Raw genomic sequence first — 72,089 nt, 5'->3', positions numbered from 1 at the left:
CCAGGTTAGTACCAGCCTTCCCTTCTGCCCGCAGAACCACTGGCTTCTTCTGTGGTCATATACTTCATTTGAAAGATTAAACTCTTAACTCAATGCAAAGTGATAATTCAGACAGATGTTGTGAGAGAAGAGAATTCCCAGGAGAGCAAAGAGCTATTTGCTAATGACTTCATTTGGGACAAGGGATTTTGTTTTATTTGATATTACGGATCCTGTATTGAGAAATCAGTGTGTGGATAAGCTTTTGACCTGACTTTTGAACAGAATATCGTTCTTTCCCCCAAACGTTAGCAATCATGAGGTTGAAAGGTGAGTCTTGTCATTGCAACATCACCTATTTTTCTCCTACTGAGAGGGTTCCACTTGATTTAATATTAGGAAAGGTTTCTTTCGCATGAACTGGATTTAGGAAGCCACCGTGACGCTGCTTTCTCCCACTCCTTACCTCAGCTCACAAGTATATCAGCTATAAGAGACATATTGAGATGGTTAGACAGCCTTTTAAAGCTGGATCAGGAAGAATAAGTAAACAAGGGAACTTTCCATCGTATGAAATGTGTACTTTGAGTCCAACAAAGTATACAGAGTAGCAAGTAAGATAAAGATGATTCTAGAACTAACAAAGATGTGATCAACATTCAGTGTTGCTGGGCCTTCTTCCTGCAATTCCAGCCACGTTTTCCTCGCATTCTTTTTTCCCATTCCTACCTTCCCTTTTCTCCTCTCAACTCTTTTCTCCCCCACCCTTTCCTTTCCAGATACCCCCAGGACTGTTATTGTCACATTTCCTGCTCCTAGGACATTGAGGAAATGAGTTTGATATGAGAACATGTAAAAACTCCTGAATATCCACCTATGTATAGCCTATGTTCACACTTTGACTTTTTCATCCATATTCATTCATTCATTCAACAGACGATTATTTAGTGAATGTTCAGTCTTAACAGTTCTTATGCCTCCCCCTACACATATGTATATACCTTAGGACAGATGTTATGTTTGTGTTTCCCTAAGGACCTTGGATTTTAGCTGGAAAGCTCCAAAGTAGCAGAAAATTGGGGCATATTCTTGATAGTTTACCATTTATCATGGGTTCGGGGTCTGGTAGAAGCTAGGCCTACAAATTACAGCCTGAGGAAAACTAGCTGTTTGGGAAAACTAGCAGAAACAAAGACTTTCCTGTCTGGTGCTTTTATTGGCCTTTCTGGAATTTTCTCTTTGAACTCTGGGGAAAGCTCAAGCACAGGTGGGAACCAAACAGTGTCCCTCTCTCATCCCCTCCTACCTGTTCACTGAAAAAGCCCTACAAGCTTGGGAAACTTTTCCAGTGCAACCTATTGACACATAGAGTATCATAGATATGATACTATCCATGAAATATAATCATACCTTTTACAAGGTATGATTATAAAGCATTATAAAAGGTTTTGGCACAAAAATGCCCAGAATAGTGTCAAAACCAGAACATGGCTTTTGACCAACCTGTTTACCATTGAGCACCTCTGGGGCAGCCAGCATGGTGTTAGGTACATTCCTGGTCCTTTGGGCACTTACAACCAAGTTGGGGAAGCTAGACAGGCACAAATCAGATCATGAATACAGCATGATAAAGCGGAAATAGCCCTCGATATGGAATCTTAAGATTGGCTGTGGCTCTAAATTCCACCACTTGTTAGCTGTGAAACACAGTGAAACCTATTTAAGAAATGTTTGTAAATTATGTATGAATAGAAAATATTTTTATAGTTTTTAGTGAAGAGTGCAAAGCAGAGCAGGGTTCTTTGTCAGGTTTAATATAATCCCATGAGGTAAGCCAGTGTTTTGCAAACAACAAGTTGGCACCCATTGGTGGATCATAAAATCTGTTTAATGGGTGGTGACCAGTTTTTTTTCTTTTTTTCTTTATTTTTTTTTAATGAAATAGAACAGAATAGAAAAAATCAGAGTATATCACATGCAGTAAGGGTAAGTTTCAGGTAACTTTCGTCTTGTGTGTGCGTATGCACATACTGTGTTAGAATGGGAAAGTAATTTCTTACTATAGGTCACTTTCAGAAAGTTTGAAAAATGCTGGGGAGACTGCATGCCCTCTCCACTCGAATGTTTATAAAATTATTTGGACTCAGCCTTGTTTCTTCTTTAATAATTCAATAGTTAGATACTTAACTCACTCAAGCCAGTATTTCTTTTTTTTTCCCTAAAGCTTCTCTGTGTTTTATTTTAAATGTTAACATTCCATTGTATTTTATTTTATTTTATTTTTTAACATCTTTATTGGAGTATAATTATACTCCAATAAAGCCAGTATTTCTTGATTTCTACACCTGCTCAGCCCCATGGGGCGGTGCCTACAGACATCTTACTCTCAAGGACCTAATCAGGAAAGGAGAATGACCAAAAGTAACTAGAGAATATTGAGAATATTTAAATGTCACACCAGGTAATAATTACTCTTCAGTAACAGAATGTCACAGGATGGGGGTGGAACTGAGATTTTCAGGAAGATTTCTGGTAAGTCCACTGAGAGTAAACCCTAGAGACAGGGACTTATAGGAGCGGCACCATGCAAATAGGGTCGACATCTTGGCCAGTCTCCTGTGCCCATGAGCTCCTGCCCGCCTGGCTGACGCCAGCTACCAGCTCTCAACAAGCAGAGCCTGGCTTTCTCTCCCCTTGCATCATCTTCCCTCTGCCCTAACCCTGGCCAGTCACTATGCACAGCAACTATAGGTCAGGAAAGCCAAGAGACAGGCAGCAGAACAACCTGTAATCTGAGACTTGCCACATTTGTATTCTTGAGCTGCTGCGCTTGAAATGAACCTTTGCCACCAGGGCGTTCTCATAGAAACTCGATCTTTGCACTGATGAGCTATCAGTGATACATCCTGCCCTGCACGACTTGGTGTGGTTCCACTATTAAGGCACCGTTAAGGCACAACAGGCCTCTGGGACAATGCCAAAGCCTCAGGATCAGGAGTTAAAGTCATGTTGCAGGTCACATGTACTTTAGGAAGGTTAGCCTCGAAACATCCCTGGAAGCACAGATTGAGCCCACGGCTTTGGGACTTCCTTGTCTGTTCTCTCTCTCTCTCTCTCTCTCTCTCTCTCTCTCTCTCTCTCTCTCTCTCTCTCTCTCTCTCTCTCCTCTCTCTCTCTCTCTCTTACACACACACACACACACACACACACACACACACAGCAACACCCTGAGGAAAACCCGATTCTAAGGCTGGAGCATGGACTACATTTGAAGCCATTTGCTGCATTCTTTCCATAGCACACATTTTCCCTGTCAAGACAATTGGTTCTGGACCTGTGACTCAGTGCACTCATTGTGTGGCTCCCTCCAGGATTTCTTGATGACACAGGAGCAGTTAACTGTACTATTTATTGAAGGATAGTGTTATTCTAGCATCTAATATCATGGGCCAAAGAACCAAAAACCCAGGTCATCCTAACAGCAGTGACCACACACTCATGACTTGCCCGGTGTGTTCAGGTTGGGGTTGCTACTGCCGGCATGTGGGTGTCCCCGACACCCAGCACTCACTGTGCTGCCCAGCCTTCTTGAAATCCTCTCTCCTGAATGCCCAGTGGCTGCAATGGGCCGGGGGTGGGGAGGCGGAGTGGGACTAGACCTCTGGAGATGCACTAGCGCACTGAGTTTCTCAGAGGTTTCCTCCTGGTGCCCTGGAGCTCCCTGTGGCTGAGAGCCCCAACTCCAACCCCTGGTAAATTGTTCATTCCCAAAGACTCTGAAATCCTACTCCAGGCTGGTCACTGTGCTGGGAGGTTTAAAGATATAGAGATGGATGAAGTATGAACATGGTTAGTTGTCGCATTAAGCAGCTTAACTAAGGAGTTGTTGGGGGCCCTGGATGGATTCCAGGGGCTTCACAGTGTCTTGAAGTTCTGTGCAAAACTTGCTGGTCATTTGTAGATATTTATATTAAGAGGATGCTAGCTCTCGTCAGATCATCAAAGGGCAGGGTTCTGTGGCCCCCAAATTTTTAAGAAGGATTAGTTTTCTCAAGTATAATTTTTATATCTTCTCATATTAAGAAGAGTAGTTCCATAACCCTGGATGAAAAGGAGAGAAAAGGCCTTTTGAGTAACAGAAGCTGGCTTCTATCTGATTTACTGCCCCAGCATTTACTTAGTAAGTGGCCAGGGTCTTACTGCCTCAGCGGGAATATGGACCCTTAGAAGATCGGTTAGAAGCGCTTTGACCCAATCTAAAGGCTGACCCTCAACTCCTTAAAATGTAGTGTTGTATGTCACTAATCCCTATACCATTTGTGCAAGCATTTATTTCTATCCTACTGTAGCAGCATGTTCAAAAGCAAGTAAATTGAAGAGAGTCGATTTGTTATGCAATACAGCCAATCCCACTGTTTCCGTCATCAGCGTGAAGGGTATAGATTGCCCCATGGTGGATTCTGTCCCTCTGATCGCTGCTGTTGAAAATATGGAGAGAATAGGCTGTGTTGACTCTGCTGTATCCAGCTAGGCCATGAAGTTTCTTACTGAGTAGGCTTATTGCAATTCAGAGTCCCATTTACTAATTGTCATTGACCACATTGTATATATAAAGTCTAATTTTTAAAATTTTGAATGTAAGCAAATCTAAAATTTATTCTTTGAAATTGGGATGTTTCTCTTCTCTTCTCTTGTGGGAGAGGCATTCCTGTCTTTATTGCTGAAGATCTGAGAAAAAAGTTTACCTGATGTCCTCTAAATGACTAAATAACTTTTACACAATTGTGTAATCTAAATCAAGGCGTTTTTATCAGAAGATTAACTGTGGCCTAATTTCACAGCTTGTAGCTTTCCTGAGTTCAAAGAAGGTTAATCCCATACCTAAACTGGAATTGCTTCTTTCTCTTTGTATGAAGATACCTAATTATTTAAGTATTACATTTCTTACAGATAATTAATATCAGCAAAATTAATTCATTCACTTTTAAAAGCAGTGGTCTGAGAACAAGTGAAAAATTCAGGCTGTAGAAAATGTAAGTTATCCTCTATTCATTCTTTCCAATAGTCTGTTGATAAATCAATAACTGTTTCTATCATAACGGAGTCATTACTGATGGAATAATGAAAAGTAGGAAAGTTAGCAGTTAACTATACCGTGTGACTTTAGTTATGTAATGTTGATTTTAGAGAGTTACATAAAATAAGCTCTAGTTGGCTGCTGAAATAATAGAAAATAATATCAAGCAGCTTTATGACCAGTGGAAATCTAACATGACAATTTTAAAATATCCATTTAGTTTATGATGCTGTATTTCAAATATACATTTAAATGGTAATGGGAAAGATGATTAAAGTTGGCCCAGTGACATTTTTCAGATAGCTGAGAAATGAGAAATATATTCTTCCCTTCACAGCTTTATGTTTCATTGGTATGAATTGATAGGTTCTTTTGCTGAAGAAGTGAGCCAGTGGTCCATGTACCAGAGCATTTATATTTTCAATTCTAAACCACTTCATTTTTCTAAACCCCAAAGAATTTTACTAGAGTGGAAGTTATATCTCATTACACACAAATCATACAAAAAGAATTACAAAGTAGGCTCTGTTCTTTTGCTCAGAGTAGAACAGTGTTTTATAAAGTGTAGAGCTAGAAGGAATTTCACATGACACAGAGGAGGAGTATTTTCTCACTCTGACCAAACAGATAGTAGAAATTGCTAAAAAAACATCTCTTGCACTAAGACAATGTGAGTTGAGTTTTTTTCTTCGTTTATTCACTAAGTGTTTTGAGGTTTGTGAACTTTTGCAAATGGTTGTGCGATAGAAATTATCTTTCTTAATCTTTTAAAATGCATGCCAGGTAAAAAGGAAACTTCTTGAAATACCAATGTTCTGTTCAAATCCAACTGTGCATCTAGGAAGCATTCCTATTAACAGTGCACTTTAATTCAAACAATGATCTTTCCATGAACAATGGAAACTTCATTGGAGGTTTAAAAGTCTTATTTGTCACACTGTGTAGGAAACGGAGGCTTGAGAAGGGAACAAGTTGTTAATGATAGATGAGAACTAATAGGTTATGAATCTCCATCAGTCAAGACATATGATTAAATATTTGCCACCAAAGGTGATGAAAATGCCCACACTTAAGATACAGAAGGTGAAAAAGATGTGTTCAACTAATTCATTCATTCAACAAACATGTCGTGTTTGAAATGTTTGTGGGATATCCAAGTGGAGATGTTTTGATGTGCTGGGCATTGAGATGACAAAAATGAAAACACAGGACCTCTGCCCTTAAAATGCTCAGAGTAATGAAGAGATGGGTGGACAAATGTTCAATTACAATACAATCAGATATTACTATAATGGGACTATATACAAAGCACACAGATAGCATTAAGAGCAGCAGCTAAGTTTGTTGGGGACATCAGGGAAGGCTACCGAGAGGACTTTAAGTTTGTTTGTCAAACTAATGGGAGGAGAACATTCCGAGCAGAGGGAATGGCATCTTCAAGGACTCAGAGAAATGAAAGACCTTGAAATATTCAGGGAACTACATGTTGAGTTATGTGGCTGTAACTAGGGTGCAAGGAGGCTATTACAGTAGTACAGGCAAGACATGTCCAGATCAGTGGCAGCAGAGAATGGCAGGAGAAACAAGTGATGGAGATATTTAGAAAGTAGACTTGACTAGGTTTTGTGAAGAGGGAGGAGGCTCTAATGACTCCTAGGGTTCTGGTTTGCACACACGGAGGACACCGTTTACTGAAATAGGGAATGCACGTGGCGAAGAGATTTAGATTCAAGGATGGGTGAGGGAGTGTATTCATTTTTGAATATGTTGTATTTGAGATGCCTGCAGGACATCCAATTGGATGGCAATTATATATGTAGGTGAGGATCCCAAATAAGAAAACTGGGCTGAAAACACAAATGAGAAGCCATCAGCATATAGATAGAGGTTGAAGCCACAGGATAGGTGAGATAGAGAGTAATAAGAACAGAGCCCGAGAGAAGACAGACACTTAAAGAACAGATAAAGCAATAGTTGGGTAAAGTGGGTTGCCAAGATTATATGCAGGATAGGAGGAGAACTAGCAGATTGTAATGACACGAAACTCATCAGGAGAGTAGGACTTCAAGAAAGAGGCATCACATATCAGTATGGAAAGCTGAAGTTAAATCAAGCAGAATAATGATTGAGATGCTGACACCGGATGTGTTAAGTAAGTTTGGGCACCCTTAATAAAGCGGTTTTTATGGGTTTTAGTGGTGGAGAGGGTCTCCAGCAGATTGTGTTGAGCTGAGACGTGAATTGGAAGTGAGAAAATGGAGGCAATGTTTATGTGAACTGCATTTTGGAAAAGCTGTGGGAAAATCAAGGAGGAATAGAGGGTGGTAGTTAGTGATTCAGTATCAAAAACATTTTTTTAAATAGTCAGAATTTGACAAGTTTTATATATGCAAACAACATAGCATGTTTTATATGCAGTTTTAATCATTTTAGATATGCATTCTTGGATAATTCTCAGAATAATGCTGAGCTGATAACAATCATATTTAACATTTATTGAGTGCTTCCTATGTTCCAATGTAGGATGTGGACACTTTACACGTATTACCTCATTTAATCCTCATAATGACTCTTATGAGGTAACTGGTATTATCACCCCCATTTTGCAGATGAGAAAATTGAAGGACAGAGAAGTAATGTATAGCTCCAGGCATACAGTTACAAAACAGCAAAGTCAAAATTCAACCCAAAGTCTGTGAAGTAATAAGATAGTTCTTATCACCCTTTCAAAGATGAGAATACTGAGTCTAAGAGGTTAAACAGTTTCCCTACTGTTAGGTCAATCGATGAGTTTCAAAGCAGGATGGGCACAGGATGCCTGATTCCAAAGCTTGGAACAACCATGTTGCTGATGGAGCAGAGTCTGGAGATAAGAGAGAGAGGGCACAACACGTGGAATAACTCTGACCCAGCACAGCCAAAAAAATAAATAAATATTTTTTAAAAAAAGAAAAAAGAACCTCTAAAAGCGGAAGAGGATAACAACACAGGTGAAGCAATTAGTCTGTTACCTGCAACATGGGAACAAATCCAGGAATGTACAAATCACAGGATTGGAAAGAAACTCTTTGAGGCCAACCCTGCTGCTTTCTTAATACACCACAAGCAGGGCCTCCCTGGTGGCGCAAGTGGTTGAGAGTCCGCCTGCCGATGCAGGGGATACGGGTTCGTGCCCCGGTCTGGGAGGATCCCATGTGCCGCGGAGCGGCTGGGCCCGTCAGCCATGGCCGCTGGGCCTGCGCGTCCGGAGCCTGTGCTCTGCAACGGGAGAGGCCACAACAGTGAGAGGCCCGCATACCGCAAAAAAAAAAACAAAAATAAATAAATAAAAAAAATACACCACAAGCAAAGCCAGACAGGCAAATGTATTGCTTGCCCAGGGAAGAAGGTCAAACACTTCTCTGCAGGCTCTCAAGGCACCAGTATAATATTTACTCCAGCATCCTCTTGGACATTTATCTCAGGGAAATGAAAACTTATGTTCCTGCAAAAGCCCATACACAGTGCTTATAGCAGTTTTTTTCTTAATAACCAAAAACCTGGAAACCATCCAGATGTCCTGTGAAGGGTGAGTGGTTAAACATACTCTGATAAATCTTCACCATGGAATACTACGCAGCCATAAAAAGGAAAAAATTATTGATATTCACAATTTCTATAGATCTGTAGCTAATTATGAGGAATGAAAAAAGAAACCATCTCAAAAGTGTGTATACTGTCTAATTCCATTTATATAACATTCTTGAAATGACAAAATTATAGAAATGGAGAACAGATTAGTGGTTGCCAAGGGTTAAGGAGGGGGGGACCGAGCTGGAAGTAGTTGCAGTGATTAAAGGGTACAAAGGAGTCTGTGAGGGAACAGATTTGTGTCCTCCCTGCGGGGGGTGCTCACACAAATCTACATACATAATAAAATTGCACAGAACTATCTGCACACACACCACACACAAATGTGTGCAAAACTGGTGAAAGCTATACATCAACGGATTGTATCAATGTCATTTTCCTGGTTGTGATGTTGTGCTATAGTTTTTTTTTTTTTTTTTTCGGTATGCGGGCCTCTCACTGTTGTGGCCTCCCCCGTTGCGGAGCACAGGCTCCGGACGCGCAGGCTCAGCGGCCATGGCTCACGGGCCCAGCCGCTCCACGGCATATGGGATCCTCCCAGACCGGGGCACGAACCCATATCCCCTGCATCGGCAGGCGGACTCTCAACCACTTGCGCCACCAGGGAGGCCCTGTGCTATAGTTTTTAAAAATGTTCCTATTGGGGGAATCCAGGTGAAGGGTGTACAAGACCTCTCTGTATTATTTCTTACAACTGCATGTGAATATGCAATTATCTCAAAAATTGTTTAAAGCTACATAAGTAAAAGCCTTAGAGATTGCTATGTAGACTGTCTCTTTTTTTACTTGGATCACTCCAGAATAGGTCCCAGGGAAAAACCGTGTGGTACACTAAAATAGAAATATAAAGTTATTTGGACTTTCTTAAAACTGAGACAAATACATGTTGATCCATGTTTGTTGAATAAATGCAGGATGAATGAATAAGGACAGGACAATTTTCTTTTTTCATTTCCTGCCAACTTTTTAATAATGTTGGTTTCTAAATCAGTGACTCACCCATACTCTAGACTCAAAGTTCTGTAATCGCCTCAGCTCCAATGACCTTCACCTATATTCCAGCAACCCACATCCATGGTCACACTCCAAACCGTCTCTCCCTCCAGAACCCCAGGATGATTCTCCTTCTGAAATCTTTTTTTTTTTTTTTGCTGTACGCAGGCCTCTCACCGCTGTGGCCTCTCCCATTGCGGAGCACAGGCTCCGGACGCGCAGGCCCAGCGGCCATGGTTCACGGGCCCAGCCGCTCCACGGCACGTGGGATCCTCCCGGACCGGGGCACGAACCCATGTCCCTTGCATCGGCAGGCGGACTCTCAACCACCGCGCCACCAGGGAAGCCCCTTCTGAAATCTTAAACTCAGAAAGCCAACATCTGACCCTAACTTCCAGTAAGCTCTCTTTTTACCCTCATCAAGATCTTCAATCCCTTCACCCCTTTCTAATCTGTCCAGGCTTCACTAGCTTTATGCCCTCCCATCTCTAGATTCCAGCTCACAGTGAATCCCACAAAAGACTACCCTACCCCCCTTGGTTACCTGACTTTTTTGTTCTTCTTCACATCCCTCAGTCAATCCCACTTACTCTGCCTGTCCAGTATCTGTGTTTCAAGGCTGTGTATCTCTGCTGGAGAAAATTCCCACTGAGTTCTCAGGGTCATTTCAAACATTATTTCCAACTTCCATTAGACACTCCTCTCTCCTTGAGAGAGTTTATCATCCTATTCTCAGTTTCTTTTCCCTGCTGAGATTCTATTTTCAACCTTTACCACATCCCCTTCCCCCTCCTTTCCCAACTCCTTTGGGAAAATACTCTGTCAGTTATTCTTTTTATACCATCGACTTTCTCCTTCATAACCTCAAAGCGTATCTATGTTTCCATCTTGCCAAAATAAATTCTTCTCTGTGCTCTCCTCTTCAGAGCACCATTTTTTCCCAGAGACCTGGGCAGCCCATCCACTCCCACCCTATTCAGAAGATTCTAAGGCAACTCAACTTTCAGCCTAACCATGGATATTTTAATTGTGTTACAAACTTTATAATGATACTTACGATGATATTTTTACAAATTGTGTGGGAAACGAATTACTTGTTTTTCATAAGTGTTAAAGCTAGATGAAGGAACTGCCTACCCAAAAATAATTTGAGAGTTTCCAGATTTCTGAGAATCTCCACTAAAAGTGTAAAGATACCAAATAAGAAGCTGAAACTCATTTTACAAAATGAGAAGTTAAATGTTACTACTTCAAATGAAAAGATAAATCCCACCTAATAAAGAAAATACCATGGACATATTTAGTAAAACATAAATATCACAAAAAAGTCAGTTGGCCATTCAGCTGGCATCCAAAGGAACTTATTGCAAAATTCCTCAAAGGTTTGGATCTTTCATCATAGCACTTTATCTCCCTTAACCACCTCCTGTGACCCCAGCGGCTGCTGCACCTCTTCTAGGGCAATAATATTTGGTCTCATAGTCTGGCTGTTCTTGTAGGTCTTACTTCCTCTATAAGAGTGTAAACTAGCAGAAAAACTTTTTATTCATCTTGGGAAAATATCTGAAGTAGACGTTATGTGTGCACATCAGTAGATCACAGACATTTGGGAGAAGAAAGGGAACTGAATGTGGAAGGATATATTGACAGACCGATGACATTACTGATATTTATGGACTATTTACCATGCACAAGAACTGTGCCCAGTACCTTATCGGTATTAACTCATTTAATAATTGTAAAACCTTATCAGGTAGGAACAGTCTATTATATATTATGATCCCCTTTTTACAGATAAGGAAACAGAGGCACAAGAGATTAAATAACATGCCCCCAATCACATAACCCATAAGTGACAGAGCTGTAGTGTAAGCCCAGACCTCTGGCTTCAGAATGTGTGCTCTTAACCATTCTGCTAATACACTTCCTAAAAAGAAGAGATACATGAGCAAAGGAAGCATTGGGTCCCCAGCTCTGAAAAAAATGGTAGGTTTCTGGGTCTGCTGGAATCAGCTTGTTCTACAAGAAAAAGTTGCTCAGTAGATCATCCAACCTGGAAGCCCAGCTTCCTTGTTGTTGGTTATCTAGAACAAAGTCTGGCTAACAGGATGAATTAATTGAACACATAAAGGTCTTTATAAAGGGAAGTTACAAATATTTCAGCATGTCATCATGAGCCCATACAAACTGATTTCATATATGATGTAAATACCCAGTTTTCTTAACTAGATCCATATCTTCTTTCTTTCACCACCCAGTATAGGATTGAGAGTGCTGAAAATAATCAATAAATGCTCTTTTGCTGATTAATTGATTTACTGACTGACTGATAGGAGGAAGCCTTATTCTTTTTGTTGTTGAGTCCCAGCTTCATTTATAGTCAGGTGCTTCAACACCCCACTCTCAGCAGCTCATAGAACCAATAAACAAAATCAGCAAGAATATAGAAGAACTCATCAACCAACAGGATCTAATTAACATTTATAGAAAACTACAGCCAACTCAGTAGAATACACATTTTTTCAAATGATCATTGAAACATTCACTGATATAGACCATATTCTGGGACATAAACAAGCCTCAACAAATTTAAAATAATTGAAATCATACAGAGTACATTCTCCGACCATAAGGAAATCAAATTTCCTTTGGGTTCAGTCAAGCTACTCAACTAAATAATGTTATTTTTGCCTTATTTTTGTCATGTTAACCAAATATGCTATTACTGTGCCTTTCTTCACAGGCTGGTTGATGTTAATGGTGTCACTTTGAAAATCTCATAAATATTTCTTCCAGCATTTGTTTGAGAAGCCTGGTATTTCATGTAAATGAGTCTTTTCTAATTTGTAGATTTTTGCACCTATTTTTTCCTTGCAAGAGATGCTTTTATTTCTCTGTTCTCCACCCAAAACATTCACAGTATTAAAGCATTAATCTGCCCTACCTAATCAGACCAAGGTCGCTGGGTGCACTGCTCCTGAGCTAAGGGGCTTGCTGGTCCACAGGTACAAGGGACTCCATAGTTATCTGGGAGTCTGTCTTTAATCCCCTAGAGATGAGTTTACTCTGCTAGGAGAAAAATAGCCCCTAAAGAACGAAAGTCAATAAGCTTTATTACTTTTCTTCTGAGTTCTTTTGCTGCTGTTGATAGGCTGTCTAAATTTCCCAGACCAATTGTTTTCTGTCCTACCCTTGGAATTACCACAGGATTTCCTGGCTGCCCAAAGGTATGTTCTAGAGGCATTATTATCCAGCGATATCCTTCTACTGCAGTGATCACATGGACAAAAGCCATCTCAGGACTCTGAGGAAGCCACTAACTCAGTGAGGCAGTTCTAAGACCACGTGGACCATAGTCCCTAGTCAGCTACTCAGCTAACAGGGTCTTCTTGAAGCTTTCCAGAGTCCTTCTCAGGAATCACAAGGGGAGTCCATATCACTGTCAGTTGTAAGGAAATCACGTACTTCTGATTATAGAACCCATTCAGACTATTATGGACTCAAGTGTATCCCCCCAAAATTCATATGTTGCTGTGAACAAAATTGTGTTCCCCCCAAATTCGTATGTTGAAGCCCTAATCCCCACCCCATTGTGATAGTATTTGCAAATAGGGCTTTTGGAGGTAATTAGGTTTAGACAAGATAATGAAGGTAGGGCCTTCATGATGGGATTAGTTCCCTTATAAGAAGAGACACCAAAGAGCTACCCCCTTCTCTCTTTCACTCTCGCTCTCGTTGTTTTTCTCTTTCTGTCTCCCCCCCCCCCATATCCTACTCCCACTCCCCTGCCATGTGAGGACACAGGGAGTAGGTAGCCATCTGCAATCCAGGAAGAAAGCTCTCACCAGAACCTGACCGTGCGGGCACTCTGATCTCAGACTTCCAGCTTCCAGACTGTGAGAAAATTAATTTCTGTTGTTTAAGCCCCTCAGTCTATGGTATTTTGCTACAGCAATCTGAGCAGACTAAAGCATACTTTGAAGTCCTAACTTCCAGTATCTCAGAACATGACTGTATTTGGAGATAGGGCTCTTCAAGGGGTTATTAAGTAAAATGAGACCATTTAGGGTGAACCCTAATCCACTAGGACTGGTGTCCTTATAAATAAGAAGAGGAAATTAGGACACAGACAGGCACCCAGGGAAAACCATGTGAAGACACAGGGAAGAGGAGGTGGCTGTCCACAAGCCAAGGAGAGGGGCCTCAAAAGAAACCAACCTTGCCAGCACCTTGATCTTGGACTTCTAGCGTCCAGAGTTGTGAGAAAATTAATTTCTGTTGTTTTAAGTCACCCAGTCTGTGGTGCTTTGTTATGGTAGCCCGAGCAAACTAATACACAGGCTATATTGGGAGTCATTACAGCATATTCACTTATATGCCAGCATCTCAGTCCATAAAGTAACTCAAACTATAAATCAATTCAGAGATAATGAGGTACTTAAATGGTGGCGATGATGAAGCACACATGAAAGAGGAGGAAGAATAGGACAGACAATCTTAATAGAGAAAATGGAGACTAGGGCTGAGGTTGGGTGACCAGGGCAGGAGAGAGAGTTCACTGAGGGAGTGACAGCAAGAGTGAGAAGGGGCAAAGTGAGGGGGCGAGTGGGAGGAGCAGGAGGTCCCGTATGGAAGTGCTTCCTCTGCCTCCGAGGGAGGATTGTAGGGAGGGGTGTATCGGGGTGGGGGTGAAAGCAAGGCAGCTGCTGCTCTGCCCTCAAGATGGTGGCGTGCTCATCCACGGGATGGCCTTGGAAGCTGCTCGCGTTCTCTGACTCTTCCACCCCGGTACCTCCCTCCTTTCAGGAAGGTTCTAGCTTCTGTGAGCAGTGAGGGTGCACGTAGCTCCCCTGCCCTCTAACAAGGAGACACAGTTCTGTTATTAATGAAGTGAGAATGAAGTAATTATCTGGATAATTCAGACATCCATCACCGTATTCAACTCAGAAGTCCAGGTAAAAAAGGTGTAAGAGACTAGAGGAATATATTGATTTGAATTAATTGCCTCAATTTACCATTTTATACTGGACTTGTCCAAATTAAGTTACATTGATGGCCTTTAGCTTTGCCTGTGGGTCCGCCAGTGTTCTGCCAGGGACTCCAGTCCCAAGGGCTGGTCCGGAATAAGAAGACAGACGTATCATTTCCTACTGACTCATTCTCAGAGATATTTTCTGGATGTGATAACAGTGTCTCACATTCCGGAGTGTTGATCCATAGGAATAATCGTGCAAGGCCATTATGTGCAAGATAAGTATGGAAAAAGAACAGAGGTGTCTGAGCCAGCTTCTTGTGTACCTACTTAGTAAAAATGCATGAAGGCATTTAGAAGGGGAAAATTGCAATAAAGAGTATTTACATTAACACATCCAAGGAGCAGCGACCACAGGTGTTTCACCACGTCTTTGCTTCTTCCCTAAGTACATTTCATCAGAAATCAGGATGTTATCGAAGGCAGCCCCTCGGAAATGCCGCCAAGCCCCATCTCCTTCTCTGGCAGTGGTTTGCTACGGTATTTCTATGTTGCCTCTCTGAGTGTCCTCTCTGGGAGCCAGCTAAGGCTCAGAACCCCCATGCCTTATCTCTCTACCGAATTCCATAAAAAGTCCTGGGTTCCCTAATCCTCTCATTAAGTTTCAGGATGGTGGAGTATGAACTCCTTGGGATATGAAATCAGAACACCTGATTTTGCGTTCTAGCTCAGCTAGTTACATGCCAGGTGATCCCAGAAAGTCATTTAACTCCAGGGAGCCTCAGGTTCCTCACCTGTGATATCTAATATAAAACTCACAGGGTTATTAGAAAGATGAAAAGAGAAAATGGATAGCAAAGCCTTTAACAAACCTTAAAGCAACATGCAATTGCAGCTCTTGTTAATAAGACACTAGCTTGTTTCCCCAGATAAAGGGCAGCTTAAGTATATGTGCCCGGGGTCACTGAGATGAACCTTAGGTTGCTCATTTGATCCTCTTATACATTCATAGTTGCCTCTTCTAGGGATCACAAGGAAGACATTGCATAACTTATGTAGACTTTAGCCCTTGCTTCCTTATTTGTAGGAACGAGGGTTAAAAATACCTATTTTGCAGGTTTTATCTTTTGAATATTAAATCAGATAATTTATGAAAGTTAACTGTAACAATGATTAGTACATTTTGAGTTCTTGATAAATGTTATTTTTTTTAACATTTATAACGATAGGACTGTTGTTTTGTGACCACTCAGGAGACATGACTATCCCCCCTCCTCAGCACCTGGCACGCTGTTACAGGTCTACAAGCGCCCCTGTCTCAGTCTGTCGTTTTATTTGTTTATTTTCCATCCTAACTCCCCATCCCCACCCTCCAACTCCTGATCTTCTCCCCTTCCTCCCCAAAGCAACCATTCCAATGTGTTTGATGTCACTTTATTTTATTTATTTGTTTGTTTGTTTGTTTGTATCTAGTTCTGTATATTTCCTTGTAAAACATGTGAGCTGTTTTGGGTGCAGAAAAGCCTCATTTCTCTAACCACTGGATACTTTCTGAGGGAAAAAGGAAGCATGGTTATCAGGGGATCGTGGACTTGAAAAGGAGCTTGGGATTTTAGCTTCAGAGACCAAAAATATCATTTTTCCTCCTGAGAAGACAAGGGCTCAGGGCCTGTCCCCTTGGTGACTGTGGCTGTCAGTCACTGGTGACTGGTCATTGCCTGGAAAGCACCAGGGAGGAGCAGCACCCAACAAGGGACTGATCCGCTCATTGAGCAAGAGGACTGATATCATCCTCGTCAGGAACAGGTCACGCCCTATTAGCAGAGAGGTGGGAGAGGTTACTCAGAGTCAGGTACAGGCTCACAGAACCTAGAAATTTCCAAAAGCAAGGCTTAGAAGGTAACTTCTATATACAAAATTTAACTCTAAATAGATCAGAGACATAAATATAGCACCTAATACTATAAACCTCCTTGAAGAAAATATAGAAGTAAATTTTCTTGACCTTGTTTTAGGCAGTGTTTCTTAGATATGACACCAAAAGAACACGTAACAAAAATATAAACAAAGCGGACTTTATCAAAGGAGATGTGGGGATTTATGTATATGTATAGCTGATTCACTTTGTTATACAGCAGAAACTAACACACCATTTTAAAGCAATTATACTCCAATAAAGATGTTAAAAATAAATAAATAATGAGGGAAAAAATTAAAAATGTACTTCAAAGGACATCATCAAAAAAGTGAAAAGACAACCCACAGAATGAGAGAAAATATTTGCAAATCCTATATCTAATAAAAGGCTTGTATCTAGAATATGTAAAGAACTCTTACAACTTAATAATAAAAAGTCAAAATAACTCAATTAAAAAGTTTAAAACCCAAAGGATTTGAATAGACATTTCTCCAAAGGAGATACACAAATTTCCAGTAAGAGCACAAAAATATGCTTGATATCTTAGCCATCATGGAAGTGCCAATCAAAACCACAGTGAGATACTGCTTCACACCCACTAGGATGGCTGTAATCAAAAAAACATACAATAACAAGTGTTGGCCAGGATACAGAGAGATTGCACTACTGATGGGAACATAAAACGGTGCAGGCACTTTGGAAAAGTCTGGCTGTTCCTCAAATGATTAAACACAGAATGACCATATGACCCAGCAATTTCACTCTTAGGGCATATACTTAGGAGAAATGAAAACATATGTCCTCACAAAAACTTGTACACAAATGTTCATAGCAGCATTATTTATAATAGCCACTAAGTGGAAGCAACACAAATGTCCATCAGTTGATGAACAGATAAATAAACTGGTAAATCCAAACAATGGAATATTATTTGGCAATAAAAAAGAATGAAATGCTACAGCCTGGGTGACCCTTGAAAATGTTATGCTAGGTAAAAAAAAAAAAAGCCTGTCACAAAAGACCACACATTGTATGATCCCATTATATGAAATGTCTAGAATAGGCAATTTGTGGCTGCCTAGAAATGAGGGAATAGGGAACTTAGGGGGTGCTGGCTAATTGGCACAGGATTTCTTTTTGAGGTGTTAAAATTTTTCTAAAAATAGGTTGTGGTAATGGTTGTACAATTCTCTGAATACACGAAAAAACATTGAATTATATACTTGAAATGGGTGTATTTTATGGTATGAATTTTATCTCAATAAAGCTGATAAAAAAGAGGTCCTTTTCCAAGGTAGATCTCAAAACAGCTGAAGGTGGCCATTATTTTTTAAAATAACTATTAAAAGGTAGGTGCCACTATTAAAAAGAAGACAGAGATACTAAACAGCACGTTTCTACCCACTTTCTGCTTCGAATACCAAGACACCAAACCAGATTGGGTTCTGGGGATGGCCTGACTCCTCCCCCCATGCTAATAGGAAAGAAAGGATGTACAGATGAAAATAACATCAGCCAGTCTGGCAGTTATTTGCTCTTGACTTCAAAATACAGATAAAGACAGTATCAGAAACTTCCATCCCCAGACTGGCACCTTCCTCAGCTTTCACTGTGATGGATGGTCTGACCTGGACAGAGGACAGAAACAGAATAAACCTGAGATATGACCACAGGGCATTGCTGTCCATACACAGGATCCATCTGGTCCTCTGCAGATAAACAGGCTGGAGGAATGTCCCTTTTAGGGGCTTTTAATTGCTATGCTGACTAGAGCATCATGTAATTTCACAAAATTCCACCATTTAGGCAGCTTGCTAATGGGTGCCCAGCTATTTTCAGTCTGATGAGATCCTCTTATTAGGAGATGAGTTGGATGCAGTGACTTTAATGGCCCTTTGAAACCCTGACTTTAATGGCCCTTTGAAACCCTGAATCTCTGTGATTCTATGTAATCAGTAGCATAACAATGTTTATTCTGAATACAAACCCACAAAAAAAATCAATTAAGTTTTTCACTTTTAATAAGCAATAGATTATAAGGAAATACACTGATATCAAAGATTCATTTTCAGTAAAGCAATCTCCAAGCAATTTTATGTAGTCAACATAGATTTAGTGCAATTGGAGTATAATGAATATTCTAAATTATAAACTAGGGGACCCAAGTTCTTGCCCTACATTTGCCCTTGTTTGGGAAAAACAACAAGAACAAGAAAGAACCTCAGGCTGTTGAGATCTCAGTTTCTCTGTCTATAAAGTAAGAATATTGTCTAGAGTCTGCCTCTAAGACCTTCAGTATGGGACTTCCCTGGTGGTGCAGTGGCTGAGAATCTGCCTGCCTTGCAGGGGATATGGGTTCAATCCCTGGTCCGGGAAGGTCCCACATGCTGCGGAGCAACTAAGCCCGTGCACCACAACTACTGAAGCTGCACTCTAGAGCTTGTGCTCCGCAACAAGAAAAGCTACCGAGAAAGCCCATGTGCAGCAACAAAGACCCAACGCAGCCAATTAATTAATTTTTTTTTTTTTTTTTTGCGGTACGCGGGCCTCTCACTGCTGTGGCCTCTCCCGTTGCAGAGCACAGGCTCCGGACACGCAGGCTCAGCGGCCATGGCTCACAGGCCCAGCTGCTCCGCGGCATATGGGATCTTCCCGGACCGGGGCACGAACCGCTGTCCCCTGCATCGGCAGGCGGACGCTCAACCACTGTGCCACCAGGTAAGCCCTAATTAATTATTTTTTAAAAGACCTTCTGTTTGTCTGACACTCTGGGAATCCCTGTTCCTCCATTTCCCTTCACAGCTCTGGGCAAGGAGAATCCAGCCCAATAATCATAGCCTTCTATACTAGCTAGAGTTTCAGTGCCATATGTTCCATATTTAATGCCAAATGTCTAATGTGCAGTTTACACAGTAACTCACAGTTAAATCAAAGACTGAATTAGCCAGCAAGCTCTCTGTCCGGAGCACAGCAAAGTGTGCTCCCTGCTGATCCCCATCCTGGTTTTCCCCAGCCTTCTCCACGGACTCAGCTGGCTGGCTGGGTTACAGACTGTCAGGCATGTCAAACAGTGGCAGCTCCCTGCCATTGCCCTTTCAGTGGTGCCACCCAGTCCAGTTACCCAAATCCTGCCCATCACCCACCCAAGATCCACTCAAGTCCCACCTCCTCCAGGACCTCTGAGACCTACATCAGACCACTGAAGTCTGGCTGTGCAGACCCCACTCTGGACGCTTTATCTTTTCATTTTTTTATTAGCTGTGATGTGTATTCAGGCCCTTCTCCTCACCTGTAAGCTCTCAGAAGACAAAGTGCTCAGAGGCTCCCTAAATACCTGAAGAGAATCAGCAGTCACGTGGGGATGGCGAGGCTCGTCTAGCTAGCCAGCCATCTGTTTATCATCAGTGCCAGTCAGCCCTTCGAGGCTAGTGCATTCTGAGCCTTAGTCCATGAGAAGACAAAGAAAACTTAGAGAAAAAAAAAAAATCAGCGAAGAGCAGCCGACCAAAACCAGCAAAAAGTCTTTCAAAGGAAAAGCTAAGGTCTACCTAAGGAAGGCAAGGCAAGGACGAAGCCTAAAGTTAGACATGAGGAGGAACTTCCTGAGAGTCCCCAGTGTCCCCTGGAGGGCATGGCTTCTCTTTATTTGGAAATCTGTTTAAAATGGGTGAAGGGTTATATTCCTTGCACAGTATTATGGGTGCAGGTCTTTGAGGTAGGTGGCCTTCTAGAAATCCATCCTGCTCAGTGATTCCAAATCCTTAGCCACAGCTCCTCATCATAGTGAGGTCCGAGCACAGGATAATTGATGTGCTGTTTTCTTTAAGTTCCAAAGTCTTCACAGAATCAAAGTAGTCAGAGCTGCAGTGGGTTTAAAAGGTCACCTAGTCCTGTCCACTCATCACACAGGTGAGGAGCCATACTCAGAGTCCGAGACTGTCCCGTGATCCCGGCTCCGAGATCCTGCCTCTCTCGTGCTGATTCAGATTCACCATGCAGTCTAAATTAAGAAATAAGCATATGCAGCGGCACCTGAGAGTAAAACTGAGTTGCAGGTATGAAAAACACCTGTCTCACAAGGACCGTCTCACATTATAATCACAGCGTTTACTCCTTTGCTACCATCTGCCTTGCCTAGTGCGAGGTGCTGGTGAGGGAGAGGGAAGAGGAATACAAAGGTGAAAACGATGCACAGTTCTCATCCTCCAGGCTTCTCTCTCTGGTTGGCAAGATAACATGTAAACACATGAAAAGTTAGATAATATCACCAGAGACAAATGTAAGTTCAGGGCAACAGCAGGTCTGTATGAAGGCCCTTCAGGATCACTTGCTCTATGAAGAAACTGACTGATAAGAGACCAGGGTCAGAGGCCATGAGGTATTACTGGACTGGAGCCAGAGGAAGGCTCCTCGAAGGAGGTGGGGCTGGAGCAGGCCTTGGCAGGGTGGAGGGGTGAGACCTTCATGGTCAAGGAAGTGATAGCTGCACACACATAGAACCTGACTGCATGCCGAATGGTGCTGACTTCGGACTTTTCTCCCCGGTAAGAACCGCTGCCCGGCATTCTGACCTTATCTCCTGGATAGCAGAATAACCAAGTAGGAAAGTTTCTTTCTGCTTCCTCACTGTAGGTTAATCATCCATCAGTAATGTCTTCATCTGGTTGACACTGGGCCCATCCCACCATCTTCCACTTGTACCACTCACCTCAATGCACTATTTTTTCCTTGACATTTATCATTTGTGTATGTGTTTGTATATATGTGTGTGTGCACTTGTTATTAGCATTCACAGACCACACTGGGCATGGCTCCGTCTACAATTCTTGAAGTTTACTTTCCAGCTTCTGGGCATCATTTGAAATTATAATGCTGTCATAGGCAGAAAAGAGATAGGCTAATTAGTCATTGTCAGTACTGGTCCCTATTTGCCAGATGAGTTATTTGAACAGTATAGCTGGGAATAATTTGCATCAGATTGTATTTCCTTGTTTTATGTCACTGTAAAGATTTATTTAGCATCATGGTCACTGTACATAAATATCCTGGAAGCAGTGGGGTATAACTGAATGGCGTAGATTCGTTTGTATTCGGCAAATACATATTGAACACCTATTTCAGGATATGAACTACACTAACTCAGGATATTGGGCTGCTGAGGGGCTTTTAATAGTCTCCATAGGTCCCTGAACTTGACCAGGACCCTTCTGGTCAGATAAACAGAATGCATAGTTTTCACTTCTAGAGGCTGTTAACTGGAATCCTTGGCATTACCGAATTCCTTGAAATTCCATTAATCAGGTGACTTTCTAATGGGTACGCAGAGCTTTGTGATTACTCAGACTGATGGTTCACCTTATGGGACTTTGCATTCACAGACTGTCAAGTCATAGCCACTAGCTGAGATTAATCTTTGTGCTATCAGAATGTGTCTCTGCTAGAGTCACTAGTCTGCTTGCTGTAGGAAGGCCTCCATTCACCCCCAGAAAGGACAGTGATTTCAAATCCCCAGAAAAGTTAGGAATCATCAGAGACAAATGGATGTTCTATCTCCCCTATGCGCAACCCTCAAGGATGCCCTGTCGTGTTTCTGCTCTCTTTCCCCAATGCGATTTCCTGTTTTTGTTCTGTTAATCTCTGTCCCTATATCCATTGTGCTTAGCTAGCTCAATAGCTACCCTCTAAGTATACTTCCACTCCAACACACACACATAATAAATGATAATTTACCGTTCATTGTCTTTTTTGCCAGGCATCATGCTATCAATGCAATTATTTACATAATTGTTTCACTTAATTCTCACAAAAATTCCTACGAGGAAGTTTGCTATTTTTAATCCGGTTTTAGGGATGGCTAAACAGAGGCTTAGGAAAGTGAAGTCACCCAAGGTTACAAGCCCCACAAGAAACCTAGCTAGGACACAATCCCAGGTCTTCTTGAGCCTAACACTCATACTGCTTTCCTTTACATCAGCTAACCTCCCTCGACCTGGGTTTTCTCTGTTCAATGAATACCTTATACTAGAAGATTTCCTGACTCCTGACACCATTTGATGTCTCTGTGAAGACAGGTCACTGTCCTTTGAAACTTTGAATGTGTTTAGGAGAGGGAACTGAGAAATGTTCTTCTTAAAGGCAAAGAGATGAAGGGTGATATCTGTGTTCACAAATAATGCTGTATTTTAAAATAGCTTTTGACAAAAGATCTAAGTGGATTTAGTCATGTAAGAAAAGTCTACGGGGCCTCCCTGGTGGCGCAGTGGTTGGGAGTCCGCCTGCCGATGCAGGGGATACGGGTTCGTGCCCCGGTCCAGGGGGATCCCATATGCCGCGGAGCGGCTGGGCCCGTGAGCCATGGCCGCTGAGCCTGCGCGTCCGGAGCCTGTGCTCCGCAACGGGAGAGGCCACAGCAGTGAGAGGCCCACATACCGCAAAAAAAAAAAAAGAAAAGTCTACGCACTAATCCTTACAGTATTTCTGTAAGTGTCCCCAAGTCAACTCAGTGATCCAACACTTCCTCTGTGGTGCTTCTGTCCCTGACCTTGTCAGAGGATGAGTACTGCTGGCTGCTACCCAGCACTGGGGTGACCTTTCAGAGGAAATCAGGGGAAGAAAGAGAAGCTGAGCCCGATGCTTCCAAGTCTCCATTAGAGATGGTGACAGTCAGCTCAGGGGCATCTAAGCAACCCACAAGTTTTCCCTGCATCCAAGTTAGCAGATTCATTTTTTGATTCCCAAATCATAAAAATGATGTTCTCTATTTTTTTACATCATAATAATTCAATATTTGTGTACATTGTGAAATGATCACAATGCCAACATCTGACACTATACATACCCCTGCACAATTTTTTCTTTTCTTGTGATAAAGACTTTTAAGATCTACTCTCTTAGCAACTTGCAAATACAAAATGGTGCTATGAACTATGTTCATCATGCTGTACATTACATCCCCGTCTTATTTAATGTTCTCTACTGACACTGACTATAGGACAGTGGCTTCATTTGTCGTCCAACAGAGAAATCCTGGCCTTGTGCTTATAAATTGAAGTTAACCATCTCGTTTCAGTTTCTTTATACCTAAATATTTTTACCCACATGCATGGGAGTATGACCATTTCCTGATATACTAACAGCAGCTCCTCCCGTGGAAAGACAATCCACATAAAATAGTTCAAATAAAGTGTTCAGAGAAATGGGGTTTGGGGGCAGTTACTTTTTCCAGACCTTTCTGAATTCAGTGGTGTAGGTATGAGCAGCCTTGGGTTGAAACCTCTGTAATATCCACTTTTAACAATATTAATATACCTTGGATGCAAAGCAGCTGATCACTGAAGGGAGTTTAGCTGCCCAAAGGGAGTTACTGGCTAAGGAAAATACATGAGTTGAGGAGAAGTGTGGCGACCCAAGTGCCAGGAGCAAGACAAACATCCTCCTGCGAGTCTCGGCTAAGGTGATGGGGGTCCTTATACACTGTTACCATCTCAGAACTGACCCTTCTGACCAGCATTCCTGGCACCAGAAGATTTAAATGACTTCACAAGTAGTTTGTTGCATCTGGATACATCTCATAAATAACAAATTGTAACAACAAATACTGCCTTCTGCCTCCGGGGCTTCATGTCCCCATCAGTCCACAGCCCCTCCTCATTGCTCCAGGGCCCCCGCCTCCCACACCTCCCTTTGCTCTCCTCCAGCAGGTACACCCCACACAGTTTAGCATGGCTTTCAGCCGACCTTCATTGCTCACCAGCAGTTTCCTGTCTACACACTTTGCCTCCCCAACCGGATCGGAGGTGCCTTGTGGACATGGCCAGTCCCAGACATTTGTCCATCCCATCACAGCACCATCCCATCATTCACCCTTAATCGCTTCTGGGTCAGTAAGTCAGTGTTGCCGAAATATCTATACTGTGCCTTGGCAAAAGTTTCCTGTGGGAAACGGACAGTACCTAGAAAAGAAGGGAAGGATTCATGGAGATGTTTCCGGGATGTTTAGGAGGAACGTTATACATCCACCCACTACTCCGCTTCTCCTCGCTGGCCTCCCCCATCCGTGAGGAAACCCAGAAGCAGTTCACGTGGGGAAAAGCCTCCTCTCCTCAATTTCTGAAGAAGAAATTGGGCCGCTGGGGGGAAGATAGGGGAGGCTGGTCTTTTCCAAAGGCCCCACCTTACTGGGGTTTCTAGAAGATTTACGCTGCTGGATTTCTGCTTTGACCGAGACGTGGTCCCTCAGGTCGAGTGGGGTCAGTCCCTCACCAGACCTCCCTCCTTCCCCTTGCTGTCTGCTCCCTCCAGATGGGCTGAATCCAGGGCCGGTGACCCAGAGCCACGGGTACTGACCTGGGTTACAGGCCCCCATGCAAACTCAGAGTCCACTAAAGGGGGAAGGAAGAGGTAGGAAAATGTCTCCCCCGAGACGCTGTGAAGGACTGGCTCCCCAGTGGTTATACAGCTCGGGGAGCAGGGTCGAGATGGGCTCCTGTGCTTGGTCATCTCCCGGAGGCACCCCTAGCTCAGGGCAGGCGCTTCGGGTGCTGAGCCCACTGGCCCGGGGCCCTGAGACCCCGGGGACAGGACAGGCGACAGGCAAGGCCCCAGTGGCCCTGGCTGAGTCCAGGCTGAGCCCCCTCGCCTGCCCCTCCTCGGGGCTCAGCGCTGGGCCTGGGGCGGAAAAGCAAACAGGCCCGGGACGCTGCCCTTTGGACCTTTTGCAATTTGCCCGGCCCTCTTTCACCTGCAGCCCTGCGCGGGCGGCCTCGTATAAATCAGGCCCGGGCGCCGGCCCCGCATTCCCACGGCGGGTGCGAGTGCGGAGCGGGTGCGGGCGCGGAGCTGCTGCCTGTGGGCGCCGGTCCCCAAGGAGCCAGCGAGCAGCGAGGAGGCCAGGCCCAGCCAGCGGGCGGGAGGGAGCCGCCGCTCAGGTCGGCCATGGGCCCCCCGAGGCCTGAGCTGCTGCCGCTGCTGCTGCTGCTGCTGCTCGCCGCCAGCGCCCGGGCCAGTGAGTGAGGCCCCCCCCCGGCCGCTGGGGTGCCAGGCCGGGGGTGGGGGGCGGAAGCCAGGGCACGGGCGGGGGCTGGGGCAGCTTGGGCCTGGGTCAGAGCGAGGACGGCCACAGGGTCGGGGAACAGGGGCACAGGACCAGCTGGGTGGCTCCTCCAGACTCAGGTAGTGGGAGGGGCTGGGGATTGGGTTCTTCAAAACCTGCTTCCCTCCAAGACACTAAAAGTCCTCTGCAGTTGTCGTCCCTGTCAGACGCTAGGACCCTTCGAGAAAACCCACAGTTGTCGTTCTCCATTTCTTACAGGAGACACCGTGCTGGAAAATGTCAGCCCGAGCTGTCCAAGTAAGGCATTTCCCGCTGGGGCAAGGAAGGGCACCCCCCCATGCCCCACCCATCCCCCACCCATCCCCCTGCACCTCAGGCCACTTAAGTGCTGTGATGCTGTGATTGGCCTACCCTGCTCTGAGCCCAAGAAGCCAGTTCCTTGAGCCTCTGACCCCCTCCAAGGGGTCTCCGCTCTCTTCTACCCACCCTTCCCATCTGTCCTAAAAGTTCAGCCTGGGAGTAGGGTGGGGAAGGGACCGTCAACTGTTGGTCCATAGACACTTTAAAGAGACATCTGTCCTGTTTGTCAGGGGCTAATCATTAATTTGAAGCGCAGGAAGGTGAGGAAATGCTGACTTTAACCTTTGTGCAGAAATCCAGATGCCCACCCCTTTGTATTTACCTGACCCCTAGGGGTCAAAGGAGCTGGCCTTGCAATGGTACCCTGTGTTCTCACAAGAGCCGGAGGCTGCCCTCTGATGGAGCAGCACTGCCATCTCGTGGGCGTCTGGCATCACTGCATCTGGGCTCACGACCCAAATGTTCTTTTTCTCCAATTGTTCAGAAAATGCCTCTCACGCTCTGTGGAAACCTCTGGAAATTCCTTCTTGGGGGTTTCTTAAATCAGCCGGATACCCTTAACGCTTAGTGAACTTAGCCTCAGATGTTTGGTAGAATCAAAAAAGAGCCACAGAATTATGGTATTTTCAAGCTGAAAAGGCAATGAGAGATACTTGCTTTTATGCTATCCACTCTTAATTTTCCAGGGAGTCTTTCCTATAGACTTTCTGAGCCTCATTACTTGACACTCCCTGCCTTGTGTCTCAGATTATATATTCAAGGATTACCAGCTAATTTAAATATTAACCTCAGCAAAATCATAATGCAGAAGCTAAATCTATAAAGGAAAATTAAGTATAAGGCAAAATCAATTAAAAATAATTTGAGTTTAATTACCATTTTTTATTATCTTTGCCACTATCCCTCTCTGCCCAGGATTGACTGTCCTCAGGCAAGTTATTTCTGCTATGTAGCTGACTTATTTCTCCTCATTGCAGAAGATGCAACGCGATTCAAGCACCTCAGGAAATATGTATACAACTATGAGGCTGAGAGTTCCAGTGGAGTCCCCGGGACTGCTGATTCAAGAAGTTCCACCAAGATCAGCTGCAAGGTATGAGGGGAGATGGAGGGCCACTGGAGGGCCCTGGAGCCCAGGGCTGAGCAAACCAGCTTGTGCCAGGACTGTTGTAATCTCCAAGTGCTGGACTGGCCCTCAGTTTGAAAGTCAGCCACTTTGCTGAGAAGTTGTCTGCCACAGAAAAAATATTTTACCCACCAGGTTTATTTTCCCATTATCTTCCAAGATGTCATTAGAATATGTGATCTAGACTATCAGGATTGCAGACCAGAAGATTTAATATGTTGAGGGATGTCCAGCAGGTGAGTCAAGGGAGGTGGGCATCCCAGGAAAGCATTCTGGAGTGCGGTTTTTATCATCTAAGTCAGATAGTATCTGCTACTAAAGGCAAAATGGAAAAAAAGAAAAAAGTTGAAGTGCCATTTGTTCTCAAATAAAACTTTACTTATTGTTGAGACTGATTGTACTCCTATCCATGTTCCTGTAGAACAGATCTAAGGGCCACTATTGGGGTGCGTGTGGGAAAGAGAATTCAGGCTGGGCCACCCTCTTCTTTCTAGGGTCCCAGGGTCTGTGCTGTCAGATAAGGTAGCCGTTAGCCACGTGTGGCTATTTAAATTGAATGAAAGTAAAAATTCAGATTCTTAGTCACACTAGCCACATTTCACATGCCCAATAGGTACCCATACCTAGCAGCTCTCATACTGGATAGTGAGAATATAGAACACTTCCAGCACTGCAGAAAGTTCTTTAAACAGTGCTGGATAACAACTAGGGATCTGTTTAAACTACAGCTGCATGCAAAGCTCTGAATAGGCCCTGATAGGTACAGTGGTCTTGGAGTTCTGGTTTTTCTATTTACATTAAGGAAACATTCGCTGTTGAAAGCAATGATAGCCCTCCTCCTGGCTCCTGGTTTTCTTCCAAACCCTCACTCTTAGGCTGCCTTTCTTCTAGCCAGTTGTACGTCTTTAAAGGGAGTACATTTAGAACCAATAAAAAGATATCATCCTTTGCATGCATAGGGGAAAACTTCAGAAGCATGGTACCCTAGGACATGGAAAAGGCCAGAAAGCCCTGGGCTGAGGGGGGGATCTTGTGTTCTTGATGGAGAGTCTTAATGTGCTGTTACCCTCTGTTGTCAGGTTGAGCTGGAGGTCCCCCAACTCTGCAACTTCATCCTGAAGACGAGCCACTGCACCCTGAAAGAGGTGTATGGCTTCAACCCTGAGGGCAGAGCCTTGCTGAAGAAGGCCAAGAACTCTGAGGAGTTTGCTGCCGCCATGTCCAAGTAAGACGTGGGCCTGTGCATTTACGTTTCTGAGCTCTGAGTACCACTGCACGTGTTGTGCATGAGCGTGTGTGTGTGTGTCCACTGAGCCATGAATGTGTGTGTTTATGTTGGGCATGTATGTGAGTATAAGTATTGGTATTCTCTATTCACCATGGATCAGGGAATTGCTGAGTTTTTACAATTCAAAAGAGGGAAGCAGTATTTACCCTCCCCTACTGAAGTTCCCCTAATTATCGTTTAAATGTGGTTCTAAAAGATCTCACGTTTTAAAACTCCTTGAGACGGTAAAGCTGAGATGGTTTGTTTCAACAAGTGAATTCACGTGTAAAGAATGAAACAAGACTACGCCTCGCAGTCTTCAGACAGGGTCCCGGCAGGACTTGCTGTGGCCAAACATGGCAGTGCAGGGCCTGCTCAGCGGAGGACACCAGCTTCAAGGGGTCCAGGGAGAGCTGAGGCCTGAGCTGATCTCCCTCCAGGGCTGGCATTTTGCCAGTGCACACTGACCAGGCCATTCCTGTTGTTTATGACTGGCATCACTTCTGACTGATCAGTGTTCACGTTGTACTGGTTGTTATTATTATTTTTTTTTTTTTGCGGTACGCGGGCCTCTCACTGTTGTGGCCTCTCCCGTTGCGGAGCACAGGCTCCGGACGCGCAGGCTCAGCAGCCATGGCTCACGGGCCCAGCTGCTCCACGGCATGTGGGATCCTCCCAGACCGGGGTATGAACCCGTGGCCCCTGCATTGGCAGGCGGACTCTCAACCACTGCGCCACCAGGGAAGCCCTGTTAGATATTTTGATCATCCCTGCCTCATCTCCAGATCACAGTTTGTAGTGTCCTGAGTGTGTGCAAATATGGACAGTCATGGATTTGTTGATTTGGTAACATCGGAAACTCCCCCCACCCCGTGCCCTTCTTTCAGTTTGTTAAACATGAGACTCGGAAGTCAGAATAGGCCTTGATGCTTCTGTCTCTTACCAATACCTCTTATTTTATCCAAGACTTAGATGCATCTGAGGGAGTGGGGTGCAGTGACAGAAGGGAGTCATGGTTCCTTTTTGGTCCTTACCCTCCTGCAAAAAAGGACTCCTGCTTTTGGCCACCTCAAGGCTTTCCTGTGAGCCTGCATCAGTGTCTGGAATTTTCTGAGAGGACGGACAGCTGTGGGGAACTAGAGCAGATGCTGCCAGGCCGCGTGAAACCCCCTAAGGAAGTTCCCAAAGAAAGGTCCCTTAAATCAGAGTTGACCCAGGCTTTAGACATAGCCTGGGATCATATAAAAGAGTGAATGAATGTCCAACGAACGTATGGAAGGAAGCTCCAATTCGCCAGTGGTCAGGAAATGCAATTAATGTAACAATGAGATATTTATCACCTTAATCCCATAAGACTACAGAAATTGAAAACAGCTATAGCACTTGTTGCTAACAAGCCTGTGAGGAAAAGTGTACCCTCGTGCACTGCTGCTGAGAATGAGTGCCATGAGTCAATATCTACTATAATTAAAAATACTTGTAGCATTTGACACAGCAATTTCAAATGCTGGGACTCTAGCCCATGAAAAGAAAAGTAGTAATGTGTGACAATAGATGCATAAAAATGTTTATTTCAGTGTTGTTCATGTGGCAAAAAAAAAACCTAAAAAATCCAGGAAGAGAAAGTGAATGCCATCCAACAGGGGACTATGAATAAAGTATATATAACCATAGAATGGAATGTTATACAACTTTTTAAAAAGAATCTGTTAGAGCACTACCAATGACTCAGAAGGATTTTCATGGAGTATAATTAAATAAGAAAAAGACAAGTATGCATAATACCATCCCATTTGGATAAAACAAGGAACGACAAACTTTCTATGCAGGTGTTTTCACTCCCACGCTTCTATACAGGATTGTCTGAGTGTGGAGATACAAATGGGATGCCCAGTAGTTTGTTCTGTAGGGGAGTGTGGCTGCAGAGACCCAATGTGGGTAGAAAAGAGAGAGAGGATGAGTGAGCCAAGCAAAAAAGGAAAATGAGAGAATACCAAAAGCATACACATACTTGTATGCTCTTGAAAAAATATGTATATATGTTGATATGTATAAAGAAAAAATGTAAAAAGAAAATCAGTAAAAAGGAGGCTACAAAGCCACCCAGCTTATGTCCATCAGGCTCATGGTGGAGAAAGGACACACTCAGTGACCACACTCTCTCTGGGACAGGTACGATCTCAGGCTGGCTGTTCCTGAAGGGAAGCAAGTTTTACTTTACCCAGAGAAAGAAGAGCCTAAACACATCCTGAACATCAAGAGGGGCATCCTTTCTGCCCTCCTGCTTCCCCCGGATACAGAAGAGGCTAAACAAGTGTTATTTCTGGTGAGAATTTAGAAAGCTGATAACAGTGGCCCTTTGAACGCATCTTCACATATTGGAGCCGGGTCCCACTTATACATCAGGTGGATCGTTGACTCAGCTGCATGGCTAGTTACACGGGAGGCCCGATATTGGTGTGAAGCACAGTGCCCAGGGCTCGCCCCAGCCTCTGGGCTCACTGAGGGCTCAGCCCACACAGCCTGAGCAGGTTGTGTCTAATTTTATAGCAGTTTCTGGGGAGTCCCAACCACCCTACTCCTTTGTTTGATTTTGTTCTGTTTCCACAAGGTATAGCCTCTGTGTGTTTTAAACACAGAAAATAATTGAATCTACTTGCCAGCCTCTTTTAAGAATTTCAGGTTTTGATCGGAGAGAGAATTCAATTTACTTCAGTCCCACGAACACTTTTGAGCCCTTACTATGTTCTGAGTTCCATACTGCGCTACTCTCGGAGAACTCACTGCTGCCTCCTGCAGAGGCCTCTCCTCGGGGAGTTCTCAGGACCTGGGGTGAGAACCAAGACACATATAACACAAGGCAGATTGGAATACGAGCCAAAAATGAACAGTAGAGAAAATGCCCTGCGAGCACAGAATATAAAACCAGCGTTGGCCAGGTCCTAGGAGGGCAGGCAGGTATGCCTCAGAACCAGGATCACCTGTAAGTGGTTTTCTCACTCCAGCTCTGGCCGCCCTTGGAACCAGCAATGCCCACACTCTGTCAGAGGATGAAGCTTTCTCCCAAAGCCACGTTGCATCCGCCTTTTCTCCCTGGCTCCTTTCCCAGCCCCACCCCAAGAACCTAAAGATGTTTCCCCATGTTGAATACACCAATTGTATCTTTTGCTCCCATAGGACACCGTGTATGGAAACTGCTCCAGTGACGTTACCGTTAAAACAAGGAAGGGAAATGTGGCAACAGAAATATCCATTGAAAGAAACCTGGAGAACTGTGATCACTTCCAGCCCATTAGCACGGGAGTTAGCCCCCTTGCTTTGATCAAAGGCATGGTAAGTTGCACATCAGCATTGCTATTCACACTGGCAGCAGCCTCTTTATTCTTAAAATGATGGAATGTTAGAGCTATAAGGGATCTCAGAGAAAAACTTCTAGGCAAAGAAAACATAAGGAGCAGTAGCAGCTGTGAAGTGTTTGTTTGGTGGGATGGACAGGCGTGTGTAGGATACCAGGTTATATATACTTTGTGCAGGATCATAGGTCCACTGTGGTAGAATAAGACGAGTCTATAGCTTGACTCAGCTTTGGATCTGCCGAGTTGTTGCATCCCCTTGTCAAAATGTCAAGCACCAAGCTCTCTTCTCTAACTGAATTTATCTAGGGGTACAGAACCCCCATTCCCCCACCTTCTTCCCTGAAGGTAAATACCTATGGCAGAAGACTCAGGTTCAAGCCCCAGGGACTGATGAAAATGCTTCTCCCCTGATCTCATTCACAGGCCCGCCCCTTGTCAATGCTGATTGGCAGCAGCCAGTCCTGCCAGTACACCCTGGACTCTAAGAGGAAGCATGTGTCAGAAGCCATCTGCAAGGAGCAACACCTGTTCCTGCCTTTCTCCTATAAGTAGGTCACCCTCTGCAGCCTTGATTCATTATTTATGGAGCCAGTAGGAGCTGAATGCTTCTCAGGTGCCCTCTTGCAAGCTAGGCTGTGCCTGGGAGGGGGTTGTGAAGAGGTACAGAGCAGAGCCCATCCCTGTCCTCCTGTCTCAAGCTAACAGGCAATTTGGTAGGAAAGTCTTAGGCGTGCAGAATAATTTGGAACCAACAAGATATCTGAGACCCAGACTTTAAGGGCTATAGATCAGGAAAAACTGGGGATCATTACAGCCTGCCCTGGTTATAAAGGCTTTGCAGAAGATTTGGGAATTGGCATAGAGACTTATGTATCCAAATCCATTCTGAAAACTGATCAGTCAACTAATGTATATTGAGTAGCCGCTATAGTCCTGGCACTGTGCTGTGGGAGGTGCAAAGGAATTTCAAAGCACAATGTTAGTCCATTCCCTCTGGGCGCTCCAGAATGGTGGAGGGTGTAAGGTACATGTGTCCTTCTGGTGGAAGGACAGCCAACATGACCAGGAGGTGGTACTGTTGGCTTTTTTTTTTAATTGGAGTATAATTGCTTTACAGTGTTGTGTTAGTTTCTGCTGAACAGCAAAGTGAATCAGCTATGCATACACATATATCCCCTCTTTTTTGGATTTCCTTTCCATTTAGGTCACCACAGGGCACTGAGTAGAGTTCCCTGTGCTATACAGTAGGTTCTCGTTAGTTATCTGTTTTATACATAGTATCAATAGTGTATATATGTCAATCCCAATCTCCAATTCCTCCCACCCCTCCTCCCCCCTTGGTATCTATCTGTTTGTTCTCTACACCTGTGAAGGACAGTTGGCTATAACTATGGGTTGAAAGGTGAGCAGAATTTGGGTAGAAGCAGAGGTGGGGGAAACATTCAACATGAAAAGAACAGAATGGTCTGGGGAGCTGGCCATTGATGACATGATGTGCCTCCTTTGTTACCAGGAATAAGTATGGGATGATGGCACAGGTTACACAGACTTTGAAACTTGAAGACACACCTAAGATCAACAGCCGCTTCTTTGATGAAGGTAAGACTTTATGTGCACCTGGTTGCCAGGGCTGGGAAATCTGCCCATGATGTACCAACCATGGCTTAGCTCCTTGCTGGGCCCGATGAAATGTCTGCTGGTGATGAGGTCGTGGGCTCTAGTGTTCTGGCCGTGGGCCATTCTACTGAGGAAGTACATTCACTTCAGAATGTCAGCTGGCAATGGGATTAAAGGAAAGGGAGTTCCCCAAAGCTACCTGGGTTTTTGTAAGTAGGAAACTGGTTTCCTAAGTCAACCTTTGGTAGATGGGACAACGTCATACACCCCATGATAAGGCCTGGGGCCTGGACCGGGTGGGGCAAGTGAGAGAGACCCTCAGGGTCAGGGATCAGTCTTTAGAGCTGAAAGGAACTATAGAGACCTCTAGTCCAACCCCAGCCCTGCATGTGTCTTGTATGTGAAGCTGTCCTATGTCTTACCTCGTTGTTCTCAGCAACCTGTGATGTCAGGTGGTAGCAACGTGTGCTTTTATACCCATCAGAGGGGAAAGGGACCCAGAGAGAGGCTTAGTCATGTGTTCACAGTCACAGACTACTAGAGGTGGTGAAAAATAGGCCTCCAGGTCTACTCTAATCTAAGTGGACTCCTTCCACTGCACCATATTTCCGTGCTGATTCGCTGGCCTCCCTGGCACAGGTGAGAGAGCAGGGTAATGGAGGGGACACAAAAACGTCTTCCCCTCCCCCACAAGCTGCCATTAGATCCCACTGGAAGAAAGGGTGGGTGAGCAGCAGTGAGTCAGCTTCAGCTGTTGCCACGTCAGCAGCAGTGCCTCCTCACCAGGTCTTTTAGGCAGAAAGGTTATCCGATACCAGAGTCACAAAAGCCTGGATTCAGTTCCAGCTCTGCCTCTCACACCCAGAAAGGTCTTGGGCAAGGTGAGTGGCTCGCTTCTGGGTCTCAGTTCCCTTATCTTTATTTTTTTATTTTTTATAAGTTTATTTATTCTATTTATTTATTTTTGGCTGCATTGGGTCTTCGTTGCGGTGCGCGGGCTTCTCATTGAGGTGGCTGCTTCTCTTGTTGTGGAGCTCGGGCTCTAGGCGCGCGGGCTTCAGTAGTTGCAGCACGCGGGCTCAGTAGTTGTGGCTCGTGGGCTCTAGGCGCACGGGCTTCAGTAGTTGTGGCGCACGGGCTTAGTTGCTCCGCGGCACGTGGGATCTTCCCAGACCAGGGCTCGAACCCCTGTCCCCTGCATTGGCGGGTGGATTCTTAACCACTGCGCCACCAGGGAAGTCCCCCGTTACCTTTAAATTGAAGAATAATACTATCCTCAGGGAAAGTGTGAGGAGTCAATGAAAACACTGAAGTCAGACCCCTAGCACAGAGCCAGATAGGTACGTAATGGGCATCAAGTACAGTACTGGATAGTTTTCTTTTCTTGTCCCCTTTGCTGACCCCTCCTTGATCTCCAGTTTCCAGTAGAAAGATGAGGGTGAGAAGCAGAGGTAAAGCCAGAATCCCTCTGACACATTCCTCCTTCCAGGTGCCGAGGCGGTGGGTCTTGCCTTTGAGAGCACCAAGTCCACATCGCCTCCAAAGCAGGCCGAGGCCATCGTGAAGACCCTCCAGGAGCTGCAGAAACTGCATGTCTCCGAGCAGAATGCTCAGAGAGCTAACCTCTTCCATAAACTGGTGACTGAGCTGCGAGCCCTCAGCAATGAGGCAGTCACATCCCTCTTGCCAAAGCTGATCGAGGTGTCCAGGTATTTCTTGAATGGTCACAGCTCAATCTTTCATAGATTATACACCTGTGGTAGGTGGCTGAGACCTCGGCCAAACAGAGAATCTCAGGGACCATTGAAATTTCAACCCAGTTAATCAATTAGTCAGTCAGTTAACATTTACTGGATAGAGAGATATCAGCTAAGGTGTCTAGAGTTCCATGGGCAATACACACATACACACATTGCATCCAAGGTAGATATATATTTGTGTATTAAGACAGGAGGGAAATATTTCCCACATTTTGATGTGTATCTTCTAATTCCTAGTTCTATAATGGGTACCCTGGAGTGTTTGAGAGAAAAAGAAGTCTGTGCCTTCTGGAAGCCTATAGGCTACAGGAGAGAGAACTCAGGCAAACAAAATAATACCGTGCCTTCTCTTTACTCCAACGCACTCACTGTTAGTGCGGTGAAGATCAGAGAAGGGACTGAGGACTGGACGAGTGTTTGCCTGGCATGTTGTGTTCTGACCAAAGGATGACAGACCTTTCTGGATGTTGAGTCCAGGGGGTCCTTCTTCAGACTTTGCTCCATGGTGCTTCTCCGGTGGATAATGTTTATAGGGAAGGCTTTCTGGTTCTAGGGATCTGAGTTAGATTTTGGAAGATGGTTGGATCTGGATTGTGAATAAGGGGAATAAGGGCATTCCTGACAGAGGGAACACCATGGGCCAAGGATATTTTAGCTGCCTAGAATGTGATGTTTATAACTTTCTCTGCCCTTTTCTTCTCAGCCCCATCACTTTACAAGCCTTGATTCAGTGCGGACAGCCCCAGTGTTACACTCACATCCTCCAGTGGCTGAAAAGTGAGAAAGCCAACCCCCTTCTGATAGATGTTGTGACCTACCTGGTGGCCTTGATCCCAAAGCCCTCTGCCGAGAGGCTGCGAACAGTCTTTAACATGGCAAAGGAGCAGCAGAGCCGGGCCACCTTTTATGCTGTGAGTCACGTGATCAACAAGTGAGTTTTACACTGGCACTCCTCATAGGAGCTAAGGAAGACCCCGCTTCTCTGTATTAAGTTTGTACCCTCCCTTCACTTTCAAATTACGATGTTTACTCTTTTGTTTTCTACTGCTCCTTTTGAGAGTAATGATTTGAAATAAGAAATCAGCAAATATAAGTGTATATTTTAAGATAAATCTGGCTATGCTCGCTGAATCCTACCTCTTATTCTGTAGCTATCATAAGACAAACCCTACGGGGACACAGGACCTGCTGGAAATTGCTGATTACCTGTCGGAACAGATTCGCAATGACTGCACTGGGAACGAAGATCACACCTACTTGATTCTGAGGGTATTTTCAGTTTTCTGTATGATGTGCAGTTTTCCTGTACACCCCTCACTTCTTCTGTGCCCTGATTCCCTCTTGTTTCTTTTCAATGCAGGTCATTGGAAATATTGGTAGAACCATGGAGCAACTAACCCCCAAACTCTCATCTTCAGTCCTGAAATGCATCAAAAGCAGACAGCCATCACTGCTGATTCAGAAGGCTGCCATCCAGGCCCTGCGGAAAATGGAGCTTAGAGACGAGGTAAAGTCCACAGAAGAGGACTGAAAGTGAAAAGTTTATTCAGACGGACAAGGATTTGGAATGAGATTCCAAATCTCATCATTCTAGCAACTTTATTCTACTGCTTTTTAATTGCAACTTTCAGCACACCTGGTGACTGCCTAGCAGTAATGTGGACGTGAGAGAAGTGTTTGATGCTACTCCAGCAGGCGGAGTGTGAGCTGTTCACCATATGCTGTCCTCCCGCCAGATTGACCAATGTTCCCATCTTGGGAAAACATGTCTGATTTTTCCCCAGTTTCCCTAGCCTAGGATAGTCAAACTGGCCCCAGAAAGTGGCAGTGGCTCCAGAGCTTTGCAGACAACCTGACTTACTTATTAGCACCAAATTCTCACTGTCCCTTCCCACCTTTATCCTCATATTGAGATAATTTATGTTAAGACAACTTTATCTTCAGTTAGTGGCAGATCTCCGACAAGTTGTAACTTGGCCATAACTTGTGTATTTTAATGCAGTTGAATTCAACATGCATTTGATAGGTGTCTTCTGAGAACCCTTCCTTGAGCTGGTTGCTCTGGAGGGAACACAGGCAAGAAGGTTCAGTACCAGCGTTTGAAGGATTCTTAGAGAGAAATTCAACTTGTGCATAGTAAGACCAGGCACGTTTGCCAGGCATGTTCTGTGTTCTGACAGGGATAACAGTCTCCTCTTTTGGCTACAGGTCCGGGAAGTCCTACTTCAGACTTTCCTCGATGACACCTCTCCGGGGGATAAGCGACTGGCTGCCTATCTCATGCTGATGGGTGGCCCTTCCCAGTCAGATATTAACAAAATCACCCAAGTCCTCACACGGGAACAGAACGAGCAAGTGAAGAACTTTGTGGCTTCCCACATCGCCAACATCTTAAACTCAGAAGAGCCGTATGTCCAGGAGTGAGTGAAGTCGTCCCCCTCTGCCACAGGGGCCTGAAATTCCAAACCTCGATTCTGATTTAGCCGCTGTCTTCCCTTCATACATTGTTCTTTCTTCTGGAACAAACATCTGGGTGAAAGGGTGGCAGACCTGAGCCAAGCTCTTGGGGCAAATGAAACCCAAATAGTTTGGTAGCGATTGGAAATCCATATTTACTTGGGGGTGGAAGAGTAACGTGATGTGTGTCGGCTCACAATATCCCCCTCCTCTTCATCTAGGTTGAAAAAGTTAGTGGAAGAAGCTCTGAAAAAATCTCAACTTCCAACTGTCATGGACTTCAAAAAGTTTTCCCGGAACTATCACCTTTCCAAATCTATTTCTCTTCCATCGCTTGACCCAGTCTCAGGCAAAATTGAAGGGAATCTTATATTTGATCCAAGTAATTACCTTCCTAAAGAAAGCATGCTGAAAATGACCCTCTCAGTCTTTGGATTTGCTCCAGCTGACCTCTTTGAGGTATGTGTGAGATTGAAGCAGAGTCTTATGTTTTCTAGGCCATTCTGTTCTACATCGTAAACATAAAGTCAAGTCAAGGGAGCTGTGAGCCAGCTACAGAGGAACAAGAATTATCAGGCAGTGGTACCATCACTTCTTTCCCTCCTCCCTCACCTTTCTGCCTCCCCACTAGGGATCATCTGAAGCATGACTCCTTATATGAATGGAAATGCAGATGTCTCAGAGAAGCCCTTAGACCCCAAATCCAAGGGAGAGCATGGGCTGTGCAGTCAGACGGCTCTGGTTCACACCCCAAGTCCACTCCCAACTCTCAATCTTTGGTTTAACTACGTATGCTCTCTGAACCTTAGCGGCCTCTTCCGGAAAACAGGCACGTGATAAGTTCTGTCTGTCAAGAGTCTGGTGAGATTTAAATAAGACAACTCACGTGGAGTGCTAAGCTCAGCTCCTGCCCTGTAGTAGTCACCAAATACTTGTTTAATGAATTGGACATAAAGAGGGGAATGGAAGGCTGACAGACAACAGAGAAACATGATGGCATTTTCTTGCCTGATTTTCTTTCTCAGATTGGTTTGCAAGGAAAAGGCTTCGAGCCAACGTTGGAAGCTCTTTTTGGGAAGCAAGGATTTTTCCCGGACAGTGTCAACAAGGCTTTGTACTGGGTTGATGGTCAAGTTCCTGAGCATGTCTCCAAGGTCTTGGTGGATCACTTTGGCTACAACAAAGATGATAAACGTGAGCAGGTATGTTTCTGTTAAGTATCCTCTCCATGAAAGCTTTGGGTTTCAATGCGAAAACATTCTTGTCTAATAAGCCTGGAAGTCACCAAGGTACTATCTAACTGAAGTGACAACTATTCTATTATTAACCAGTCCAGTGAGGATAAGAGCCAGTATCCTCTGTAGGTGTGGGCCTCGTGGAGCTTCAGTCTACCCACATCCAGACTCATTAGAGGCCTCTCTAACATAATCAGACTTCATAATAGTGTGAACTCTGGGGCATGGGTTTGAAATCTAACCTCACTCTCTTCAAGCTCTGCATACCTGGGCAAGTTGCTTGATGTTATGTCTGTTTCCACATCCCCAGATTGCTAATAATCCATACCCTTCACGAGGCTATTTAAAGACTAAGTGAACTGAAGTATGTAAAAAGCGAAGCAAAGTGCCTGACTCTTATATTGATTACTCAAGAAGCAGATAGTATTATACTCTTTAATTTCATATTTTCATTATTAATAGCTACTTTCTTTGGCTCTCACCCACACCAGTGCACTAGCTTATGGGAGCAAAATCCTCTTTGAAGCTAGCATAAGCCTCCACTTAAGGAGTAGAAAATAGATTGTATGATCTGGAGCTTCTTATGCTTTAGCTTTTTGCTACCCAAAGTGTGGTCATCACTGGCATCACATCAGAGCTTGTTAGAAATGCAGGTTCTCAGGTCCCTACTGGGCTCTGCTGAATCAGAACCTGCATTATAACGAAACCCCCAAGGAACTGGTGTGCACATTTCAATTTGAGAAGCAGGGCCATAATTTACTCCTCCATGCTTGCAAATGGTCCCACCTCTGTCTTCTAATTTACTTACCTCCACTTGAGGCTGAGGGTCTTTGATCTGTTTGGAGCCTTTCAATCAATCACTCTTTTCTTCCTCAATGCCTAAGCATCAGTCTATGGAATCCTTATCTCTAAGAACTTACCTAGATAAGAACATACCTAGACCAGGTGTTTTTCAAGCTTTTGGCCAATGTATATAGCAGCTATGCTTTCCCAAGAAACCCCTAGTGTTTTTGCCTCATCAAAGGAGAGAGGGAGTAAGCAGGGGAGGGCTTGGCAGACAGAGGGTCTTCTAATCTTGGGGAGCCGTTGGGATCCTGGCGTCCTGGAGAGCAGAGATCGCCCTTACTATGCCTACATCATTCAAGTTAAGAACAGAGTGGAAGCGCCGCTGTCCCTGAGCGTTCTTCGTCTCAGTCTGGAGGAGCTATCTACCTTTTGATAAAAGGTGGGGGCCTGACTTCAGTGTCTGCCCTGTGCCCCCGCCTTGAGCATTTGTGTTTAGGCCCATCACGGCTGCAGCAGGTAGGTCCCACATCTAAATCTATGGGTGTGTGTTTGACAACGCTCGCACCTCACTAGACATTTTGTTGTTAAAATCCCAGGACATGGTCAACGGAATTATGCTCAACGCTGAGAAGCTGATCAAAGATTTGAAATCCAAAGACTTCCCAGAAGCCAGAGCCTACCTCCACATCTTGGGCGAAGAGCTTGGCTTTGTCAAGCTCCAGGACCTCCAGCTGCTGGGGAGGCTGCTGCTGAGCGGTGTCCGTACCCTGCAGGGGGTCCCTCAGATGGTAAGTGGGCCAGGCCCCGTCATAGGGTGACGGGATTAGCCTGGGCTCCTTTTAGATCTCCCAGGCTCCCTTAAGATCCCAGCCACACAAACCAGAGAAAGTGCTTACTTCCTTCAGAGAGGCAGGTTTGTCTTGAATTTCAGTGAAGAAGATTCTTGGATCCTAAGGAATTGATAACATTTAGAAATTAAGCTATTCATCATGTTAGATGTATCTTTTAACAGCGTTCATTTGTTCATCTGGAAAGCAATGTTAAGTGTGTCTCCCTCTACCTATGCTACAGGTTCCTTTTAATATTGAAATGATGCACTGATTATGAAACAACATATGTGGAAAACTGTAATCCACTATCTAAATATTAACTATAGGTTTTTTTCTTTTAAAGATTTTTTTTAAAATTTTTGGCTGCGTCGGCTCTTCGTTGTGGCGCGCGGGCTTCTCTCTTCATTGTGGCACGTGGGCTTCTCTCTAGTTGTGGCGTGTAGGCTCCAGAGCACATGGGCTCTGTAGTTGTGGCATGTGGGTCCCAGAGCTCACGGGCTCTGTAGTTTGTGGCATGCAGGCTCTCTAGTTGAGGGGCGTGAGCTCAGTAGTTGCGGTGCGCGGGCTTAGTTGCCCCACAGCATATGGGATCTTAGTTCCTTGACCAGGGATTGAACCCACGTCCCCTGCATTGTAAGGCAGATTCTCTACCACTGGACCACCAGGGAAGTCCCTATAGTTTTTTATAATTATTAATTTATTAAAAAGGGAGAAAATATCCAAGTATACTCCCTAGGATATAATGAATAATAATGTGGCTTTAATAAAAGAGATCTCAAGTTATTTTGCAGATGTGTTATAAAGAATAAAGAACAATGCATACTTATATGTACATCATCTAAATAGCTCATCAGTTTTGTTTTTTTATTATTTTTTAAATTATTTTTTTAATTAATTAATTATTTGGCTGTGCTGGGTCTTAGTTGTGGCCTGCAGGATCTTCATTGAGGCGTGCAGGATCTTTTAGTTGCAGCATGCACACTCTTTATTGCAGCATGTGGATCTAGTTCCCTGACCAGGGATCGAACCCAGGCCCCCTGCATCGGGAGCGCAGAGTCTTAGCCACTGGACCACCAGGGAAGTCCCAGCTCATCAATTTTTAAAAATTGGTTTTACCATAATATATTGTGCTCCAAGTAAACCCTCATTTACATTTAGACTCCAGAAAATCAGAATTAAGCCGTGCTATGCAGTGATAGTTAAAGTTCTTAAATCTCAGAGGCCCAGAAATATTCTGAAATGCCTTCTAAATCACCAGTTGAAAACAACATGATATTTACACAGGGCAATTTTTTGTATCCCAATTTGTTGAAATCAATAATCATTCATCTTTACTTATTAAACTATTCAGCTAATTAAAATATGCTGATCCCTTCCTTTCTGGATAAAGAAGAATAACCATTGTCTAATGGCGGGGGTCGCATTTCACAAAGCCCACTTTGATGAGGCATACTTTTCATCTCCCCCGTCGGATCTACAGATTAAAGAGCTCGTAAGGAAAGGTTCAAAGGGTGACTTGTTTCTTCACTACATCTTCATGGACAATGCCTTTGAACTCCCCACTGGACTTGGATTACAACTGCAGGTGTCCTCCTCTGGAGTCATCACTCCTGGAATCAAGGCTGGAGTGAAACTGGAAGTAGCCAGTGTAAGACTCTGTCCACTTTTTCCTTCCTGAGGTTGTTCTTTTCCTCCAGGGTGGGTGTCTTGTGCAATTTAAAAAATGTTTCCAGTTCAAGACGAAGTGCATCACTATTGGAATCACCTCATTAACTTTTATGAAAACGTTAGGCTTCCACTAGGATGCACCACCTTGCTAGTTCTGCTCGGGCACAGCAGTAGCACGAGAACTCAGCTGTTTCTGTCGTCCTTGTGTCTTGTTATGCTTCAAGTTAACTTGGGCACTTCCTAGTCCTGGGTATCAGTCTGGCCCTGGAAGACTAAGAACTTGGCTTTTCCTCCTACAAATGAATCTCAGTAATGTTTTCTCTGGTGTGAGCCATCCAGAGATATTTGCCCAGGGGTGGGAAGGATGGTTGATCTGACTGCAGGGGACTGAGGTTATTTAACAAAGCTGAATAGGTTGTTTTGTGACTTACAGATACAGGCAGAACTGGTGACAAAGCCGTCTGTGTCTGTGGAGTTTGTGACAAGTATGGGCATCATCATTCCGGACTTTGCTAGGAGTGGGGTCCAGATGAACACCAACTTCTTCCATGAGACAGGCCTGGAGGCGAGAGTAGCCCTGAAAGCTGGGCAGCTGGAGTTCATCGTTCCTTCTCCTAAGAGGCCAGTCAGGCTGTTCAGTGGCAGGTAATTCTTTCAGTTAGATCTGATGAGCCAGTTTGAAAGAAGGAATTATGACTACAGGCTTTGGCCAGGCTAGACAGCTGATTGAGATAGTTCAGGCCCCAGTGGATCTGGGGGGTGTGCTGGAGAGAGAGAAGGTACTGGATTACCTATTTTTAACCTGGCCTAGACTCAGTATATAATTACAGTTTCCTCGACTTTTCACATTTTACTAAGATGAGACTTAAGACCTACTGATTAATTAGTTGCTGTTAGGTTGTGTTTTCTTGTTGTTTGTTTTGAGAATGAAGAAGCACTAGCTATAGAGAAGTCATCTTTGGGAAATGGGTATTTTTCCCAGGAGAACCACCAAAGGACATACTGATTTGCAGGGGCTAGTTCAGTGCGTAAAGCATGGAAGTCCTGCTCTCCTGATTATGGGATGCAGCCTCCTATTGAGAGCTCCATTTTCAATGACATCTTCAAACGTTGATTTACCTTAGTTTCCATATTTTGGACACATTAATTTGTCCATTCAAATACAGTGAGGCAAGCAGTGACTATCAAGTGAGGGCTCGGTTAGAGGAAGCAGGAGAGGACCATGAAATTACGTATCACGGAGCCTGTGGCAGTTAGCGAAAACCTGAAGAAAGCCACACTTGAGCTGATCCCTGGAGGCTGTGTGGGGGTCACGCAGACAAAAGAGAAAGGAATGAGTGTTCCCAGGCAAAGAGAAAAGCACATGCAATGGCCTGGAGGAAAAATGATACGGTTTGGGAACTACAAGGAATTCCATGAGGTCAAGTACACGGGGAACACGGTGAGAGAGGAAGTGAGAGGCTGGCAAGGGTCAGCCTTGTGAGCCGTCTTAGGGAGACTGGGCTCTTCTGAAGGCAAAAGGGTTTAAAGTGGGAGCATAAGTAAAATAAGGTCGGTGCTTTAGAAAACTCCGACTCCAGAGCGGGAAATGGGCGGAAAGGAGGCATGACTGGCAACAGGGAGACCAGTCAGGAGCCTGTTACAGTCACGTACAGGAGGGAGATGCTAGTGGCCACACCCCATAAGGGCCAGGTTGACAGACGAGTGAGCCAACCCCAGAAATCCTTAGGAGGTAGAAACACAAGTACTTGGTGATTGACTGACTGAATATGGTGGGCGTGGGGGGCGCGGAGAAAGAGGCAAGAGGAGTCAGGGGTGCCCTTCATTGAAATAAGGACTAAAGAGGAAGAGCAGCTGGTGTGGGGGACAGTGACAAATTCTATTTTCAACACGCTGCACTGGAAGTCCTGTGAGACAGCCGACGAGAACATCCAGCTGTCAACGGACCAGTGGGTCTGAGCTCAGTGACAAGGTTTGAGCTATAAATACAGATCTGGGCATCACTGGCACATAGCGGTTGTTGAAGTCCAACAGTGATGAGTAGAGAGTAAGGCCTGAGGGACTAGGGACAGAAAGAGGCAGAACAGACACGTGTGAAGGGGAGAGGGATAAGCAGCAACGAGTGAGGAGGGGCGACCAAGGCCGTAAAGGGGCACAGAAGCCCAGCAGTGGCCACGGGGTGGATGACCCCACAGACAGGCCGACGCTGGCACTTAGGGTTCCAGCCCACCAGCAAACGTTGGTCTTAGGGCACCCCCTAAGGTGAGGAAACAATACTGAGAAAAGAACACGATATATCCAAGATCCTTTCATCCTTGGATGAAATCAGGACATTGTTGAACTTTCTGGCACTTACTAATTTTTTAAGTACATACTTGGGGGGAGGATACCATCATCTTTTCAGGGCTTTCGGACTCAAAAGTCTTAACCTGGCCATAAGTGAGCAACTCTACTGAATGCTTCCAAGAGATCGAGGAAGACAAAGCCTCAAAATGTCCTTTGGAGCTGATAGGAGCTGCTGATGAAAGCAGTTCCAGAAGCACCATGGGGGTGAAAGTCAGATCCCTGTTCAGTGAGATGTGGGTGTTGAAAGAAAGTGGAGACTGCAAAGGCAGACACATTTCTTGATTGTGAGGGAGATAAGAGGGGGCTAGAAGGGAAGGAAAGGTGTGTGTGTGTGTATGTGTGTGTGTGTACACACACAGTGGGAGAAGAGACTTGAGCATGTTTAATGCTGGTGGAAAGAAGCTAGTAGAGAGAGATTTCAGATGAAAGAGAAGCAGGACACCTCTCATCCACACTTTAGGAAGGAAGGAGCAGCCCTGAGGTCAGGTCCCAGTGATCGTTACTGACCCCTCTGAGCCTCTTTCCTCTGTAAAAGGAGACTCTTAATGCCCGCCGTTGTGGAAATTGCAGATAACAAATGTGAAGAACTTAGCGCAGTGTCTTAGTGCCAGTTGTTTCGGGAAACAGAAGAGTCGCCGTGATTGTTAGCTTTGTTGGTGTTCTTCTTACTATTCTGTGTTTCTGAGTAAATCAGAGAATGTGAGGGGGGTGTGGACGAGGGGTGGCAGAGGGCAGGATAAGGGGGCGTTTGTGCTGGGAGAATCAGTGATGTTCATTTCGGTCCATGACTTGAAGGTAACTCAGGTTTTTCCTTCCTTCACCAGTAACACGTTGCATCTGGTGTCTACCACCAAAACGGAAGTGATCCCACCTCTCGTTGAGAACAGGCAGTCCTGGTCCACTTGCAAGCCTTTCTTTATTGGCCTGAACTACTGCACCACGGTCGCTTATTCCAACGCCAGCTCCACAGACTCTTCTTCCTACTACCCGCTGACTGGGGACACCAGGTCAGAGATGCTCGGTGTCCCCACCCAGCATGTGCTTACCTCCTACCTTATGGCAACCGAGCAGGGCCAAGAAAAAATGCTGTGTGTTGTAGATGTCCTGTCACCAGCCTCAGGAATTTGCACTGTCCTTTGGTTATTTAGAACAGTTGTCCTTTGCCCAACACACCTGAAGGGTACCTACCTAACCTTTGAGTCTAGGGTTGGGCATCTTCATAGGTGGGTAGGAGTGGGGCGGTGCTGGAAGGTGAGGCGTCATGACCCCTAAGGGAGGTCTTTGCTCAAAAAATAAACAAGGGACTTCCCTGGTGGTCCAGCGGTTAAGACTCCACGCTTCCACTGCAGGGGGCACAGGTTCGATCCCTGGTCGGGGAAACTAAGATCCCACATGCGGCACAGTGCAGCCAAAAAATAAAATAAGGGTTATAGGACAAGTCTTATCCTTGTTCTCAGCTTTGCTGACACAACCAACCAACTCCTGCTTGTCCAAAAACCCCAGGCACCCTGGGATCTGCCCTTGCCTTGGGCTTTCGCAGGGACTGAAAGGGATCATTAGTTAAGGACAAGAGACAATGTTAAATAAGGACCAGATTTTTGTTGCAATTGAGGCTGACTTGTTTTGGGGACGTTGTCACCTCCTCATCCTGAAAGCTCTAACATGATGCATCACACGCATTGTAACGTCTTTAGATTTGAACTGGAACTGAAGCCAACAGGAGAAGTAGAGCAATATTCTGCCAGGGCATTCTACGAGCTCCAGAGAGATGGTGAAGCTTTGGTGGACACGCTGAAGTTTGTAACTCAGGCAAAAGGCAAGTGCCCAGAAAAGGGTCCCTCTATCTCTGCCCTCGGTCTCAGGTCTAGGACTCGCAAGCAGAATATATTTAATTTAATGTATTTAACAAATATTTACTGAGTGCCAGATAAGTGTCAGGCCTGTTCTGAGAGCTGAGGCTAGAATAGTAAACAATGGAGATAAAGTCCCCATCCTTGTGGAGTTTACAGTAAACAACCAAACAAGTAAATATTCAGAAAGTCAGATTAGTGCTGGGGAGAAGAATAGAGCACAAAGGGGTCTAGGGAATGTCAGGAGTGGCAGCAAGGAGGAAGGCTGGGGGAAGCCAGTGCCATTTGGAATGATAAGGGAGACCCTCCCAGGTAAAGGGAACATAAAAAAGAGACCTGAAGGAGGGAAAGGGATAAGCCATGTGGAAAGAGCGTTACAGGCTGAGGGGCGAGCTGGTGCGGAGGCCCCGAGGCAGGTGCATGGCTACTGTGTTTGAGGAAAAGGAAGGAAGCCAGTGTGGCTGAAGCAGGGAGATCAGGGAGGAAAATGGTAGATGAAGTCAGAGAGGTAGGGGGTTGTGAGGGAAGGATAGTCTTCTAGGCTGTGTAAGGATGTTAGTTTTCACGATGAGTGAAGTAAGAAGCTACTATTTTTTTTAATTGAAGTATGCTTGATTTAAAATGTTGTGTTACTTTCAGGTGTACAGCAAAGTGATTCAGTTGTACATATACACATATTCTTTTTCAGATTCTTTTCCATTATAGATTATTACAAGATATTGACTATAGTTTCCTGTGCTATACAGTAGATCCTTGTTTATCTTTTATATATAGTACTGTGTATCTGTTCATCTCAAACTTCTAATTTACCCATCCACCCCCTTTCACCTTAAGTAACCATAAGTTTGTTTTCTATGTCTGTGAGTCTGTTTTGTAAATAAGTTAATTTGTATCATTTTTTTTAGATTCCACACGTAAGCGATAGCATATGATATTTGTCTTTCTCTGACTTACTTCACTTAGTACAGTAATCTCTAGGTCCATCCATGTTGCTACAAATAGCAGTGTTTCATTCTTTTTTATGGCTGAGTGGTATTTCGTTGTATGTATATACCAGATCTTCTTTATCCATTCATCTGTTGATGGACACAACATTTCTTCCATGTCTTGACTATTACAGATAGTGTTGCTGTGAACATTAGGGTTCATGTATCTTTTCAAATTAGAGCTTTTGTCTAATTTGGGTATATGCCCAGGAGCGGGATTGCTACATCGTATGGTAAGTCTCTTTTTAGTTTTGTTTGTTTGTTTGTTTGTTTGTTTGTTTGTTTTTTGCGGTATGCGGGCCTCTCACTGTTCTGGCCTCTCCCGTTGCGGAGCACAGGCTCCGGACGCGCAGGCTCAGAGCAGCCATGGCTCACGGGCCCAGCCGCTCTGGGGCATGTGGGATCTTCCCGGACCGGGGCACGAACCCGTGTCCCCTCCATCAGCAGGCGGACTCAACCACTGCACCACCAGGGAAGCCCTCTTTTTAGTTTTTTAGGAAACCTCCATACTGTTCTCCATAGTGGCTGCACCAATTTACATTCCTACCAACAGTGCAGGAGGGTTCCCTTTTCTCCACACCCTCTCCAGCATTTGCTTTTTGATCACGGCCATTCTGACTGGTGTGAGGTGATACCTCATTGTAGTTTTGATTCGTGTTTCTCTAATAATTAGCGGTGCTGGGCATCTTTTCACGTGCTTGTTTGCCATCTGTATGTCTGTTTAGTTCTTCTGCCCATATTTTGATTGGGTTGTTTTTTATGATATTGAGCCGTATAAGCTGTTTGTGTGTTTGGAAATTAAGCCATTGTTGGCCGCATCGTTTGCAAATACTTTCTCCCAGTCTGTAGGTTGTCTTTCCGTTTTGTTTATGGTTTCCTTTGCTGTGGTTATAAGTTTGATTATGTCCTATTTGTTTATTTTTGAAGAAGCTACTGTTTGATTTATGTTTATGTTGAAGAAAGACTTGAGGGGGACAAGAGCAGAGAAACTAGTATGTAGGCCGTCACAGTAATCCAGGCTAGAGACGGTGGTGCTTTGGGTTGGAGTAGTGATGGCAAAGGCGGTTGGATTTGGCCATGTTTTGAGGACTGGGCAGACAACAATCTGCTGATACCGTAGATGTTCAGGGTGAGAGAAAAAAGGCAAAATCAGGACGACTCGAAGTTTTTGGCCTGAGCAGCTGAAGAACAGGGCTGCTACATCCTGAGATGGAGGCGCAGGTTTTAAATGTTCACTTTGGAAGATTTTTTATGCAGGAATAATATGTCACAAAATTCAACAAGGAAAACAAAACCCACAGGAAAGAGGGGGCACGTACTGAAAAAAAGTGTCAAGCAACGATTTTACAAGAGATATAAAATGGGTATTGACCTGTGAATTTAAGGAAACCTGGAAATCTTGTGACAAAGAAAGGAGGAGCCGGGGAGAGGGGAAGGCAGGGTAGGGTGGCAGCGAACCAGGAAGGGTGTCGTAGGCAGACGATCATACAGAGATGTCACGTGTGCCTGACACAGAAGGACTCCGAGCCCTTACTGGTCCCTGAACACGCCGAGTTTTTCTCATATCCGAACGTTTGCCTTTCCGATTCCCTCTGCCTGGAAGGCTCTCCCTGCAGGATGCAGCGTGGCTCAGCCTCTCTCTTCATTCAGGTCTCTGCCCACATATCCTCTTGTCAGAACTTCTCTGACCACCACACGTGAAATAGCACCTCTTCTATCCCTTTCTCTCCTTTATCACCTTATCCGGTTTTACTTTTCTTCTTAACAAACATGTATTGCCACCAGACATAAATAATGTACTTGCTTATTGTCTGTACCCCTCCCATTAGAATGTCAGTTCCATGAGGGCAGGGGCTTCCAGTGCCAAGAGCAGTGCCTAGCACGTGGTAAGCAATCAGTAAATACTTACAGATTGAACAAATGTGCAAGTACCACTGAGTTAAAAATTTAAGGTAAAATCCTGAACTGTGTCCTCATTTGAGCACATTAAGTACTTGAGGTTTCTCTGCCTTTTTCTCTCTCTTTCCTTCCTAAACATATCTTCTGAATAGACATCTTGATTCTCTTGTACACTCTTCCAGGTGTGAAGCAGAGCGAGGCTACTATGATGTTCACATATAACCGGCAGAGTAAGACTTTGTCCAGTGAAATCCAGATTCCAGATTTTGACGTTGACCTTGGGACAGTCCTCAGAGTTCGTGATGAATCTTCTAAGGAAGAAAAGTCTTACAAGCTCACCCTGGACATCCAAAATAAGAAAATCACTGAGGTCACCCTCACCGGCCATGTGAGGTAAGGAAGGCTCAAGGCAGGGTCTGACCTGAGCTGTGGGCCTTTGTGGCTCTTTCCTTTCTTCCTTTTCAGCTTTAAAGCTGACCGAGGGGTCTGCACTTCAAGGGGCAGACAGAGCCCTCAACACTGTGACCCTCTGCACGTGTCCAGTTGGATCTGCCTACCGTTCATTGGGTACTTACTATTCATCAGGCACTATACTGGGTACTTTAAAGAAATTATCTCAGCCCTCATAATAAACTGCAGATAGGTATGAGTTTCCCTGTTTTATAGATAAGGAAATGGTAGCTCGGAGGGGTTAAATAATTTGGCCAAGGCAGTAGAGCTAGTAAATGGTAGAGCAGGATTCAAACAGTTTTCAAAAACCTTCTCTCTCCCATACCTCCCTGGAGTGTCCTGAACTTGTAGTGAGTTAGCTTTAGAAGTTAAGAAGTTCAGTCTCTGGTCATTCTCTGAGCCATTCATGTATCTTGTTTTCATCGCCACAAATGGAACTTGCATTGAACCCTGCCTATCTCCTTGGAATGAATGGAGTCAATGATGTCAACTTTTTCTTTTTCAATAGTTATGACAGGAAGGAAGAAGGCAAAATCAAAGGTGTTATCTCCATACCCCGTTTGCAAGCAGAAGCCAGAAGTGAGATCCTCACCCAGTGGTCTCCCTCAAAACTGCTCCTGCAGATGGACTCCTCTGCTACAGCTTATGGCTCAACAGTTTCCAAGAAAGTGGCGTGGCGTTATGGTAAGCACGTCTTCCCAACATGAGCACTTCCCAGAGCACGGTGTACTCGATGGCAGTGTTGACAACCACGGGTAGGAGCTGACCTGGCGCTGTTGACAACTATTTCACGTGTGTGTTTTCAGGTGAAGAGAAGATCGAATTTGAATGGAACACAGGCACCAACGTGGATACCAAAAAAGCAGCTTCCAGTTTCCCTGTGGATCTCTCTGATTATCCTCAAAGTTTGAATATGTATGCCAGTAGTCTCCTGGATCACAGAGTTCCTCAAACAAACATGACTTTCCGGCACGTGGGTTCCAAATTAGTAGTTGTAAGTACACATCAGCCAGTCAATAAATACATGGTTATAAGTGCTAATTACATAGTCAACTCTGAGTTAGGTGAAAGAGTATCCAAAGATGGATAAGGCATGCTACCTACCCCCAGGAAATCCCTGGGGAGAAAAAGAAGCACTCACGTATGCAGAGTTACCCAGTTACACAAGGCTATATTTTTAAATACCAAATGAATACTACTAAGCAGAAGAGCTGCCTGTGCCTAGGATATCACAGGGAGCTTCAGGACACTGACTAGGGGTTTGACTATGCTACGCATTCCTTTTATAAAATACAGGAAGAGATTAATTACTGACAACCAAAATTCATAATTTTTATGATTTATTTTTTAACTTTGAGTATACCGTCCTGCTTAATGATCGAGCTGTCAAATATGGATTATCACCTGATGTTAATTGTGTTTGATGCCCATCCATGCCCATTGCTTTGAAAACTTCTATTATTTTGTAGGCAACAAGTACATGGCTTCAGGAGGCATCGAGGAACCTTCCTTATGCTCAGAATTTACAAAATCATCTCAGTGGCCTACAAAAGTTGTACCTCCAGAAAATGGAATTGCCAGACTTCCACATCCCAGAAAACCTCTTCTTAAAAAGGTAAAAAGAGGAACCAGAAAAATTTCTTGAACCATGAAAAGTAAATGGAAGATTTTACTTAGCATGATTTAGACTTTTTTTAATTTACATTTTTAAGGGAAACAAGGTAAGCATTTTAAGGAGATTAGTAACTGTCCCATAAACATTGTGGCATTTTTGCATTATTAAATATGAGGTCAGAATGTGAATGCCAACCCAGTCAAAAAAAACCAAAAAACCTAAGAAAGTAATTAGAAGATTCTGGTACTTTCACCCTAAGATGTTTTATTCACTTAGTTTTAAAACTGAATTTGAAAGCCATTCACTTTTCCTCTACTATAAGTGAACTCGCCTTATGCTCAGGAACAGGATATACTCATAATCGTGAAGAATTCAAGAGTGGCTGGCAGACTTGTTGGCTACAGGCTTGCTGTTGAGCTCACAGGGTCAGAACAGCCATTGGGCATGGAATGAAGGCACATTCTGAGAGCATATGTCACTTTAGCAAAATAGCATCATCCTTATGGGGAAGTCAGATTGTAAAATGCTCGGTCCCCTTCTGTACTTACAGACATACATGTGATGCTTTGATTTCTGTCATGAAAATTTAAAGCTCAGAGCATGAGCTGAAAAGACTACAGTCTGTTCTGGATTGACTGTTCTCTGTGTTATCTTCAGGGTTTAGAAAACAAGTGACCTGTGTCACATGGGCCTTTCCATAGTCTGTGTCTGGGCAGCAAAATTTAATAGACCAGATAAGTGTGTGAAAGGGCTAAAATCCACCAAAGCACTCATATGGACAAAATATGAAGATAAGAGAAAAAAAGTGGCAGCTTCAGAGGACCCAGGAACCTCTTCCTTCCCTCCTAGTGTTTCCAACCAACAGTCTTGTCTGTGCTGTGCTGAAAAGGCAGGACCACAGGACCTTAGAAATGGATGGGGCCTTATCAAGCACGGGATCTTATCATGAATGTTGGGATCTGGATAGGCAGCATCCAGTCCTCGATGGAGTGATGCAATGAATAGTTATTTGTTTACTACACTTACACTCTGCCATCCTACTTTCTTCTTGTGAGTTGTCAAAATAGTCCATTGTATGTGCACAGTACTGAAAAGATTGCAAAGTGCTTTTGCGTATTTTTTCTCATTTCATATCCAAGACCAGCTCTGTGAGATCAGCAGAAACGGTACTATTATCCTCACCTCACAGATAACATCACTGAGACTCAGAAAGGCGAATTCACTAGCATAGCTCCCACTGATTGACGCTGACATTATAACTCAAGATTACTGATGCCCCTGCCTGTGCTTTTTCCACGTGTCAAGGTGCCTCAATTCAGTTGAGCAACTACGTATCAAATATCCCCTGTGTGCAGTACTAGATTAGATTAGGTGCAGTGAGAAAATAAAAGCTGGGTAAGGTGTAATCCTTCCCCCCACAGGAAGACACTGTGTAGACGCTGACAAATGAACAAATAAGTGCTAGTTATATAAGCAGATTATGAAAAGCTCTTTGAGATAGGTGGAAGCGACTGTGTCACTACAAGAGCAAGAGAAATTGACTGTGACTTAGATGGGGTGGTAGAAATAAGGACAGAGCTCTTGGGAGGGATCTGAACGGATGTGAGTGTTTGTAGGTAGAGGTTAAAGCCAAGGGACGCCAGGCCCTGGGAGCAGCAGGAGGAACAGTGCAGTGCAGGATGGGAAATTAGACACATGCACTATTGCTTAGAAGCTCAGGTGGCAGAGAACTTCGAGGGCTTGCTGTCTGACTGTGGGGACATTGTCTTTGCTCTTCATTTCAGTGACGGTCGGATCAAATACACCCTGAACAAGAACAGTGTGAACATTGAGATCCCTTTGCCTTTTGGTGGCAAATCCTCCAAAGATCTAAAGATGTTAGAGACCATTTGGACACCGGCCCTCAACTTGCAGCCTGTGGGATTCCACCTGCCACCTCAAGAGTTCCAAGTCCCCATTTTTACAATCCCCAAGTTGTATCAACTGCGGGTGCCTCTCTTGGGTGTTCTAGACCTCTCCACAAATACCTACAGTAACGTGTACAACTGGTCCGCCTCCTATACTGGCGGCAACACCAGCACAGACCTCTTGAGCCTCCAGGCTCAGTTCCATGTGAAGGCAGATGCCGTGGTCGACCTGTTCTCCTACCACGTGCAAGGTGAGCCCTGCCCCGAGGGGAGGTTCACAGAGTGAATTTGCTGCAGGTTCCAATGGGCTAGCCTCCTCTAGGAAGGGAAAAACTTGGGCTTTCTTGCAGACATTGTTCTTGCTACTTGGAACCCTGTTCTTTTTCCTTCCTACCTTCCTTCCTCCCTCCCTTTCTTCCTTCAGAAATATTTATTAAACACCTATGTATCAAGTATTCTACTAGGCAGTTAACAGAGAAAACAGATAAACTGGCAATTAGAATTCAGTGTGAGAGGTGCTGTGATAGGGTATAGTGTGTAAGGTACAGTAGAGGACAAGGGAACCCAGCAAGGTCTGTGGTGGTCAGGGAAGGCTTCCAGGAGGAATGCCTTTTGCTATCAGATTTGGTGGTCATGTTATAAATGGAGGAGACTGTTGCGCAACTGACCTGGACCAATGGGACTTTCTTATTGAAAGACTTTCAACCTAGAAATTGTTGTGGAAGTGCATGACTTCATTTAACCAATGTGTTTTGATTTTTATGCTAGGATCTGCAAAAACAACGTATGACCACAGGAATACACTCACGTTTTCAGGCGATGGGTCTCTACACCACAAATTCCTGGATTCACATGTCAAATTCAGTCACGTAGAGAAAATTGGAAACAATCCAGCCTCAAAAGGTTTTCTAACATTCGATGCATCGAGTGCCTGGGGACCACAGATATCTGCTTCAGTCCATTTAGACTCAAAAAAGAAACAGCATTTGTACGTCAAAGAAGTCACAATTGATGGGCAGTTCAGAGCCTCTTCGTTGTATGCTAAAGGCGCATATGGCCTGTCTTATCAGAGGGATCCTACCACTGGCCAGCTAAGTGGAGAATCCAACCTGAGATTTAACTCCTCCTACCTCCAGGGCACCAACCAGATAACAGGAAGATACGAAGATGGAACAGTCTCTATTACCTCCACCTTGGATCTGCAAGGTGGCCTCATGAAAAATACCGCATCCCTGAAATATGAGAACTATGAGCTGACTCTGAAATCTGACACCAATGGGAAGTATGAGGACTTTGCCACTTCGAACAAGATGGATCTGACCTTCTCTAAGCAAAGTGCATTGCTACGTTCTGAGTATCAGGCTGATTACAAGTCACTGAAGTTCTTCACCCTGCTTTCTGGATCACTAAACTCCCATGGTCTTGAGTTAAATGCTGACATCTTGGGCACTGACAGAATTAATAGTGGTGCTCACAAGGCAACACTAAGGATTGCCCAAGATGGAATGTCTACCAGTGCAATGACCAACTTGAAGTATAGTCCCCTAATGCTGGAGAATGAACTCAATGCCGCACTTGGCCTCTCTGGGGCATCCCTGAAATTAACAACAAATGGCCGCTTCCGGGAACACCACGCAAAATTCAGTCTAGATGGAAGAGCTACCCTCACAGAGGTGTCACTGGGAAGTGCTTATCAGGCCATGATTCTGGGGGTCGACAGCAAAAACATTTTCAACTTCAGAATCAACCAGGAAGGACTCAAGCTTTCAAATGACATGATGGGCTCATACGCTGAAATGAAACTTGACTACACAAACAATCTGAACATTGCAGGGTTATCACTGGACTTCTCTTCCAAACTTGACAACATTTATAGCTCTGACAAGTTTTATAAGCAAAATTTTAATCTACAGTTACAGCCCTATTCCCTGGTAACTACTTTAAACAATGACTTGAAATTCAGTGCTCTGGGTATGACCAACAATGGAAAATTACGGCTTGAACCTCTGAAGCTGAATGTGGGTGGGACCATAAAAGGAGCCTACCAAAATAATGAACTAAAACACATCTACACTCTTTCTTATGCTGACTTATCAGCAAGTTATAAAGCAGACACTGTAGCTAAGGTGCAGGGGACAGAGTTTAGCCATCGGCTCAACACTAACATCGCTGGGCTTGCTTCAACCGTGGACATCAGTACAAACTACAATTCGGACTCCCTGCATTTCAACAATGTTTTCCACTCTGCAGTGGCCCCATTTACAATGACCGTCGACATGCATACTAATGGCAATGGGAAACTGGTTCTCTGGGGACAACACACAGGGCAGCTGTATAGCAAATTCCTGTTGAAAGCAGAACCTCTGGCCTTTACTTTCTCTCATGATTACAGAGGATCCACAAGTCACCATCTCATGTCCAGGAGGAGCATCAGTACTGCTCTTGATCATAAAATCAGTGCCCTGCTCACTCTGGCCGAGCAGACAGGCACCTGGAAACTCAAGACCCAGTTGAACCAAAATGAATACAGCCAGGACTTCAGTGCTTACAACACTAAAGACAAAGTTGGTGTTGAGCTCAGTGGACGAGCCCTGGCTGACCTCACTGTGCTGGACTCCCCTATTACAGTGCCACTTTTACTCAGTGAGCCCATCAGTGTAATTGACGCTTTAGAGCTGAGGGACGCCATTGACCAGCCCCAAGAATTCACTCTTGTTGCTTCTGTAAAATATGATAAGAACCAAGATGTTCACACCATCAACCTCCCATTCTTTAAAATCCTGCCAGAATATTTTGAGAAGACTCGAGAGGTAGTTATAGGTGCACTGGAAGCTATACAGAAAGAATTGAAACACATCAATATTGATGAACGCATGAGGAAATACCTAGCAGCCTTGGACAAACTCCCACAGCAAGTTAATGATTATCTGAATGCATTCAACTGGGAGAAACAAGTTTTGAGTGCCAAGGAGAAACTAACTGCTTTCACAGAATATTATAGAATTACAGAAAATGATCTGCAGATCGCATTAGACAATGCCAAAATCAACCTTAATGGAAAACTATCTCAGCTACAAACATATGTGATACAATTTGATCAGTATATTAAAGATAATTATGATTTACATGATTTTAAGGCAGCTCTTGCTAAGATTATTGATCGAATCATTGAACAATTGAAAAGTCTTGATGAACATTATCATATCCGTGTAACTGTACTAAAAGAAATCAGCAATCTGTGTTTGTTTATTGAAAATATTGATTTTAACAAATTTGGAAGTAGTACTGCATCTTGGATTCAAAATATGGATACTAAGTATCAAATCAGAATCCAGATACAAGAAAAATTGCAGCAGCTCAATGCACAGATTCAGAATGTAGACATCCAGCACCTTGCTGAAAAGGTCAAACAACAGGTTGAAGCTATTGATGTCAGAGTGCTTTTAGATCAGTTGAGAACTACAATCTCATTTCAAAGAATAAAGGAAATTATTGAGCATGTCAAATACTGTGTTACAAATCTTTTTGAAGATTTTGAAGTAATTGAGGAAATCAATGCTTTCAGAGTCATGGTCCATGAGTTCACTGAGACATATAAAATAGACCACCACATCCAGGTTTTAATGGATAAATCAGTGCAGTTGGCCCACCAATATAAGCTGCAGGAGACTGTTCAGAAGCTAAGCAGTGTCCTACAACAAGTCAAGATGGCAGATCTTGTTGAGGAATTGATTGGGTTTACCGACCATGCTCTCAAGCAGCTTGAAGCATTGTCTTTTAAACAATTCATTGAAGAAATAAACAGATTCCTTGACATGCTAGTAAAGAAATTAAGGTCATTTGATTACCACCAGTTTGTAGATGAAACCAATAACAAAATTCGTGAGGTGACTCAGAGAATCAATGGTGAAATTCAGGCTCTGGGACTTCCACAGAAAGCTAAAGCACTAAAACTGTTTACAGAGGACGTCAAGGCCACAGTCTCAGTCCATCTGGAAAACCTAAAGGCCACCAAAATAACCTTATTCTTTGACTGGTTACAGGTTTCTGTAGTTCACATGAAAGCCAAATTCCAAGAGACCCTGGAAGATGTACGAGACCGAGTGTATCAAATGGATATGCAGCAGGAAGTCCAGCGATACCTGTTCCTAGTTGGCCAGGTTTACAGCACACTTGTCACCTACATTTCTGATTGGTGGACTCTTGCTGCTAAGAACCTTACTGACTTTGCAGAACAGTATTCTCTCCAAGACTGGGCCAAAAACCTGAAAACATTAGTAGAACAAGGGTTCACTGTTCCCAAAATCCAGACCACCTTCGGGACCATACCTGCCTTTGAAGTCAGTCTCCGTGCCCTTCAGGAGGCTACATATCAGACTCCTGACTTCATTGTCCCCCTGACAGATCTGAAGATTCCATCCGTTCAGATCAACTTCAAAAAGTTGAAAGATATAAAAATCCCATCCAGGTTTTCCACGCCAGAATTTACTGTCCTCAATACCTTCCACATCCCTTCCTTTACAGTTGACTTGGTAGAGATAAAAACAAAGATCATCAGAACCATTGACCAGATGCTGAACAGTGAGCTGCAGTGGCCAGTCCCGGAAGTGTACCTGAGGGATCTGAGCGGGGTGGACACGGTTCTTGCTAGAATCCCTGTGCCAGACTTCCATTTACCAGAAATCACAATTCCAGAATTTGTCATCCCACATCTCAATGTTACAGATTTTCAAGTTTCTGACCTTCACATACCAGAATTCCAGCTTCCCCACATCTCACACACAACTGAAGTACCTACTTTTGGCAAGCTGTATGGCATTTTGAAAATCCAATCTCCCCTTCTCATATTAGATGCAAATGCTGACATTCAGAATGTAACTGCTTCAGCGAACCAAGCAGAGATTGAGGCTTCTGTCACTGCCAAAGGAGAATCCAAATTAGAAGTTCTCAATTTTGATTTTCAAGCAAACGCACAACTTTCAGACCCTAAGATTAATCCACTGGTTCTGAAGGAATCTATGAGGTTCTCCAGCAAGTACCTGAAAACAGAGCATGAGAGTGAAGTGCTATTTGTTGGGAATGCTATTGAGGGAAAATCAAACACAGTGGCAGGTTTACACACAGAAAAAAATACACTGGAGCTTAGTAACAGTGTGCTCGTCAAGATAAATCATCAGCTTACCCTGGACAGCAACACAAAGTACTTCCACAAATTGAACATCCCCAAACTGGACTTCTCCAGCCAGGCTGACCTGCGCAGTGAAATCAAGACCCTGTTGGAAGCTGGACACCTAGCATGGACTTCTTCTGGAACAGGGTCCTGGAAATTGGCCTGCCACAAATTCTCAGATGAGGGAACACATGAATCCCAAAGTAACTTTACTGTGGAAGGACCCATCACGTCCTTTGGATTGTCTAATAAGATCAATAGCAAACACCTAAGAGTAAACCAAAATATAGTTTATGAATCTCGCTTCCTCAACTTTTCTACATTTGAAATCCAGTCACAAGCTGAATGCCAGTACTTGGGCCGAAGTGTTCTAACTGCTAAAGGTATGGCACTGCTTAGAGAAGGGAAGGCAGAGATAACTGGCAACCATGATGCGCATTTAAATGGAAAGGTTATTGGAACTTTGAAAAATTCTCTTTTCTTTTCAGCACAGCCACGTGCGCTTACCACATCCACAAACAATGAAGGGAACTTGAGAGTTAGTTTTCCATTAAAATTGACAGGGAAGATAGACTTTTTGAATAATTATGCACTGTTTCTGAGTCCTAGTGCCCAGCAAGCAAGTTGGCAAGCGAGTGCCAGGTTCAATCAGTATAAGTACAATCAAAATTTCTCTGCTGGAAACAATGAGAAAAGCATCGAGGCCCACATAGGGATAAATGGAGAAGCCAACCTGGATTTTTTAAACATTCCTTTAACAATCCCTGAAATGACTCTACCTTATACAAAGCTCACAACGCCCCAGGTGAAAGATATCTCCTTATGGGAAAAGACAGGCTTGAAGGAATTCTTGAAAACAACAAAGCAATCGTTTGATTTAAGTGTAAAGGCTCAGTATAAGAAAAACAAAGACAAGCATTCCATCCCAGTTCCTCTGGATGTATTTTATGCATTTATCAATCGTAACATCAATTCCTTCAACAGGCATTTCGAAACAGTCAGAAACAAGGCATTAGATTTTTTTATCAAATCCTACAATGAAGCAAAAATTACATTTGATAAGTACAAGGTTGAAAAATCCCTCAACCAGCAACCCAGGATCTATAAAATTCCTGGGTACACTATTCCAGTTACCAACATTGAAGTGCCTCCATTCACAGTGAAGATGTTGACGTTCGGGTATGTGATCCCCAAAGAGATCAGCACCCCCAGCATCACCATCCCAGGTTCTGGCGCCTACGTGCCCTCATACACATTAGTCCTGCCATTCCTAGAGCTGCCAACCCTTCATGTCCCTAGGAATCTTCTTGAGCTTGCTCTTCCAGAGTTCAAGGTATTGAGTACCACAAACAAAATTTTAATTCCAGCCATGGGCAATATTACCTATGATTTTTCCTTTAAGTCAAGTGTCATCACACTGAATACCAATGTTGGTCTTTATAACCAATCAGATATTGTGGCTCATTTTCTTACTTCCTCTTCTTCTGTCATTGATGCACTGCAGTACAAATTAGAGGGCACCTCAAGTTTGACGAGGAAAAGAGGGTTGAAGTTAGCCACAGCTTTGTCTCTGAGTAACAAGCTCGTGGAGGGCCATCATGACAATACTATTAGCTTCACCAGGAAAAACATGGATGCATCCATGACAACAACCGCAAGAGTCCAAATTCCACTTTTGAGAATGAATTTCAAGCAAGAACTTAATGGAAATACCAGGTCAAAACCTACTGTCTCTTCATCCATTGAATTAAAGTATGATTTCAATTGGCCCCACGTGTACACTACTGCTACAGGGGCGTTTGACCACAAGCTCAGCTTAGAAGGTCTCACCTCTTACTTTTCCATTGAGTCATCTACCAAAGGAGGTGTCAAGGCTTTTATCCTTTCAAAGGAATATTCAGGAACTCTTGGCAGTGAGGCCAGCACTTACTTGAATTCCAAGGGTACTCGATCTTCTGTGAAGCTGCTAGGAGCTTCCAAAGTAGATGGTATCTGGAACCTTGAAGTAAAAGAAAATTTTGCTGGAGAAACCACTCTCCAACGCATATATGCCATCTGGGAACAAGATACGAAAAACCATTTACAGCTAGGGGGCCTCTTTTTAACATCTGGAGAGCATACAAGCAAAGCCACCCTGGAACTTTCCCTATGGGAAATATCAGCCCTTGTTCAGGTCCATGCACGTCAGCCCAGTTCCTTCCTTAATATCAATTACCTTGGCCAGGAAGTGTCCCTGAATGCTAACACTGAGAACCAGAAAATCAGCTGGAAAAGTCAGGTCCAGGTTCATTCTGGGTCTCTCCAGAACAACATACAGCTTTCCAATGACCAAGAAAAGGCACGCCTCGACATGGCAGGCTCCTTAGAAGGGTACCTATGGTTCCTCAAAGATGTTGTCCTACCAGTTTATGACAAGAGCTTATGGGACCTCCTAAAGCTGGATGTAACCACCACCAACGATAGGAAACAGTATCTCCGTGCTTCAACTGCCCTTGTGTATACCAAAAACCCCAATGGCTATCCTGTTTCTATCCCCGTGCGAGAATTGGCTGATAAATTCATTATTCCTGGACTGAAACTATATAACCTAAATTCCTTTCACGTCACACCTACATTCCACGTCCCCTTTACAGATCTTCAGGTTCCATCCTACATACTTGACTTCAGTGAAATAAAAATCTACAAGAAGCTAAGTACTTTGCCATTTGCCCTCAACATACCAACACTACCCAAAGTGAAATTCCCCAAAGTTGATGTGTTAGCACAATATTCTAAACCAGAAGTCTCCTCAGTTCCCTTTTTTGAGATAACTGTGCCTGCATCTCAGTTAACTGTGTCCCACTTCACCCTTCCAAAAAGTATTTCAGTTGGCAGTGCTGTTTTGGATCTAAATGTGGTGGCCAGCAACATTGCAGACTTCGAGTTGCCAACCATCACCATGCCTGAGCAGACTATTGACATTCCTTCCATGAAGTTCTCTGTACCTGCTGGAATTTTCATTCCTTCCTTTGGAACACTGACTGCACGTTTCGAGGTGGCCTCTCCCTTGTATAATGCCACTTGGAGTGCTGGTTTGAAAAATAAAGAAGATCACATTGAAACATTCCTGGATTCCACATGCAGCTCCACCATTCAGTTCCTGGAATATGACCTAAACGGTAAGGAAATTTCCTGCCTCCCCTACGTGCTTTATTTCTTCAGTGCGAGTTGTGAATAAATAATTATGTATTTAGATATGGCTCGAAGCAAAATTGCTCTCTATAGCAAAATTGAAAAGAGGCGGGAAGGAGACACATGTATACCCCACATGTGAAAACCATCCTGTTGAAAACCTACTGACATTGCAGAAGAATAGGTTCAGAGAAAATAGATTTTTCTGTAATCATTTTAGGACTAAAACGGTCTCCTGTTTTTTTAAGTGAGGACCACGTTTCAAACATATAAGACAGTTAAGATAGAATTCTCTGTTTTCACAGTGAAAATGTTTATATCCTGCAGTTACTAATCTAATGAAACATAAAATCTTTCCCATACAGTTGTGGGAACACACAAAATTGAAGGTGGCATGTTAGTTTGTAAAATTAACGGATCATTTGCACACCATGACTTCAGTGCAGAGTATGAAGAAGATGGCAGATATCAAGGACTTGGGTATGGAACTTCTATTTTCATCTCTTTTCCAGTCATTATGATGTTTGCCATCTCCACGTCCCTTTCATGACAGCCCATCTGCTTTCTTTTGCTTTCAGGTACTGGAATGGAAAGGTCGACCTTAATATCACCAGCCCGACATTAACTGATGTCCGTCTGCGCTACCAAGAAAGCGAGAACCACCACTCCTCCTCAGTAGCCTCCCCAGCCATAGGCACTGTGGTCATCGACGTGAAGAACATTAACGGTACCTTAAGGAGATGGAACCTCTACTACCGCCCTCAGGTGAGTCCCAACTAGTGGGTTACACACCCCAAGAGCAAACAGAATATGGGCAGGTAATACAAAGTATTACCTAGGGGCTTTCCCAAACTAGGTGAAACACAAGCAATGAGCAAGCTGAACTTCTCTTCTGAGGAGCTATTCTCCAGAAAGTATTAGGAGTCTTCTACTGATTGTATTAGATGCACACATGACCTCATATTACCACTATTATTTTATTACATTTGGGCAGTTCTAGAAAGATGAGAGTTTTGCCTCATCACCTAAATCATGGAAAAACTCTGCCATATGCTGAGTACATTTTTCAGACTGGGGCTTCTTGGAGTATTTGAGGCTTCAAAATTCTTCCCCACAGTAGGATTGTTAGATATGCCAAGTTTCTCTCGTGTACTTTACAAGCTCTGCCAGGGCCCAATCAAAGATGCCACTAGTAGAGGAGAGGAAATAATCAGATTCTGTCACTAAAGTTTATCATAGGCTTAGAGGATGGATGGTCCCTGATATTGGTCTTCTAGGTCTCTGCTCGATGGGCCCTGGACTTCTTTCTTTTTTGTTACTTCTCCTTTCTCTGAATTCGTCTTTCCCTGTTTTCTTTCTCCCCATTCTCTTCCTCCTCCTTCTCTTCTGATCTTCAGGCCTAGAAAGGCCTAAATGTTAAATGTTACTGTGTAAATGCCTTACATAATTTTGTCCTTTCTGGGGCATGTGTTAAAGAGGAATTAACAAGAGTGTATTTGTTTAACCGTAAGACAAACACATGAACTGACATATGAAAGATAAATCCCCATCAGAATATGAAAGATCCTCTGATCTTTACTTTTAACTGCTAATGAAGTTTTAGTGTAGTATATTATGTAATCAAGGTAATTGAAAACATGGTCTTTTCATCCTTTTTTGCTGGTTTTAGTCCTCTCCAGATAAAACACTCAACATAGTCAAAATTGAGAGGGTCCCAGAATCGGATGATGAAGTTCAGATTAAAGCTAACTGGGAAGAAGAAGCAGTGTCTGAATTGCTAAGCTCTCTCAAAGACAATATGCCCAAGGCCACGGGGGCCTCTTATGACTATGTCAACAAGTACCACCAGGAGTACACGGGACTCGATCTGAGAGATGCTTCTTTAAGACTGAGAAGAGGTTTGCAGAACAGCGCTGAGCAGGTGTATCAAGGGGCCGTGAGGCAGATTGATGAGGTGGACGTGGGGCTCCAAAAGATAGCCAGAGGCACCACTGGAGCCTACCAACAGTGGAAGGACAAGGCCAAGAGTCTGTACCAGGAACTGTTGGCTCAGGAGGACCACAGTGGTTTCCAGAGACTCCAGAAGAAGGTGTTGGACAGCTTAATAGGAGTTACTCAGGAATACAATGTGACAGTCAACCGTGTGATTGACTCATTCATTGATTTCCTAAAGTCCACCAGATTCCAGCTCCCAGGAGGAGCCGGGAACTACACTGAAGACGAACTTTACACTATGGTCCTGAAGAAAGTAGGTAAGTTACTGTCCCAGGTACATTCAAAGATCCATAGTGGGTTAGAAATACTCTTTTCCTATTTCCAAGACCTAATGGAGAAATCTGAATTAATCAAGGACCTAAAGAATAAATTTCCCTTTGATTCAGTGTACTATCAACTAATAGGTATAGGCTCAGAGTATGGAAAACTGTTGAAATCTTTATCACAAGAGATCCAAAAGGCACTTAGTGACCTCCAGTCTGTCAAGACTACAGAGATGCTAAGTGATCTTAAGAGGTTTCTACAAAGAATTTTCCAAGAGATAGAAGAAGACCTTAAACGCTTAAAGGAGAAGAAATTTACTGATCTCATTAATGATATCCAACACGACATCAGCACAACCTTCGACACATTCATTTCATTTGTTTTTAGACTCCTGAAAGAAAACCTAGGTCATAACTTTGGTGAGTTTAATGAACTTGTTCAAAACAAACTTCAGGAAGCTTCTCAAGAGTTACAGCAGCTCCATCAGTATGTGCAGGCTCTTCGCAAAGAATATTTTGATCCAAGTATGGTTGGCTGGACAGTGAAATATTATGAACTTGAAGAAAAGATCATCAACCTGATCAAGAACCTAGTAGATGTCCTTAAGGACTTCCATTCCAAATACACTGTCAGTGCTGCTGGCTTTGCTTCCCAACTCTCAAGTCAGGTTGAACAACTGGTGCAGAAAGATTTCCAGGAATATCTGAGCATCCTTGCCGATGCAGATGGAAAAGGGAAAGAGAAGATTTCAGAGCTTTCTACCAGTGCTCAGGAAATAATTAAAAGCTGGGCTGTTGCAGTGAAGGAAATCATTTCTGATTACCGCCAGCAGTTCACATATAAACTACAGGATTTTGCAGACCAACTCTCTGATTACTATGAAAAATTCATTGCTGAGTCCAAAAGATTGACTGACCTGTCCATTCAAAAATACCACATGTTTCTGAGATATATAATGGAGTTACTGAAAGAGCTACAATTGGCCACAGTCAATGGCATGAGCCCCTACATAAAGGTTGCTCCAGGAGAGTTTACTATCACCTTCTAATTTTTTATAGCAATTCTCATTTATTCTTCTGCTCCAATTAAACTTCTACATAGTAGGGGAAAAATTCAGACTGTATGTATTAATATAATCATCCACCAAGCCAGCCTTGTAGCAGGTAGCTGACTACAAGCAGAAACACATATGAACTGGACCTGCATCGAAGCTGGCATCAGATCTCTGAAGGTCTCTGAACTTTTTGCAAGTTAAAGAGAACCAGGATCTGAGTTATTTTGCTAAACTTTGGGAGAGCGAGAACAAATAAATAAATTCTTTATTGTGTATCATACCACTCAATGTGACTCATTCATATTGAAAGATAGAGAGATGAGGTAATTTATTCAAATGTCTGGCATTTCAAAACCTCTAGAACACACACTGTTTTGAGTGATAGGGGAAAAGGAGAATTTAGGGAGGGAAATACTTTGCCACCTTGAAGAAAGTAACTGATCTCGGAGACTGTATTTGCCAAGTGAGAATGAAAAACTATTTGCAAAGGCTTTCACATAATTTGACCCACAGGAGCATCTTATTATGTGCCACACAATCTTCCTCACCAACCAGTCTGCTTTTGCCAGGCAAGGCTCTCTGCTAGGCTCTGAGATAAACCATCAGGCCCTTTATTTGACTCGCCTGCCAGCAGTGGAAAAGGAATGGCTAAGAAAGAAGTCCTAACCGCAAGGGCTTCATGGCTGTAGGGATCCCAGAAGGCTCCCTGCAGCTCAGCCAGGATCCATTCGTGGCAGAGGAAGTAAGGGTAGGAGAGGAGACTTGGGACATGGGTTCCTAACATTTCTGGGACCAAGCATACATTAATGCTCTTGAATTTCTTTATTTCTCCAAACTTAATATCCAGTAATCCTAAGTGTAATCAAAACCCAAGCGTTTCCCCTACTATATCCACTCACCTCAAACTCTGATTTTAAACACTGGCAACATCCAGTGAGAGCATCCAGGATGAGCTCTGGTGAGGGAAGGCTGCAGAGAAGTTGTGCAGCCCAGCTGTCACTAATGTCATTGGGAAGGTCAGCGATAACTTGCATTTCAGTGGCACTGGAGGACAAAGGAAGGGTGTGACCTTCGGGGAATAGGAAATTGGAGACCACTCCAAGTCCTACATGAGACCTATTTGGAAAAGGCCCTTTTTATCCCCAGATACATTCAAGCTGCAGCATTCTTTCATAAAGCCTTCAAATTCCCTTGGTAAAGGCCACTCTTAAAATGCACAAGCATTACCTGGAAAAGAAAACACATTAGCCTCTTGGTACCTTAGCAGGATTCTTCTGTCTAGAACCGAGGAGCCAGAAAGAGTCATAGGGAGGTGGAATATATATGGACCTGGTACTCAAGGAAAGTCTTTTGGCTAATGAATCAATAGATAGATGGATGGATGGATGGATGGATGGATGGATGAATGGAAGGATGGACAGATAGTTGAGTGAATGAATGAGAGGGTAGATAAGGGGTCAGTTCCAAGCACGAGATAAGGGGAGAAATTAGGCCCAGGTCCCACAGCAGCACGTAAGTGGTTCCAGGCATAACTCTATGAGACTTTCCCTGACGAGCTGTGAGCAGCAAGGATCTACTGAGTGTTCAAACTGAAAGGAGGCCTGGGATTATGGCTTAATTTGGAGGGAAAGGAGGAGTCCAAGCTTCCTGGTGCTCACGTGGCCATATCTGTGTCTGGGGCATGAGGAGGAAAAAATAGACAGAAATTCAAAATGATCATAGAATCACACAGTGCCATCTGTTCAGTTCCCTGACTGGTATCCCTTATACGAGGTGCCCCTGGCTGGCTTAGAATATCTTTATCATGCTCAGTAAAGTTGGAAGAAGGGATCTTTGGCAGGGCTTGGACTTTGCTTGTCCTCTACCTTGGTCTTCCACTACATATCAGGATACTTTTCTGGGTTCAGTTAATGGCTACATTCCTTACTTGTTTGGAGCTTTGAGCATCTTATTTCCCCTCTGTGAGCTTCAGTTTTCTTATCTACAAAATGAGGATAATATCTATCCTACCTGCCTTGAAAGGCTGTCCCATGAACATCAGTTGAAATGATAACGTGAAAGAGTTTTGTAACCTTTAATGTTGTGTAGAAATGAAGTGTTATTATTATTAGATGATTATTTAAACAAGTTTATGGCAAGGAGAGAGAATGGAGACAAGGAGAACTGGCCAGTTTAGTGAACATTTATTAAATGCTTCTATGTGCTAAGCACAAAAGCTCTACAGAGGAGACAAAAATCAGCAAGACACAGTTCCTGGATGTCTGTCTGTCCATCTGTTTATGAAAGGTGGAATGCGTTGTCTCATGATGGGTATAAACAAAGTACTATGAAGGTTTTATAACAGGAAAGGATAAGAATCAAGAAGTTTTCATGGAGACCATTGAAATGGATCTTGAAGTTACATAGACTTTAATAAGAGATAAGGGAGAAATGACATTCTAGAAGAAGAAAATAGCAAATAAAGATAGATGGGTGTGTTTGAAGGTGGCCAAAGCACAGGAAAAGTCAAGGGGAGACAGGATTGGAAAGGCAGCGGAGGTCTTGAAAGCTGGAGTGAAAGGTGGTACTCTCTTGGCTGGGGAGGGCATCCAATGAAAGTATTTGAACAGGAGGGTGTTATGGGTTGTGATTTGAGAAAACTGATATGGCAGCTTTTGCAGGATGAATTGTAATGAGATGAATCTGGGTATGAGGCTGTTCCAAGGTCCAAGTAAAAGATGCTGAACATCTCAGCCAAGTCATAGATGCTGCAGATGGTGAGGACCGGTTGGATACAAGAAGCATCATGAGGACATAAGACCTCTGTCTCAGGGGGCTGACTGTTTAGGACAGAAGGGATGGGCACAAAAGCTATTAGAACTGAGCTACCTTGGAAACTCACTGGAACCAAAAATTGGAGGGGTTGCTGGAGTGACCTGGAGAACAAGGAAGACTGACTAAAGCAGACTTCAGAGTTAGGACATTTTGAACCTGCATAACGTGAAGACCTATGGGGCATCACTAGAAATAGGAGAAACGTGTTGAGGGTAGACTGTTAATGTAAGGCACGGACTCACAGATCATCAGTGACAGCTGGAAAGGGAGTGTGGGATTGCATGGTAAGTTTCAAGTTGCAGTGGTATGTCCAAGCAGAAGTATCTCCAATATTAAATTAGAAATGTGGGCTAGAGAAACAACATCCAAAGGAATGGGGACTAAGGAGAATTTTAACCAATTGCATTGATTTTATGTCTTTATACGTACCTTTAGAAACATAACAAGAAAACAAAGTTTGTCCTCTTGTACAATTAATTGGCCTATTGACCTGAGAGTGAGCCAACATGTACACGTCCTGAGAACATACTGTGAGATGACTCGGAAAGTACTACTATAAACACAGCTATTCCTCCCGTAAAACAAATATCCAAAGTTTAACACCAAAGGAGAAATACGATAAGGGCGCCCAGCCCAGGTCCCTGGAGCTCTGGAAGCTTGATCAAGCCGTGCGCTTTGGTTTGACTCCCCGGTCCTGCCCTAGACTAGTGCTGCTGTCCCCAGAATAAAACTTGTGATCGTTGGGTCCCTTGAGAGTGGGCACCACCAGGTGCATTTGGAGCCCCCTCAGTTCTCTTTACTTTTCACCTGGCGGCTGGTCAGTTGGGGAACCCAGTTGCACTTTATTGGTGAGATGAGCAAAACCCCCTCTGACTTCTTATTCTAGGTCCCTCTTCTGGCTCTAATTTATGACTTAGTCCCCATTCAGTCAGAGAAGGGGCCAAGCTGGCCCTCAAATGGGGCCTGTAACATGGGAGCCAGAGTGGACAAACAGATGTTCCCTCTAAAAGTGTCTAATAACCAGAGATAAATGTGCAGAAACAGACCCCACCTCTTAGCTCATCTCCTTGTCTTGCTGTTTCACATTAAGAGGTCAGCTGCACTCCCTTCAAGCACTCCCATTTGTTGGTGCGATGGTTGGGTGGTCACTAACAAATAACATTCCAGGGCCTCGTAAAAGCTGGTGGAGTAGGAGGTACACACGTTTCTAGGAGGAGAGGGCCCTGCCCTTCTCCTGTACAGACTGGCTCACGCCTCCTCCGAGTCTGAGCAGTGCTTTGGGTCAGTGATACCCAGGCACTAGGCACTAAGCGCTGACCTTTGTGTCAACTTTACCCCTCCACTGGCACCACCGAGGCCCAGTTTTAAGTGAGAGAGACAACGCAGGCCTTGGAGGTAGCCTGGTCCGTGAGCTGTATACCTGTGTCCCCACTCTTGTTTCTAAGCTGTGTCTGGGCCATAGCTGTGCAGCATGAGTACCACACAGAGAGCAGAGGCATCCACAGTTCAGACTCTAAGCTAGAGAGTAGCCTGAGGAAAGGGCAGCTCAGTCAGCAGCCCAGCTCCCCAGTTCTCCCTGGCCCCTCAGGTGGACTCTCCACTCCTTCTCTTCCCTTCCATCAAGCAGGTCCCACTCAGGCCGGCACCTAGGCCCCTACAGAGCAGTGAGGCCCAGGACAGCTCCAGGAGCCTTGTACCTGGGCTGGGCTAGATGGATCGGAGCTGAGGTCACTAGGACACTCCTGGAATTACATGATGCCTTGGAAGTTCACGGAAAGAACAGTAGAAAGAGGGCAGAGTCCTGCCTGTAATTCTGCTGAGCTGGGGCAGCCACTACTTACCTCTTCTCAAAAGAAGGCTAAGCTCTGGAGCCAAATTCAGGCTTCACCACTCATGAGTTATATAACCTCAGGAAAATTACTTGATTTTTCTAGTTTCATCTTTAAAATGGGAATAATAAAAGAACAGGTTGAAGCACTCTGAGCAGGAAGAGAGGGTGGTTCCCTCTTACATTATAGGCTTGTAATGAAGGTGAAATGAAATAATGTATATGAAGTACCTGGCACACAGAAAGTGGATTAATTGAACGCATCATATTGACAGAAGTTAACGTGAATGAAGTATAATTACAATTACACACAACCATGTAGAGGAATTTTACCAACATAAATGGAATAAGAAGGTAAGTCCCAGAAGACTAAACACAGCATGAATCCCTTTTAATAAAGTTAAAATCAACTAAAACCAAACAATTTATTTTCTGGAATTATAGTTTTAAAGGAAAGGAATGGTAGACTCAAGATTCAAAATAGGTTACATATGGTGGAGAGAGACAGGGGAAAGGATGGGTGTATTAGTCAGACTTCTCCAGACAAACAGAATAGTGTGTGTGTGTGTATATATATATGTGTGTGTGTGTCTGTGTATATATACACATATATGTATATATATATATGTGTATGTATATATATATATATATATATATATACATATATATATACACACACAGAAACAGATTTAACAGGAAATTTATTATAGGAATTGTCTAGAAAATGGAGGCCAAGAAGTCCCATGATCTACCATCTGCAACCTGGAGAACTGGGAAAGCCAGCAGTGTCTGGGTTTGAAGGCCTGAGAATCTGGGGGCCAATTGTGTAAGCCCTGGTCAGAGTCCAAAGGCCCAAGAACCAGGAGCACTGATGTCCAAGAGCAGGAGAAGATGGACGTCCCGGCTCAGGAAAGAGCAAAGGCACCCTTCCTCTGCCTTCTGTTCTCTCCAGGCCTCAACAGATTGCTTGGTGCCCAGCAGTATTGTGACTGCTATCTGTTTTACTCAGTCTACCAATTCAAGTGCTAACCTCTTCTGGAAGCAACCTTACAGACACACCCAGAAATAATGTTTACCAGCTACTGGGTATTCCTTGGGTCAGTCAAGGTGACACATAAAATTAACTGTCACGATGGGTGAGGACACAAAGGTAGGTGTGCGTTATGTCATGCTTTCACTCTCATGCTGGATGATGAGGTTAGGGGCATTTATTATGTTATTAATTAATTTAAATATATATATATTTTTTTACTTTATTAAAAAATTTAAAGAGAGAAAAGAAAACCTGCAAGGGCCTGACAAATATTAAGTACTTAATTTGTGGTTTCCTTTCTTTATGGCATCAACCTGGGATTTTTGGATGGACAAACTCCTCTTTCAAAAGAAAATTATTTCATATCTTCAGCAGCTATTCATTAAGCCCCTTCCCTAGGCCAGGCACTCTCCTAAGCATTCAGGACACAGAAATGAACAAGGCTCTGCAGTGGGAGGCTGGGGGAGGCCCAAATGGGAAGGACTCACAGGAACCCTAGGGTCCCAGGGGATAGTGGGGGCAGAGAGGGAGGGAAGGAAACTAGACGTGGGGTCCTGGGAGAGTCACTCTGCCTCTCAATCCTCAGTTTCTTCATCTGCGAAATGGGAACACAAAAGTTATGCACTCCAGATAAACTGAATCAGTCTTGGTCCTCTGCACTATCTAAACTTTCTTATCTCCATGACTGATCCTTTTTAATTCTCTCTAGGAAAATCTTTCAAGCCTCAGCAAAAAATGGCTCTTACATACAGGTGGCCAGTAGGCACATGAAAAGATGCTCAACATCGCTAATTATTAGAGAAAAGCAAAGCAAAACCACAACGAGCTACATCTCACACCAGTCAGAATGGCCATCATTACAAAGTCTACACATAACAAATGCTGGAGAGGGTGTGGAGAAAAGGGAGCCCTCCTACACTGTTGGTTTGCCATGTAAATTGGTGCAGCCACTATGGAGAACAGTATGGAGGTTCCTCAAAAAACTAAAATCAGAGTTGCCATATGATCCAGCAATCCCACTCCTGGGCATATATCCAGAATATAATTCAAAAAGATACATGCACTCCTGTGTTCACAGCAGCACTATATACAATAGCTATGACATGGAAACAACTTAAAAGTCCATCGACAGATGAACAGATAAAGAAAACGTGTGTGTGTGTGTGTATACACACACACACACACACAATGGAATATTACTCAGCCATAAAAAGGAATGAAATAATGCCTGCCATTTGCAGCAACATGGATGGACCTAGAGATTATCACACTAAGCAAAGTAAGTCAGACAGAGAAAGACAAATACCATATGATATCACCTTTATGTGGAGTCTAAAATATGACACAAATGAACTTGTCCATGAAGCAGAAACAGACTCACAGATGTAAAGAACAGACCTGTGGTTGTCAGAGGGGAAGGGGGGACTGGGGAAGGATGGAATAGGAGGTTGGGACTAGCAGATGCAAACTATTATATATAGAATGGATGAACAACAAAGTCCTGTTATATAGAACAGGGAACTATATTCCATATCCTGTAATAAACCACAATGGAAAAGAATATGAAAAACGATATATATGTGTGTGTATATATATATATATCTGAATCACTTTGCTGTACACC

General features: G+C 43.9%; 1 protein-coding gene across 1 annotated transcript; it reads left to right on the top strand.

The window, feature by feature from the left end:
* The first annotated feature begins 25,503 nt into the window (after positions 1-25,503).
* On the top strand, positions 25,504-64,784 carry APOB (apolipoprotein B). The gene is made up of 29 exons (XM_060117213.1): positions 25,504-25,573; positions 25,880-25,918; positions 26,959-27,074; positions 28,187-28,332; positions 30,547-30,700; positions 31,552-31,707; positions 32,154-32,278; positions 33,244-33,329; positions 34,837-35,056; positions 35,811-36,038; positions 36,259-36,376; positions 36,468-36,614; positions 37,316-37,527; positions 37,786-38,023; positions 38,590-38,766; positions 40,182-40,373; positions 41,896-42,063; positions 42,517-42,728; positions 45,254-45,436; positions 46,124-46,245; positions 49,347-49,557; positions 50,123-50,298; positions 50,421-50,608; positions 51,084-51,229; positions 53,014-53,387; positions 53,905-61,464; positions 61,843-61,957; positions 62,056-62,242; positions 63,147-64,784. Exons 1-29 carry the CDS (start codon positions 25,504-25,506, stop codon positions 64,782-64,784), a joined length of 13,704 nt encoding a protein of 4,567 aa, XP_059973196.1.
* The last annotated feature ends 7,305 nt before the right edge of the window (positions 64,785-72,089 follow it).

The sequence above is a fragment of the Mesoplodon densirostris genome, chromosome 14 (genome assembly GCF_025265405.1).
Source record: "Mesoplodon densirostris isolate mMesDen1 chromosome 14, mMesDen1 primary haplotype, whole genome shotgun sequence".
NCBI classification, from domain to species: Eukaryota; Metazoa; Chordata; class Mammalia; order Artiodactyla; family Ziphiidae; genus Mesoplodon; species Mesoplodon densirostris.
This window is presented reverse-complemented; position numbering and strand designations above follow the sequence as displayed.

Bases quoted from the DNA above. Each gene is read 5' to 3' on its own strand.
- APOB (XM_060117213.1), top strand. From the start codon at position 25,504: ATGGGCCCCCCGAGGCCTGAGCTGCTGCCGCTGCTGCTGCTGCTGCTG. The intron at 32,279-33,243 runs GTAGGTCACCCT...CTTTGTTACCAG, and splicing joins TTCCTGCCTTTCTCCTATAA to GAATAAGTATGGGATGATGG. The intron at 37,528-37,785 runs GTGAGTGAAGTC...CTCTTCATCTAG, and splicing joins GAAGAGCCGTATGTCCAGGA to GTTGAAAAAGTTAGTGGAAG.